The 70686-nt window shown below is 50.1% G+C and overlaps 1 protein-coding gene and 1 pseudogene across 3 annotated transcripts; one reads left to right on the top strand and one right to left on the bottom strand.

Moving 5' to 3' along the window:
• Positions 1 to 2367, top strand: part of LOC111151447 — a 5204-nt pseudogene extending 2837 nt beyond the window's left edge.
• A 9747-nt stretch (positions 2368 to 12114) lies between these two features.
• Positions 12115 to 64752, bottom strand: LOC111151592 (HNF1 homeobox B). 3 transcript variants are annotated; one of them, XM_022509669.1, is made up of 9 exons: positions 64406 to 64752; positions 59559 to 59758; positions 54151 to 54415; positions 52236 to 52471; positions 33182 to 33342; positions 27428 to 27563; positions 23396 to 23590; positions 20732 to 20850; positions 12115 to 12487 (listed from the first exon to the last, which is right to left on the bottom strand). In XM_022509669.1, the coding sequence occupies exons 1-9, from the start codon at positions 64747 to 64749 to the stop codon at positions 12467 to 12469; spliced, it is 1677 nt and encodes a 558-aa protein (XP_022365377.1). In that variant the 5' UTR covers positions 64750 to 64752; the 3' UTR covers positions 12115 to 12466. The 3 variants fall into 3 exon arrangements, with proteins under 3 accessions (XP_022365377.1, XP_022365378.1, XP_022365379.1); XM_022509670.1 differs by having other exon boundaries at positions 27428 to 27560; XM_022509671.1 differs by having other exon boundaries at positions 27428 to 27560; positions 54151 to 54337; positions 64406 to 64749.
• Between the last annotated feature and the right edge of the window lie 5934 nt (positions 64753 to 70686).

Raw genomic sequence — 70686 nt, 5'->3', positions numbered from 1 at the left:
CTGCCACTGCCCTCAGGAGGAAGGAAGGAGGAGGTGCAGGTGTCCGTCTGGAGTTCAGCTCATCCTAACCCACCTTAATGGAGTGGCTCATCCGTGCTGGCCTTGGGAAAGAGAGGCAATGATAATGGGAGTGTAACTCCTCTTCTAGAACAGGCGATGTATGTCTCTGAGAACCTGGGAGAAGAAGGACAGCAAGCTGATCTCTCGGAATCCGAAGGTCAGCCCAGATGATGGGAGAGGCTGTGGCTGTAGCAATGCCATTGTCTCATCACGGTCACCCTCTCTGCTTGGAGTGGGGGTCTAGCATCATGCATGGATGGTGGGGGTATTATTAATGGGTGGCATTTTCTGCACAGCTCTTTTAGGGGGGTGCTTCTGAAACTGTTTCTACTGAAGCCCCATTAATGGCAGAAAAGAGCGAATTTGTGCTTCACAAGTGGTGTGGGGTTTCAGATTACTGCAAACAGGAGATTTCTTTGAAGCCCCATATTTTATCTCCAAAAATTTTGCACCATGATCATGCATTTGCTTTTATATAAAAAATTTTTTTATATAAAAAAATTTTGCACCATGATCATGCATTTGCTTTTATATAAAAAAAATTTTTTATATAAAAAAATTTTGCACCATGATCATGCATTTGCTTTTATATAAAAAAATGCGGTTATGATTACTTATTTCTTATTTATTTATTTTTTTAAAAGATTTTATTTATTTATTTGACAGAGAGAGATCACAAGTAGGCAGAGAGGCAGGCAGAGAGAGAGGGAAGCAGGCTCCTCACAGAAAAATTTTGCACCATGATCATGCATTTGCTTTTATATAAAAAATTTTTTTATATAAAAAAATTTTGCACCATGATCATGCATTTGCTTTTATATAAAAAATTTTTTTATATAAAAAAATTTTGCACCATGATCATGCATTTGCTTTTATATAAAAAAATGCGGTTATGATTACTTATTTCTTATTTATTTATTTTTTTAAAAGATTTTATTTATTTATTTGACAGAGAGAGATCACAAGTAGGCAGAGAGGCAGGCAGAGAGAGAGGGAAGCAGGCTCCTCACAGAGCAGAGAGCCCGATGTGGGGCTCCATCCCAGGACCCTGAGATCATAACCTGAGCCGAAGGCAGAGGTTTTAACCCACTGAGCCACCCAGGCACCCCACGATTACTTATTTCTGAATAAAATTGATGCCTGGACAAGATGAGCTATTTTTCCTAAGGCCTTTGGTACTCCCTATGGCTCACGGCCCTATGTCCCAATTTGTGAAGCATGTCTTTTAGGACATCAGACCCATAAACACACACACCACATTCAGGGGTACCATCCTGAAGTGGGTCCCCGACATACTTGCATGGCCATGCCCTTGATACCAAAACACTCCTCCGAGTTTGTCCTATGCTGCCCTGGCCACACACTCCTCCGGGCTGACCCACAGGATCATCCCTTCCCTTCTGGGCTTATCCTGGTTCTTCTTGCAGGATCTGGAGGTCGGGTGGCCTGTAACACTCTTCGCCAAATGTCTAGGGACAGCGGCTCTAAACCTTTTTGCAGCGTCCTTCACCAGGAATGGGCAGGGCAGGCAACAGCAGCGTGAGATCCTGAGGGGCTTGAAAACAACTCCTAAAGTGGATACTTCAGGACCTAATTACCTAACGGGCTAAGAATTGCCCTTGTGCCCTTGGTGGGCTTTAGCTCTGTACCCCACCTTGCTTTCCCTGACATAACTGTTCCATCTGTAAAAGGGAACCAGGAATCAAGGCTGCTGTTTATCTGACAAGGTAGAAGCTAGGTGATCCGAAGTCCACTGTACATTGTTATGGATTCAGGATATCAGTGGTTTTCAGATTTTAAAAAAATGCAACCCATTGATTTATTCATACCTGCATTTACACACGTGTTTATTCACTTTTGTGAAATAGTGGAGCTAGAACAATGACCAAGAGGGACATGGTCTGGGCCTCTTTAGGGCGACGTGGCCGCCCTCAGACCTCTGGAGAAGCCCAAGCTTGTTAAAAAGAGGACCAAGCCGTTTATCTGGCACCAGTCAGACCAATATGTCAAAATTAAGTTCAACTGGTGGAAATCCAGAGGCATTGACAATAGGGTGCACAGAAGATTCAACGACCAGATCTTGATGCCCAACGATGGTAATGGGAGCAACAGGAAAACAAAGCACATACTGCCCAGTGGCTTCAGAAGTTCCTACTCCACAATGTCACGTGGAACAAATCTTACTGTGCAGAGATTGCTCACAACGTCTCCTCCAAGAACCGCAAAGCCACCGTGGAAAGAGCAGCCCAGCTGGCCATCAGAGTCACCAATCCCAATGCCAGGCTACGCAGCCAAAAAAATGAATAGACAGCTTATGTACATGTCATATTTATGTTAATAAAACCATAAAGCTACAAAAAAGAGGAACTTACAAATGGCAGACAGAATTAAACAAATAATCTCCAAGGAAGTGAAAGAACCTCAGAGAGGGCCGGCCCAGGGCCTTCTGCAGCCTGCTAGCTGCTCCTGCCCCAGAATGTTCTGTCCGGAAGGATAAGTACACGAACAGCAGGTTCTGGACTAAGTCAGAGGTAATGGTGGATTCACCATCTGCACCTTCTCCTATGAAGGTAAGAAAACATAATTACAAGATTCTCCTCCAAGTCTGCCCGCCTGCCCAACTGTGCCAGAAAAATGCACCAAACCCTGGATGTGCAAACACACTTGAGGGCAAGGAAATTCAGAGTCTCACTGGATCCTCACTTTGGAGCTGCGACACTTAGTAGCACCGGAAGTCCCCCATTTCACAGATATACAAATTGAGGCCTCAGAGAAGGGAAGCAGTTCCTTGGTGCTCACATAACCAGACTTAGATGGGGTCACCAAGGGGGTGGGTAGAAGTAGGGCCGAGGAGGGTGTGACCCTTGATTCTAATGAGCAGTGCTGGGTTGGAGGCTTCCAGCAACTCGCCAGACAGACCCCCGCGGTTCTGGAGACACTGGCCACTGCCCCTTATCTTCCCTCCCCATGACAGGTGCAGATCTGATGGCTCCTGTGCAGAAAAGCTCTGGGGCTCCGAACCTCAGCTCTGAGCTCGTGCGACAATGGACACATGGGCTTTGGAATGTATGCAAACAACCCATAGCCCTGTCCCCCTCCTCCCCAAAGACTGACCAAGATTGTTCCTAAGACACCCAGTGTGGCTTTGGCGACTGCCCGACAAAAGAGTGTCACACTTTTCTACCCTTCAGTTCTGCAGTATCTTCATCTGAACCTGTGCTACCACTTACAGGGGAATTCAACCAAATTTGGACTCGAGTTTGGGTGTCTAGCTAATCATGTTTAGGGTCACCTACCTAGGACATTAGGGCCTCTGGGAGAGAGAGTCCCTGCAAAGTCTGTGAGGTCTGCTAATTCCACCTCGAGTGAGGAATGTGTTTATTCCTCCATGGGGCAAAGATCCCCCCGCTCGAGGTGACGCTGCCACATTGTGTAACCAGGAACATGGGCTGTTGCTGATGTAAACACATGGCCAGGGCCAGACCTGCCAGGAGCCCAGTCTCCTTTTCCCAGAGGTGTTTCTTATGAATGGTTGTGCCCAGTGAAGCAATTTCCTGCCTTGTAAACTTCTGCCCAGCAAACCACATCTCCTATCTACCGCCGCCCGGCTCTGGGTCATAAAGCAATTCCCCAGAGACCAATCTGAGCCCGATCAAGAGTCCTTGAGTAACGAGAAAATTACCCTCCACCTGCAGACGTAATGACACTTTGCAAGCTAGTGGCTTTGCAGTTTCTGAACGTAAACATCACATGTCTTACCCCATGCCTTCCCTCTGCTCATCTGAGATGTGGGGTCCGCATATTTGATTTTTCAGACTCTGGTCCACTCCTCGGAGGCACTGGCTGGCTAGTGACCCATTACCTTGACCTGAGGACCTTGCAGCCTGGAGAACATATTTCACAGTGTCAGATCATCATTTACAGAACCAGGGCAAGAGAAGTTCAGGCAGGTGTCCCAGGCATACAGAAGACAGAAGGTCTGGGCTCAGACAACACTGGGAACTCATTGATTTGGACACTCATTTTGCATGTTGTGGTCCCTCGATGTGGAAAGTCTCCCCCACTCCCCCTCCATCTGGTGAACTGGCACTCATTCTTTATGACGTAGTTCAAGTGTCTTTCAAAGAACCTTCTCTGATTTCTATCTAAACAGAATTGCTTCCATTGTCCTACCACTCTGCCTTCTCACACCTACACACTGCAGTTCAATCACCACTAATTTGTCTGTCTCCCCAGCCATGTTGAGAACACCCTTGGGGCATCTTGGAACCCCCGGTACCCACCACACTAAACCGGCTCAAAGTCAGTGTGCAAGAGGTTTGTTGAATGAATGAGCGAATGGGAATCTATTACACGTCTCTCCACCATACTTAGATGCTTTGGGTAATGAAAACGTGCAAAGAATACAGTTAGAGGAATGAAGACCTAGGTTGGGCTTGTGAAGAAAGGCATAGCCTAGAGTTCCATGCTTGAGAAGGTTGCAATCTGGTCATCTTCCCGTGGATGACAGGAATATTTGCAGATGGGGTATAGAGATTGGGCCCATGGAAAGACAGTAGTGGTTTGTTGTTGGTTTTCCTTCTTGAGTGCCGTGGTCAGGAGCCAGAAGGGGTTCCAAGCTGGCCTAACTAGCCCTAGTTAACTACTACATGAGACATTACCTAGGACCTCCATTTTTTATCCATTTCCTCTCTTATCCCCATTTATAGAAGTAATAACTGAGGAGCGTCTGGGTGGCTCAGTTGGTTGGGTGTCTGACTCTTAGTTTTGGCTCAGGTCGTGATCTCAGGGTCCTGGGATCAAGCCATACGTCGGGCTCCTCACCCAACAGGAAGTCTGCTGGAGATTCTCTCTCTCTCCCTCTCTCTCAAATAAATAAATAAAATCTTTTAAAAAATTGTAAAAATGACTTGATCCTTCCTTTGAAGTTTGAGGAGTTTGAGATTGTGGTAGTGGTAGGTGGACACTGGGTCATTTTCCAGACATTTGACTAGTAAACTCCATGACATACATGCACACATTCATTCATTCAAACATTTACTGAGCACCTAATAGGTGCCAGGTGCTGAAGGATGGGGTCCAAATGGTGAACAAAACACCAAGTCTCAGGCACCTGGGTGGCTCAGTGGGTTAAAGCCTCTGCCTTTGGCTCAGGTCATGATCCCAGGGTCCTGGGATTGAGCCCCACATCGGGCTCTCTGCTCAGTGGGGAGCCTGCTTCCTCCTCTCTCTCTGCCTGCCTCTCCGCCTACTTGTGATTTCTGTCAAATAAATAAATAAAATCTTAAAAAAAAAAAAAAGCAAAAAACACCAGCTCTCTGTTCTCATAGAACTTAGATCCTAGTCAGGGGAAGACAGTCAGGGACAGTGGGGTTGGGGCCCAGACTGGAGGTTAATAATGAACAATTATTTCATTTTCTCTATACTTTCTCTATACCAGGCAAAGGGCTTGAGGCACCTTATGACAACCTTATTTGCAGATATGGAAACAGAGAGCCTAAGTGGACGTCCTAAGATCACACATCTAGTAAGCGGCAGAGCCAGGATTTGAACCTAGATTTTTACTGTCCTCCAGCCTGAGCTCTCCACCACAAGTTTATACAGCAGCAGCAAATGTTTATTAGATGAACAAAGAAATGGGTGAATGGTTAACCCTAACTACAGTGGTAGCCTGTTGCTTTGCTTCCGTGATACAAACGTGAGCATAAGTTTTTCATTTACTTATTAAGTCAAGTTTCTCCCAAGTATGGCTCCTGCTGAAAGCAGATTTCCTGAAGATTGAGAAACAAGCACCTTTCTCCTGACCATTCATGTTTCCTGGGCAAGGCAATCTGTTTTAGGGATATGACTTTTTTTCTTTCAGTTTTATTGAAAAATAATTGACATATAAAACTGTATAAGCTTAAGGCATGTAGCATGGTAATTTGATTTATACGTATTGAGAAGTAATTATGAATTTTAAAAAAATTTATTTATTGGCAAGACAGAAAGAGAGAGAGCAACCAAGAGTGGGGGTAGGGGGAGGGGCAGAGGGAAAGGGAGAAGCAGACTCCCCGCTGTAAAAGGAGCCTGGCGGAACTCGATCCCAGGACCCAGGACACACTGGGATCATGACCTGAGCCAAAGGCAGACGCTTAACTGACTGAGCCACCCATTCAATTAAAATCATGAATTTTAATTGAAAAAGTTGTACAAAAGAAGCTATCACCTTAAGTTTTCTTCTGGGTTTGCGGCAAACTCTGTATTTGGTTGTAGGATGATGCCCAAATATATCAGGTCTTAATTCCTGGAAGGTGTAAATGTTACCTTAAAAGGAAAAAAAAAAAAGTCTGTGCAGATGTGATTTAAGGAGACTTAGATAATCCAGTGGGCCCTGAATGTGGTCATATGTATCCTTATGAGAAGGGGAAGGGGGAGATTGGACGCTGCAGAGAAGGGGACAGGACCTTGGGGGCGGGGGCTGGGGATGCTTCCACCAGAAGCTGGAAGAGGTGGGGAACAGAGCCTCCCCTACAAGCTTCAGAGGGTGTATGACCTGCTGACATTTTGGTTTTGGCCCAGTGATACTGCTTTTGGACTACTGGTCTCCAGAGCTGTGAGAGAACATGTTTCTGGTATTTTGTGACAGCAGCCACAGGAAACAAATACAGTCTCTCACAGGGATCCTCCAACCAATGAATCCTCCTCCTTCCCCATCCCCTTTCTTGGATATTTGTTATGTCCTAGTACCCATCCACACCTGGCATAGTGTAAGTCTGTGTATCATCATTGGTTCCTCCCAGTTGAACATCCATAGAAAAAGGGACTTTTTTTTTTTTTTTAAAGAGAGAGAGAGCAAGTGGGGAGGGGCAGAGGGAGGAGGAAAGAGAGAATCTCAAACAGGCGCCACACTCAGTGCAGAGCCCGATGTGGGGCTTGATCTCAGGACCCTGAGATCATCACTTGAGCCGAAATCAAGATTTGGACACCCAACTGACTGAGCCACCCAGATGCCCTGAAAATGACCCTTTTTTTTAATGGTTTTCCTCCCCCACACCTTGAAGAGCATGCAGCACATAGTAAGTACTCAATAAACATCGGTAGGATGAATGCCCGAATGTCATGTTATTGCCCCTGGAGAGCTCTGACATCGTATCAGGGTCAGATGATAGCAGGCACGACCCAACGACCTACTACCAAGTTGCTTCCTAAAGCGCCACTTTAAAGAATATCTGAGGTAGAGTCAATGGTCTGGCAACCCTGTCTCACTTTCTACAACATCAGTTGCTATTTCCTCCTATGTTCCGCCCACAAACCTAGCAACCGCCTTCAGTGCCTCTCTTTCTCACACTCCGCGTGCAAACCACCAGGAAATCTTAGTGCCTCCAAATCCTCTCCCTTCAAGAGGACATCCACAATCAGACCACCTCTGTTCACCTCCACCACCACCCCAGCTCTCAGGCGGACGACATCAACAGCTTCTGGTTTTCTGCTGTCACTCTTGACCTCTCCCTACAACTCAGCAGCCAGAGCAATCCTCTGAAAACGGATGTTCCATCTTGTCCCTACTCTGTTCATAATGGACAGCTTTCAGCTCCCTCAGGGAAAAAGCCGGGTCCTCACGGCAACTTACAGCGGTCCCTTCAGGTGGCGACAAGGTCCTCTGTCACTTGTCGTCATGCCTCACACCTGCTCTCCTCCCTGACCCGCAGTTCTCCCTGTCACTCAGCTCCAGCTCCTCTAGCCTCCCTGTTGGATCTTTCTTGGTTTTGTCATCACGCCCCATTCACAGTTACGGCTTGTCTCCCCCACCAGAATGAACTGCAGGAGGAGAAGGACTTTTTTTAAGTAATCTCTACGCCCCAAGCAAGGCTTGAACTCACGACGCCAAGATCAAGAGTCACACGCCCCACCAACTGAGCCAGCCAGCCCCAAGGGGGGAAGGATTTTTATGTATTTGATTCACTGATGTATCTTCAGGGTCCAGAACAATGGTGCTCGGCACACAAGGGTATCAGTAAATATTTCTTGAATAAATAAACGAGAGACATTATTTTGGACTAGATGATGTTTCCAAAAGCAAAGGGATATGCGGAAGGTCTTACGGTAGCTCAGGAAATCAGGCACCTTTTCCTTATACTGGAATTTGTCTTTAAAAAAAAAATTAGCTTTCTCTTTTTAATCCCTTTTGTAATTGAGAATAATTGAATATAATTGGCTTATTAAGGTTGCACAATTGGGCATAGAAGAGAAACCTGCCTTTTGGGAATGCAACAGTATTAAGAAAATTAAATAGGTGAAGACTGTAAAGAAATATCTTGTTTGTGTTGTGGGATCTGTTGGCGTAAACATACACATGCGGACTGTGGGAACACCACTTTGATGATTCCTGCTTTTGATGGTAACCCCCCCTTTTGTTCTGCACTGCTTTCCCTTAGAATGTGTTTCCTCTCTATGCACACAGCACTGTACACACACCCAAGAAAAAATGGTCATTCAGGTGTGTGTGAAGTCCTGCATACCCCAAAGATTCATTTAAAAAATACGGTCATGTTATAAATCTTGGCTGACAATCTAGTATTTGCCTAGTCGGAATGACCTCTGCACCATAACTGGGGGCAGGGAGAGGAGGGAAGAGAGGGAGAGGGAGGGAGAGGGAGAGAAGAGAGAGGGAGGAGGGGAGGGGAAGGAGGGCGAGCTGGAGTGGGAGGGGCAGGCTTTATACAATTTGCTTCAGCAGATTACAGCTTCTCATGAATATTCAGCCAATATGAATAGTGAATGAATATTCAACATCCAATTGTTTGAGGCAATTGGGGTGTGTTTGAAGTATTAAAACATGGCCATGTCATATGGCACTGCACTGGCCATCTTCTATTTGGGAGATTTGGATGGTGTTATGTGTTTGAATGAATTCCTAATTCAAAGGGGACACATCAGCCCTGAGTTTCCTTGGGAAGGTGTCTGCTCCTGTTTCCTCCTGACCCACACCATTCCTTGCTCTGGTCAGTCCTCCTCCACGGCCCCCACCCACCTTTAGTCTGGGCCCCCTGGCTCTCACACTTCCTCCAAAGTCACCTTCTTTTTACCTTCTTCTTTCCCTCAGGAGACAAAGACTCCCCTCAGTCAAGCCTTCCCCGTCTCCTCACACCTCCCTCCCGGACTCATCCTTGATTCCCTGCTGGATTTGCCATGTACCACAGAAAGGAACAACATCAGTTTCCCGGGAATTTGGTGGTTTTCTTGACCAAGCTTCAAATTTGTGATAAGAGGGGCACCTGGGTGGCTCAGTGGGTTAAGCCTCTGCCTTCGGCTCAGGTCATGATCTCAGGGTCCTGGGATCGAGCCCTGCATCGGGCTCTCTGCTCAGCAGTGAGCCTGCTTCCTCCTCTCTCTGCCTGCCTCTCTGCCTACTTGTGATCTCTCTCTCTGTCAAATAAATAAAATCTTTAAAAAAAAATTTGTGGTAAGAAATATCCGGAAATAGCAACAAAGCCCAGAAGCCTGCAGGAGAAGTCACCGCGGGAAGACAGGATACTAAGGCAATGTAGCAGGCACAGACGTCTCCAAGGGCTTGGCAGGTATCCACTCATTTACTCCTCAAACAACCTTATACAGGAGGAACTATTATCATCACTCAATTTTATGCAGGAGGACAATGAAGATGGGACTAAGGGCTGGCGTTAGAGATTCTAATCGGGGCATTCTGGCTCCAGAAGGAATATCAAAGACTTGCCCCCCCACCAGCTGGGGGCCAAGAGCTGAGATTCCCTGGGTGTCTGCATTGTGTTCTTATCCACCTGAATCTAGCAGCTAACCCCCCAGTTATCTCTGCTTTGGGTGGGGGATACTCCCCTGTTCGGCATGGAATAGGTTAAGACAGGTCTTCATTACCGATTTTGTTCCTTGTCCATGGATGTTAAAATGGTATCTGCTTTCCCAGGGCTCACCCTAGAAAATGACAGCAGGTCATAGAAAAAACAGGTCCATCGGTCTGTTAGTCTAGGCTCCAGGTGTAAGGAGAAAGCCTGGAAATGTCAGTGGAATTGGATGGATGGAATGGAGGAAGAATGGGGGTTTTCAGTTCCAAGTGAATGTTCGGCATGGAGAATTCCACATGAAGACTCTGTGGTGACCCCTGTGCCCCGCTTAGAGCCAGTGGAGGAGGTCCCTGCTTTATTCAGAAGGGAGGTGCTAACCTTGCCAGCATTGTTTCCTGTGTGTCTTGGTTTCTATAGGGTTTGGTTAGAAAAGTCCCCAGAGATTTGCCCCATCCATCCATCCTCACTCCTCTCAGCCTCCAGCTCTGCCTCCATAATCTCTTGGATGAATAAGGCCTTCTTGGGCGGGGGGGGGTCCTCAGGGTGATTGCAACAATGCAAGATCTAAATCTGTCAAATGCAGATACTTGCTGTCCCAGAAACAACATGAGTCCAGATATAGGGTTCCAGCTGAGGCTGGGGCTTGAGCATGTAATCCGTTCTTCTTCGAACTCCCAGGAGCCATCTAATAGGACATCCCAGGGGATCTTGGCCTCTCTTGGCCTGTGATACTTGGCCTTGGCCCCCACTCCTCTCTACCCAACCTTGAGTTTTCTCTTGACCCCTTTGGCTCCAATTACATTGTCTAGAGGAGCCAGGAACCAGAGGAGGTTGGCATTTCCCTAACTAGCCATCCCAGTCCTGGGCACCCAGCAGAGTAGGTTCTCCTTAAATCTGCACAGCTCTCTGTGAAAAGCATCTTCCCCTGCTCTGGGATTTTGAAAAACTGTTTCTTGGGGCCTGCTCAGCAGAATTCCCTGGCCCACACCTTGCCTGGGAAACACTCAGACAAGAAGCAAGAAACCACATGCGGGTAGGGTCTACGCTGTACAAGAGGACACAGCGAAGTGGATGGATACATCCTCTTTCTTCCTGGAGTCAACACTGGATTATTATTTCACTGGGTGAAGAGTCCAGGGCTTTGGCTTTTCGCCTTCTGGACTGTTTGTGCTTATTAGCATCCTTGCCAGAGGGGGAAACCCAGGCAGGAGGCAACACTCACAGGATCCTAGTGACTAACAGCTCTACAGAAGAAAGGAAAGCCTAAGGTTAATGCTTAGGAGGTGGCGGAAAAAGTTACCCACAGGGTTTCCATTCTTCCCGCTTTTTATCAGTTCCTATGACCAAGAGTCACCAAGAGCTGGCTCTATTCCTTCACTATGACCTTCACCTAGGACTTCACCTTCACCCATGACCAAAGTGTTGCCTCCCACTCTGGCCAGAACCCCTTGGAGGGGCTTGTGGAGCCTGGTTGGGTGAATCAATGCTTACCTTAGTGGTACAGCCGGCACAGAGACACTGGGACACGCAGCCACGAGCCCAGTGGAATACATGGAAAATTCCAAGGGGAGTCGGGGCCGGGGGTTCTTGGTGGAACCTTGGCAGAGGAAGCATCAGAGACAGAGATAGGAGACTCTGGGCAGTGATAAAATAAATGGTTTTAATGGGAGGCTTTCAGAGAGGGTGACGCTTTCCTGTGCTATCAAGCAGCCAGTTTTCCTGCCTTGCGGTGTCTCGGTGGTGGGCTGGCAGAACCCCCGGACCCCACCGGAAGCTAGGATATTAGTCTGACGCCATGTTCAGTCCCTCCAGGATCCAGAGCTGTGTCTCCACAACAGGAGATTGGAGTCAGCTGGCAGTCAGTCCCACACAAACATCCTGGTGTCTGTCCAGGCCTGAGGGAAAGGGGCAGGAGCTTTCACTTCTGACTGGGGCTATTCCTCCATGGGGGCATTGGGTGACAGGGGACCAATCACTTGGAAAATTCAACTCCGACCTTTACAAAGAGAACTAATAGACACTTCAGTATTATATACAGGGCTGGGGGTGGGGAGGGAGCGGAGGGGAAATTGCACTTAATTACAGTAGGTTATAGTTTACACCCATTGGAGAAATTTACTTCTTCAAAAGAAATATCAAGATCAGCTGGGATGGGGTGGGGGGGTGCGAGAGGTTGCTGATATTTACAGTGTGTTTGGCTCAGTTCAATAGCACGTGTCCTCCTCATTTCAGTAACAGATTCAAGTTTTTTTTTTTTTTTTTCGCATCGGTTTGTTCGATGAAAGAGCGCGACGTAGACACGACAGCTTTCTCTCTTCCTCCTCCGTGGTTTCTCACCTCTCACCCGTGGGCCGGATGGGAGTACCTGCCGTCTTGGGAGAGGCATGGCGACAATACTGCATAGAAGGGGAGGGAAGTTGCACTCTGGGCTGCGCCTCCCAGCGGGCTGTCCTTGTCCGAGGGGCCAGCAGGATGGCAGGTAGGCGGGGACCTCTCTTGAAGGTGCTTGTCAGGCCACTGGCCTTTTCCGTGACAGCTGCCCAGAGGGGGACGGTGTAGAAAACAGGGTCCTTGTTGCTGTGCACAAAATAAGTGATGGGTGGGCATCACCAGGCTTGGAGGGGGCACTGCAGAGAGAGGAAAGAGAGCTCAGCGGTGTGTATTCAGCAGGGACGCCACTCTTTTGGCTTCTCCAGGGGAGCTGAGACCCTGCTCGGCCCACTGCGGGCTGAGGACTCAGTGCCCGCTAGGTGCCCCAGCGTTGGTCCTGAAGCTCGCTCCCTTTAGGGAAACTCCCGAGCCAGGTTTCCCGGCCACTTCAGAAGGCAGCAGCAAACTGTTGCGGACCTTGAAATAGTTATAACTCGCTGACCTTTGTCCTCAAGTCAAGCTCCTATTTCAGGGAGTGTGTGGTTGCAACAGCAGCTGGACGGGAGCTCTTGCCTCTCGTGGAAGTAAGGGTCCTCTTCCTAACACCGCTATGGGCAGGGGTCCCCTAGACCACTGATCCCCACACTTTAACGGCCCTCTGAATGCTGGGGAGCCTGTGAAAAGGTGGATTCTGATCGAGTGGGCTTGAGGTGGGCCGAAGCACCCGCATTTCTAATCAGCTCCCAGATTGCCCCAGAGCTGCCGATCTACTTAAGCACATGAGAAAATCGCCACTTGCTCAAGCGACCCATCAGGGAAGGCATTTGGGAAGCTGCGAAGTGCTTTCTACAGGCTTGTTCCTATTAAGACAAGAACTCTGATGCCAGATTTCCAGGTGGGCGGGGAGGCGGGGCAGGAGACCCCAGAATGGATGGAGAAACCCTCCAAGAGGAGCCATGCAGCCCCTTCCTGGGGCAGCCTCTCCTTCCAGGATCTTGGACTTCATTCATTTCGGCTGTCATGGTACATCATTCCCATCCTTTTCTCTCCAGGAAGACCCTTCTTGCTTCCCTCTGTCTCTTCCTTCCCTTTCACTTGTTTTGGCATCTAAAGGGAAAGTCTTCTCTGTCTTTTGGCTTAATGGCTCCTTTTCTAAAGACTGTTCCTTTGGGGCACCTGGGTGGCTCAGTGGGTTGAGCCTCTGCCTTCAGCTCAGGTCATGATCTCAGGGTCCTCGGATCGAGCCCTGCATCGGGCTCTCTGCTCAGCAGGGAGCCTGCTTCCCCCTCTCTCTCTGCCTGCCTCTCTGCCTATTTGTGATCTCTCTCTCTCTCTCTCTCTCTCTCTGTCAAATAAATAAATAAATAATCTGTAAAAAAAAAAAAAAAGACCGTTCCTTCAACACTCAGGAGCTTACATGTGCGTAAATGCGCGCGCATGCACGCGCACGCGCACACACACACACACACGCACACACACCCCTATTATTACTACTAAAGGCCTATTTTCACATTATTATCTCATTAGCCAGTGCTCCCAGCCATACTCCTGTACAAGGTTGCCATTACGCCCATTTTACAGATTAAGAAGACAAGCTCCAAGAGCGAACCATCCACAGTTTCAGAACCCGGACAGTGTAGAGACAGATTCAAAACTGGTTCTGGGTGCCCTTGGGCACGTGTTCTTTCTAGTATGCTCAGAGATTAAAAGTCTTCTCCTAGCTTCGTGTTCTTAGTCGTGGCACTCTCTGTGCCTCAGTTTTCTCCCTGGTGAAATGGAGGCTGTTGGGGAGTCAGGCGAGCCAATACATGGGACGTGCTCAGAATTAACACTGGGCTGCACAGGGCGCCCCGGCCCGTGAGCCCTCTGTCACTGAGCTGTGCATTCACTGGAGAGGACATGTTCTGGCCCTTTTAAATTCTTGAGGCCCTGGCCAGGGTCCTCTGATACCCTTTGCCTCCTCTTCCTCCCACCACCCACCCCCACTTTTGAGTCTCTTTACTTCCCACTATCAGCCTTTTTCCAGTTTTCAGATTTCAGGTGAGGAGAGAGAAAATGGCTTGTGACCTTGCAGGTTTCAATAGAAGAGCAAACAAGAAGGGCAGATAAGGAGACGCCAGTGAGATTCTATGACCTGTCATTAGGGATGGGCTTCCCAGCTATCAAATGTTTGCTCACATAATAAAATGGTGGCAGAGCCCTAAATGTTGTCAAAGGCACTAGAGTTATTTGTCCCCTTCAGAGTCTAAACACAAACAGCTGATAAGGGGTGCGCTGGGGTCCCTCAGAACCAAGGCCTGGCACAGCCAGCCCCGTGGGGGCCCTAGCCAGAGGATCTCTGAGGGGACCCTCTCTCTGAAAGGGGTGGTGGTAGCTGGGGTGACAGTTAAGGACGTCCTCACTCTACAGGGGCTGATTGCCTATGGCAAGAGCTAACGTTTACTGAGGTCCTACTGTGTGCCGGGCTCTGCGCTAAGTGGGGGCTTTATACTCATCCTTGTACTGGATTCACACATCAATCCTTTGAAGGTAATTACCATTCATTCACCGAACACTTTCCTGAATGCCTCCTATATAAAGAAGCTCAGCGCTTCTTTAGGCACGGGCCACGCAGCCATGAGCAAAGACCCTGTCCGTATAGTCACAGCGTTTATATTCTAGAGTTCTGAACAAATAAGTAAATGAATATGTATGTGTGTGTATATACATATGTATCTATATTGTACATGCATATATAAAACAAAATTCCAGGTGGAGATGAACACTCTGTAGAAAAAATACACGAGGGGAACCTGGGTGGCTCAGTTGTTAAGTGTCTGCCTTCAGCTCAGGTCACGAACCTGTGGTCCTGGGATCAAGCCCCAAATTGGGTTCCCGCTCGGTGGGAAGCCTGCTTCTCCTTCTCCCACTCCCCCTGCTTGTGTTCCCTCTCTCACTGAGTCTCTGTCAAATAAATAAATAAAATCTAAAAAAAAATACACATGATAACAGGTTAGGCTGATTTGAAGGAAAAGGGAATAATTTACACAGGGCAATCAGGAGGGGCCTCCTTGAAGTGGTGAATTTGAGCTGAATGAGATGAGGGAGCAAGCATGCAAAGATGTGTATTATGGAGTATTCAGGGCAGAAGAGACCACAAATCAGAAGTCCTGAAGTGGGATCACTTCAATCCTGGCTCAGCTGAAGCTGACTGGAAGGAGGAGGAGGGGAGGGTCGGCAAGGGGCTGATCACATTGGGCCTAGGAAGCCTCCATTTCAGCTTGGTTGCATGGGAAGCTACTGGAAAGTTTTGACAGGCCAGGGGTGACATGACTGGTTTCCCCCTTTAAGAGATAATTCCGGCTGCTGCGTAGTGAGCAGACCATAACCACCGTCGTGGGGCAGGAGTGGGAGTGGGAAGTTGAGGGCACTGGAGGTAATCAGTGAGGGAGGGGGCTGGACTGGTGGGGAGATGAGAAGCGCTCAGATGTGGGATGCATTCTGCAGGATTCCTGCACAACTGGTACCATTTTTGGAAATGGGGAAGCCCAAGAAAGAAGCAGTTTGAGTAGGGAGAAGTAGAGGCAAAATGAAGAGCTCCTATTTTAGCGAGGCTTGTCATGCCAAAGATGCGGCAGATTTGCGAATGGGCACTCAAGGCAGAGGTCTGTACTGGAGACAGAACTACTGAATCCATCAGTGTGGACACCTGATCCAAAGCCATGGGACTGGAAATAACCCAGGAGTGAACACAGTAGAGAATGAGCGCGAGGGCCCTCCAACAACTCAATGTTGGGAAGACAAGTTGCCAGCTATGGAAATGATGAGTGCCACAGTGGGGAGGACCAGGAACGGGTATCATCCTAAAATCCAAGTGACAAAAGGCGGGCGTGATCAGCTATGTCAGAGGCAGAGATGGAAAGTTACCCATTGGTTTGACAACACGGTGATACTAGTGAGCTGGACAGGAGATGCTCCAATGCCGTGTGAGGACCGATGACTGTCAGGAATAGCCTCAAGACAGAACTGGGGCTGAGCAGGTAGAAACAGTGGACACAGATAACTCACTTGTCTTCTTATGAGATTAGATTCATTATGGTTCTATTAATTAAAAGTAATGATGGGGCACCTGGGTGGCTCAGTCAGTTAAGCGTCGGACTCTTGATTCTGGCTCAGGTCATGACCTCAGGCTCATGAGATCAAGCCCCGTGTCAGGCTCTGCGCTAGGTATGGAGCCTGCTTAAACTTCTCTCTCCCTCTCCCACTGGCCTTCCCCTGCCTTTCTCTTCCTCTCAAATAAATAAATAAATGTATGTATGTATGTATGTAATGATTATGCTTCCAGTTTTACCAATGAGGGAACTGAGGCCTAGAGAGACTGTAGGTAACTTGCCCAGACTCTCACAGGAGAAAAGTCTGTGCTTCTCAACACAAGGAAGAGGACTTCCTTCTATCTTCTGAGCATGGCCACTGGAAAATAAATGCCCTTTGCCATTTACAGTCTTCCTTCCAAAGCTTGAGAGACAATCAGGGTTACCAGCGAGGGAAGGTCAAGTTTGCCCCAGCTGCCATGGGTGGGGTTTTGAGCCAAGCACTGAGCTAGGTATCTTACAAGACACACTGTGTTTAGTCTTTTTAATTATCCCATGGAAGAGGAACCATCATTTTCGTATTACAGGCGAGGAACCTGACGCTCAGAGAGGCTAGGACTCTTCCCTGAGGTCACACAGGTAGAAAGTGGTAGGATCTTAGGACTGCCAAGTTGGTGTTCTGAATCATCACACAGTCCCTGCCTGACCACCAGTGGAGAAGGCTGGAACGTGGGAAGCTGCCCAGGATTTACAAGAGGCTGTCTGCCTCCTCCTTAGCAGCCCCCTGACCTACCCATGCTAGCTGGAGCGGGGAGGAGAAGGGGTCCTCTCCTGACCTCTCTGTAAACTGGGAAGTGGAGCAGTGGGTATAGAGGCTGTGGAAACAGGACTCGGCGGGCAGCCAGCCCACACTTGTTCTAACCCGTGTCAGTGCTTGCTACGGTCCTGTTCCAGACTGGCAAGGCCCTGTCTTACAGGAGCTTGGGCACAGCTCCACTCAGATGGTGGCTCGCCAGTACGCAGGGTTGAGAAGGAGGGGGAGGCACACAGAGCCACAGGAGCTGCAGGTGACAGCGACCCAGCCCAGAGGTTCCTGAAATGTGATCCACATGGCCCCAGGGCATGTCTGTCCTGACAATGAAAACACTGTGATCAGATACAAGTTCAAATCCTCCCTTGAGCCTGATGCCTGCATAAACCTGGGACACTTTTCTGAGTGTTGAAAAAGGGATAGGAGAAGATGAGTGTGGTGGAATGGATTTGGAGAGAGAAGACCAAAGTCTGGGAGTCCAGCTCCAGATTTATCATCTGTGTGAGTTTGGCCAGATCCCTCCCCACCTCTGAGCCGCAGTGTTTTGCTCTGCAGGTTGGGTGTAAAAAATATCTACCTTGCAGAATGGGTCCGAAGGTTAGCTGGGAAAGAGATAAGAATGATGAAGCACTTGTTGCTATGCAAATGAGAGGCACTCAAAAAATGCTAGCTCTGAATTCATTCATTCATTCATTCATTCATTCCTCCATTTATATTTTCTGAACATCTACTATAGTCCAGGCATTTGGCTAAGCACAAAGGGCTCTGGCGCTTTGAGAGGTCCTTTCATGATTTGCTTTTTTTCTGGGAGTCTGGGAGTCCAGGGATGAGAGCACATCTGTGAGTCAGCATAAAAATGGGAAGCATGTAGACCAAGCAATGAGTCAAATTTTGAAGGAGTCAATAGAAGGCATCTCCTAAAGGATCACAGATGGAAAGCAGCAAGAGGGAAGGACTTAGCACGTGGAGTACTTGACCATGTACCAGCCATTCTTCTAGGCATGTGAATATCCTGTGAGACAGGGTTAGGATTTTCCCCATAAGAGATGCAGAAATGGTCCCGCAGGATGAATTAACTGCCCAAGGTCCTGTGGTGGGGCGGGGAAGGGACTGGGGTGAATGCAAGGCTGCTGGCTTTTCCCAGCATTCTGTGATGCCTCTCAAGGAGGGCTGCCCGGGATGCGTCCCTTGGCCTGGAGCATCTGTGCACCCTAATGGCCCCATTTCGTGCACATAGCAGTCTATGAAAGATTTGGAGAAACCTGGCCTTGTGGTTTTTAGCTATTGAACCCAGCTGTTCCCCCAAAGTATGGGACCAAGGAATCCTCCTGTCCTTACACCACGCCCAGTTCCAAGCAACCTTCTTGAAACTTGTTTTGTTATATAATACTTTAGGACAAAGAGAAAGCAACATTGTACCACATCTCTTTCAGCATTCAGTCTGACTCTTTGCCTGGGGAACAGATTTGGTACAAAATTTTCCTTACCTTGGTTCTTTCTGTCTGTACCTTTACCCTCACTTCCCCATCCCTCTTCTCCTTCAGTTTGGAAGAAGAAAGTAGACTGACTGGGACACCTAACGGGGGCTGAAATTCATGCTTGTTCCTGACCATTAAGACTGCAATAGCAGCAAAGGCTTGGGTGTTTTTGAGACGGAGGTCGCAAGGCCAGTATTGCTTAAACGGAAGGAGTCCAAGATTTAGTCAAAGCCCAGAGTCTGAAGGTCCAGCTCTAGAACCGACCAGCTGTGAGACCTTGGGCAGGTCACTCTGCCTCTCTGAGCCTCAGTTCATTCCTTTGTACCAAGGAAGTTGCAACAGAAAGATGATGAGATCATGTTCACGAGAAGTATAAACCTACAGGGCTCCGTGCATAGTTTGATCCTACATGTGAACATCCTTCTCATCACCCCAGAGATGAGGCTACCGCCAGACTCCTGAACCGCCCAGGGACTGGGACAACTTCCCGGTGGTTCTGGAGGGCTGTTCGTGCAGCTTCAAGGTCGGCTGGCCACTCTGTCCAGCGGAGGGGAGAAGCCATTTGCCGGCCAGTGCCGCGTCTCAGAGAGCGTCTCGGAGAATTTTGATTAAGAGACCATTTCCTGAATTCAGAGGGCTTGTTTCAACAAGCAAGCATCAAAGTCAACTTGGGAAAGACAGGAATAATTAATCAGAGCCCTGTCTAGGGCTGACCAAGTGGCAGATGGATTGATAAACCTTTCAAAGGGGGAAGGTATTCCCAAGCAGGGCTGCTGCGCCTGGCTGGTTCCCTGACTGAGATTTGTGAGCACAGATAAATGTTTTCCCTGCTCACTACAAAGAGTGGGAAATCGCACGGGAGTCGAAGGGCAGGGCCACGGGGGGGTGTCCTTTCATCTTCCATTGGGTGAGAGAAGAGTGGCAGAGCAGGTCCCACACAACTCCTCCCTCTCCCAACTCCAGAGCCCAGCTGCCTAGGCCATGTGTGGACCCTAAATCCACACGATCTCATCGAATCCCTAGGACAAGTCCATGTTATGACTCTTATTTTAAAGGTGAAGAAATGAGGGCTCAGAGAAGTCAAGGTGGGCAAACCTGTAACAGAACCCACCTGCTCCACCATACTGTGGGACCAAGAGGAGATGTGGGCAAAGGGAAGAGCAGAGAACCTGAGCCCATGAAAGCACATGAAAGCACACGGCACTGGAGGAGGTTTGAGTCCCAGGACTCATAAAAAAGACCAGCAACAAGACCAAACCCTGCTGAGCGCCTCTGACATGAAGTTCAAGGCTGTCACCTACTTATCTAGTAATCAATAGAGGCCAAACAGTTCCCACGCTGCACAGACCCCAGCTCCTAAAAGGTCCTATTGTATTATTCTGGAACTGTCGTGTGTGTTCAGACACCCTGTCCTATTTCCTTACTCTCCGTGTCCCGTGGCAGGGACAAGCTGCAGGGATGAGTCCTGTCTTTGGTTGGGTTTACTGCTCCATCGGCTCTCCCTGGAGGTGGGAACCAGCTACCCACTGAAAGAGTGACGAAGCCTCTGGATTCCCCACTTTTAGTGCACTGCGAAGTAAATTCTAAGTTTCTTGATAAAACACCATGTAAACACAGGCCCCTGGAAGGCCCGAATGTGCACTGGGGAATCTCCACTGGTGGGGAGAGTTGGGTCACTCTCTGAAATTTGCAGTGTTCCGGGTCCAGCATGGGTCCTGGATAGGGTAATTGGCCTTACTACTCCCTTTTTCCATTAATTAATTTGTGGAAAAGCCTCAGGCATCCCTCTTGCAAAGCAAGAAATGCTATAGAGGGCGTGACTGTCTTGAGTCGCTCTTGGAAACACCTTTTCCATGGATCACCGATCAATCCATGGGAAATACTCAGTCTCAATACCTAAAGGCTCTGTGTAATCCAGTCTTCAACGGATTATCAAGCCCTGGACATTTAGTGTTCTTGCTGGGGAAGCTGAGGGAGCAGAAAGTCCTTTAGCAAGTGGCCCACCTTCTTTGCCTCTGACCTCAGGGACTCCTTTAGCAAGTAACCAGGAGCCTGGGAAGGACCAGGCTCAGGCCCCACGTGCCACCCTCTCTGCACATCACCTGGGTTGCAGGCCCCACCGAACTTCCTTTGGGCATTTACCTGTTTACTGGAGGACATGTTGGTAAGCGTACTGATGCTGCTCGTATCTGTGACCACCATCGCAGACGGAAACCGGGAGGTGTGGGAATACTGGGGGGGTTCCTGCTTGTGAGTGTACACTGGAGAAACAGAGGGAAGACAAAGTCAAGACCACTTTGGTATGACCACACAGGTATGTACACAGCTACAGACCTACAGACCCCGCCCCCATCCCACACCATAAGTTCTTATGTCCCTAGGCAGAGAAGAGGGGGCAGGTGCTGGTGATGTTTCAGAAGGCAGCCTGATGTGGTCAAAAGAATGGCCATGTGTTTCAATTCTGGCTCCTCAATTAAGTCACGTCACCTCAATTTCCTCATCTGTAAAATGGGAATGATAGCTGTTGTAGATTGGAAAACATCACGTGGAAAGTACTTTGTACCAAAGACACAAACAGCTTTGCACAGTGTCTTGTTGGCGGTAGTGGATGGCACTTCTGTTCTCCTGACTTTTCAGTTAAATGTTAGATGCTTAACATCAACAAATGGGCCTTAGGCATATGTGGTGCGTCAGAGATTGTAAGTCAGAAAAAGTTCTAAGTAGCCAGCAAACATAAACGAGTTGGCCAGCACAAGCTTATCCTATCTGCCATGACTCAAGAGCCAGGTCTTACGCAAAGCAATTACAAACTGATTAATAATTATAATTAGACATGGGTATAATTCGTTGTATAATTCTGGGTTGTTCCAATTTGCGCTAAAATGACATCACAGGTCATATTATGATGTCACAGGAAGACGAAGGACGACAGACAAGGGGAGACTAGATGCAGATAAAACCTTTAGGAGCAGGTGACTCATTTTTCAGTTTTTCCAGTACTTGTTTCACCGAGTCTAGAACTTTTTGACTCATGCGATTTATCCATTAGATTCATATAAAATCCAAGTCACATGACCAGCTAACAGAAGCATGGGGCTGTTTGGCCGTGAGGGAGGGAGCAGACTATTCTATCCACCACAGCATCTTCTAGAGGGTGACGGGGTAAAGGTCACTGCCTGCCACTCCAGCCGGTCCTTCCTGCAGAGGGAGGCTGACTGCTGCCTGGTCCTGGGGCCCCCAACTGGGCCTCTGCAGTTCACAGGTACTAGGGACCACTCTCTGACAGTCCCACCTGGGCCTGGCAGGGGGCAGCGACAAGCAGGGGCATATTATCAGGTCCCGAACAGAAAGGAAAGTGGGTATGTACGGTCCTAGACTCTGCTACAGGTTATGGCAGATTTTTCCAGAAGCCACATAAAAAAATGTGATTGGAATGTGAGATGGTGCTTGGAAACCAGCTCTGCAGGCCTGAGGAGGGGAGAGTGCCCCGAGGACAGAAGAAGGGTGAGCTGTGCAGCCAGGGGAGAAACAAAAACCCTCTTCCCCATTCCTGCCTCCTATTAAAAACTCCCTTAATAAATCAGCACCTGCATTTCTGTAACTCTTGTGTTCACCAGATACAGGTCAGACCTAGTCTTATTTCACCTCCATAATCACTCTCCATAATCACTCTCCATTATTTATCTCGTCTCCATAACCTCTCTACATTCCATTTTATGGATGAGGAAATTGAGGCTCAGAATGGCTAAGAAACTCTACCAATGGCTACACAGCTGGTAAGCCTCAGAGGCAGGATTTAAATCCTATGTTTGTCTGACTCCAAGATGATCACTCTATTCCAGACACTTCTTGGGTGTTCCTCTGGGACCCTGCCAAACTTATAGGCCAGGGGCTGTATCCTGATCTGGCCAGAGGGCTGGGCTGTGGGCCTGGGGCTCAGGACAGAGGGCGGGGATACAGTGGCTGGAGTGGGTGGGAACTAACTGGTTGAAAGACAGGATATGAGAAATAGTCTGGGGGTTGGGGGGGGGGCGGGTAATGGCAGAAGCACTACCATTCTTTTTTTTTTTTTTTTTTTTAAGATTTTATTTATTTGACAGACAGAGATCTCTAGCAGGCAGAGAGCCCGGCAGAGAGAAAGGAGGAAGCAGGCTCCCCGCTGAGCAGAGAGCCCAATGCGGGGCTCGATCCTTGGACCCTGGGACCAAGACCTAAGCCGAAGGCAGAGGCCTTAACCCACTGAGCCACCCAGGCGCCCCAGCACTATTATTCTTTATCCAAGATGGCAAGGAGGTGGTATTGTCCATCTATGTCCGTGGTTCTCGATTAGAGTTGTCTGAGGTGTGTCAACGGGACAGCATGGGGATTCTAGAAGATTCTTCAGTTTCCGAGAACACAAACTGCATGCCTACTCTTGTCATTTGGTAATGACTACCTGGAATTTTAGATTGAAAGGGCTAAGCTGAGGCTCATGGGGAAAAGGCTCTGTGGTTGCCTAGCAAGATCGTCCATGGGTGCCAACCCTGCTCTCTATCTCCAGCTCCCCTTTACACGTAGGCTCAACTGTCCTCTTCAAACCTCCCCCAGGAGTCATGGAGGTAGAGAGTAGGTCTAGGAAAGGCACAGACCACACAAGGGTCATGTTGAGGAATTGTCTGGGTTGATAACAGGTAGGGAAAAGTGACCAAATCAATTCACTTCCAAGCAAGTATGGATCCAGAGAGGGCAGAGGTGGGCTGCGTAGGACCCTTGGTGGTGCCCGCCCCACTCCCCCAGCTCCCTCGCCACTCCGCCCCATGTTCTTACTGTGGGAGTTCTGCAGCTGCGTGACGGCCGCCATGAAGGGCTGTTGGGTCATGTGGCTGCTGGGGCTCTGCTGCATGAGGGGCTGCTGGTGAGGGCTGTGCAGCTGCTGGGAGAACTGGACAGGCTGCAGGGCCGCCAGACTGCCGGCCACACTGTTGATGACAGGAACGCTCTGTGCTTGGGAGGTGTTGAGGCCTGTGGGAGCAAGAGGGAAAGATCAGAGGTGGCTTCAGGGATGCGGAGAGGCGAGTGCCCTGGCATGGCCACCGATGTAGTCCTGCCATGTGCCCGGCACGGCTGGGCTTCGCGTGAGAGATTGCCTGGGAAATGGTTTTATAGATCCATTCTGCAGACAAAGAAACTGAGGCTTGGAGAGACGGATTGCTCCCTCACATTCCACAGTGAGCTGTGGATGGAATTGGGCTTACACAGATCCGAGGCCTGAGAGTCATCCTCCCAAACTTGGCTCCCTTGAGGTTGCCAGGACCCTGGGAAGGCGCCCTCTAACTGGCCAGCTCCCTCCAGACCTGACTCTGAGAGGCCTACCTGGGTGCCCTGAGGGTAGCTTAGTGCGCCACTCAAAGGCACAGGTTACTGCCCAGACTTGTCTGCCCAGCAGAGGGCAGGAGTGTTCAGGAACTCACATTTTGATTAAAAAACCCAAACCAAAACTGAAAAACCACCACCACCACCAACAACAACCTGCACTGTCCTAGGAGTACAAAGCCAGAAGACCGTCATTTAGCGAACCGGTGCAAAGACCCCGGCAGAGGTCAGATGCTCCTTCTCTTCACTGTAGCAGAGACGGAGGGAAACACCAGACCTCAGCCCGTCTGTGAAGTGGAAGGATTTTATCTGGCGGCACAGAGCTCGTGGCATCAAAAGGTCCAGGTAGTGGGAAGAGGAAGTTGCAAGTTAAAGGTTGACCGTTTATAGGGGCTCTTGCCATCTTTCTGCTCTGGAGGTGTCAGGCCTCTGTGGTCCTGTTCTGTGTCTATATCCTCTGCAGAACCGACGCCAGCGCTGCAGAGACTGGGTCCCTGGTCCACCCCCACCCCTGCCACTCCATGTGCTCCCTGGGCGGGAATCTGGGGGAGACAGCCTAGCCAGGGTGGGAGTGGTGATGAGAGGATTGGGGCAAGATACCCCGATCTCTTTCCTGGGGCTGCCAATGTTCCTTTGAGTTTGCTTTCTGTGAAATGGAGGGCAGGATGGGATGAAGAGGAAAATCCAGAAAAAAGGTCTCTTTCAGGCAAGTGTGGAAGCGACACCTGGAGGGCCTTTCCTGAAATGGAGAGGGTTCTAGAAGCGGGTTTGTGGGAAGTCCTCCGTGGAGACAGCAGGAATACCTCATCTGGTGCTTACTCAGGGCTTTAGCTGATACTGTTATCAGAAACCTAAAAGGCGAGGACCCCTGAGCAGAAGTAAAGGGAGAATAAGCCCCCTCCTGGGTCTTCTGGGGAGGGGGGCTGGGGCCGGGTCCTCTGATCCCATACAGACTAGCACTATCTCCCATTCTCTAGGGGCTCAGGTACCCAAGCCCCAGTCTCACCTGATATCCTGATATATCCTGTTTCCCTCTCCTACCTTCCCCTGGGGTCTCCTGGGAGGCCCCACGGACTTGCTATCCTCCCAGGCTTATTACTGCTGCTCTTTTGGGGAAATCTCTGCCCAGAAAAGCCAATTACCCTGTTGGGAGTGGATGACATTTGAGGGCACAGTTCTAAAACCTGCCTGTGCTTTAGAATCATCTGGGGGAGCTCTTTAAGAAATATACATTCCTCTGCCTCACCCAGGACTTAATGAGTCAGAGCCTTCAGAGGTGAGGCCCAGGAATCTTATTTTCAACACAGTCTGTGATCCTGCTGTGTGCCTCAATTCCAGGATCGAGAGCCACTGATGTCATTCTAGCTCCCACGGAGTGTGACTCTTGGCCTTTTCACCTGTTTTCTGGGCACTGATTCCTGCCTGAGAAGCATGTTGTCCATCCAGTGGATGAATAGAGAATGGGGGGTTGGTAATGCCAACCAAGTACTTTGTTACCATTTCTGCCCAGGGCAGGACCCTCAGACTCAATGGGACAAGAGCTGGCCACAGGAGGACACCTGCAAACAAGTCTTCAGCCTGTCACTCCACTGGCTAGGACCACGAGTTTCAGACAAGTTTTCTGGGGATCCTCGCCATTCTTCATTACCCCCCCAAGTCCAAGCACACACCTGCACATGCACCATGAACACACTTCCAAGGCCAATGTATACTCTGCAGATTAAGGATACAGCAAGATGGCAGAGAAGTCTGGGTGGAAGAAATCAGGAGGAACAAAGCTGAAAAAATATGGAATGGCTTCTGGGAAAATTTTAGTTCAGAGAGTGCCTAAGAAAATATTAAGGATTGTGTGTCAGCCGAAGCTTGATGTGGGAGTAAAGAAGGTAAGTGGGATGGTTTGTGTATCTTTTCGGTTGTGGAAATTAAGAGGTGATAAAAAGAGCTTAGACATGGGTCTTTTAACCAAATCTTCTAGAAGGCAAGCAAGCTGGTTTTAGGTATCCTAGCTCACTCTCAAACCCTGCTGTTAGTATGGTTACCACATTCCTATGAAAAGGCAGTGAGTTTAAAAATTTTTTATTTTGTCAGTCCTCTAAAAGCTTCTCTAGTCCCATTTCTCTCTGCAAAAACAAAAAACAAAAACAAAACAACTGCATTTGCTATTTCAATTCCTGAGCAGCTGAGGACATGCTCAGTAAAGCTGGATGCCTGCCATGGGTCTAGCCCAGTTCTACCCTCCAACAGCACATGAGCCACTCTCCGCAGAAGTGATCTGAGTAGCCACCTTGGCTAGAGCTGACTTAGAGAGGAGAGAGAGAGAGGAGGAAGAGGCAGGAAAAAGGAAAGAAGTGCAGGCACTGGATATAGGGAAGCCACAAGGACAAGGGGATGATATTAGCAGAGAGAAGGAGAGCAATGCACCATTCAATCTCTCCCGAGACTTCTTGGGAAGACTTCCCAGGGTCAGGGTGATGACTTGGCCCGTGCTGCCATGATGGAAGCCGGAAACAAACTGACTACTCATCAGCATTAGAATTCTGAGAGCGGCATGCGACCCCCCTCAGCCTTTCCATGCCCTGATCTGGCGTACCCGTGAGGGGCTAGAGGTTCCTTGTACAACAAGAGCCCCCTAGAGCTGGAAGTACCAGATCCATGCCCCATCTTCCAGTATGTTTCTCCTTGAAGGATCAGAGATGCTCCTACAGTTTCCCTTGGGAGTTTTCACTGTATTTTCACCACTGGCCAAAGAGCTGTCCCATGACCACACAAAATTCCCTGTTTAGAAGGAAGCCCATCATTGCTCCATCTTTGCCAGCACAAAGAAACATCAGCATCACTTCCTGGAACATCTACCATATCCTTACAGGTAGAAATGAACACGAGACAAAAGTACAAGCTCTAATATTACATACTCACACTTTGCAGATTTACAAGCATGTCTCTATGCACTGTTATTGGATCACCTCAGCAACCCATTTTACAGATGAGGAAACTGAGCCTCATTAAGGTTAATGATTTGCCCCAGGATGCACAGCTGGTGAGCCGTGACCCAGATTCAGTGTGACTCCATTGTTCCTCTTTCTTTAGGCTAAACAGTCCAAATATTGTTGAGGAGAGAGATAAGGAACTAAACATAAGCAGAATCAAAATCGACAAGCAGTGGGTGAGTTTGAAGGGAGCTTTTTTTTTTTTTTAATTTTTTTTTTTTTTAAGATTTTTATTTGACAGACAGATCACAAGTAGGCAGAGAGGCAGGCAGAAAGAGGAGGAGGAGGCAGGCTCCCTGCCGAGCAGAGAGCCCGATGTGAGGCTCGATCCCAGGACTCTGGGATCATGACCTGAGCCGAAGGCAGAGGCTTTAACCACTGAGCCACCCAGGCGCCCTGAAGGGAGCTTTTTATAAACCTTTTTAAAAAATCAGATTGATTTACTTCCCACCCTTCTTCTCCCTTCCCCCTAGGTTTTGTGACCAAGAACGGAGCTTACTTTGTGCAATGGCCATGACTCCGGAGAGGGGGGTCATGATGAGGTTTTGAGATTGCTGGGGATTATGGTGGGACAGGCTGTGGATATTCGTCAAGGTGCTGACAGGGGGCAAACCACCTCCGGAGACGGAGATCTGCTGGAGAGAAGAAACAAGAGCAACGTGAGTGGGACCGGGACTGCAAAGACCAGTATCCAAAATGACATGGCTCAGTAAGTCCTCGGGACAGCTAACTCACCCACTCATTCATTCATTCATTCACTCGCTCACTCATTCATTCACCCGCACTCTCATTCATCACTCATTCACTCACACACTCATTCATTCACTCACTCATTCACTTACTCACACACTCTTTCATTCTCTCACTCACACACACTCATTCACTCACTCATTCACTTACTCACACACTCTTTCATTCATTCACTCATTCATTCATTCATTCATTCATTCAAACAAACAATTATGAAGCATCCACTGAGGCGCAGGCACAATTCTAGGTGCTAAAGACCAAGAAGCAAAACACACAACCCGACCCTTATGGTGCTTCTGTCTGTTGACTACTTTGAGTTACCTGCCTGCCTTAGGGATTCTTCTGCTCCCGGGTATTGTGGGACTGTGGCTTGCTCAATTTGGAAGTATCCTCTGTTCTGCTCCATGCTGTCTCTCTTACTGGTGCTAAAGACATGTGATTGCTGAAAGTAACGACTGAAATCTGCCTGAGTGAGAGTGGATTAGGGACTAGGCAGAAGGGCCAGAAAGCTCTCACCATTACAGACTCCACTAAGTACCACTCATACATTAACAGACAAACTTCACTGTGGTTCCGTGAGGCAGAAACTTCACGGTAGATCTGTATCAGGTAGATACGGTATCAGGTAGATATATCACTGTTTCACAGAGGAGATATGTAGGTTGCCTAAGATCCAGTAACCCAGCAAGTAAGTGGTATTCAAACCCAGGTCTGCCTGACTCTGGAAGTCAAGTCCTTACCGTTTTGTTTTTTTTTTTTTTAAAGATTTATTTATTTATTTATTTGACAGACGGATCACAAGTAGGCAGAGAGGCAGGCAGAGAGAGAGAGGAGGAAGCAGGCTCCCTGCTGAGCAGAGAGCCCGATGTGGGGCTCGATCCCAGGACCCTGGGAACATGACTTGAGCCGAAGGCAGAGGCTTTAACCCACTGAGCCACCCAGGCGCCCAAGTCCTTACCTTTTACAGAGGACCTTTCCTTACCCCGCTCCTGCCATTACTACTAAGGGTTGAGGGAGATCAGCCATCATTGTGCTTCTCTACCTTTTCTGAATCTCCACTATCCATGAACAATTTTTATTTTTTTGGTCAAGGAGCTGCTGTCTTAATGACAAAGCTACTAAATGATAAGCCCTGGGCCCCAGGGGCCCCCATTCTGTGGCAGCATTATATTTTAATGACAGATGAGCAAGAGAAAGCTACTAATTTTAATATGTTTACTACGCACATGGCCACTTTGCAACCTTTCACTGGGGATCAAATACTTTTATTTATTCCTTATAGTGTCTTTTCCTTATTGATTTTCCTCACTTTTCCAAGGTATGAAGGCATCATGAGCCCACGTGCTGATAGGGTCTCTTCCTTGCTAGTACTAATATGTGTACAGGTCTTATTGCATTGGTTAGAACTTTCTAAACAGTATTAAACAACTGTCATAAATGTGCTTGTTTTGATTCTGATGTTTTCCAAAATGCTTCCAAAGGTTCCCCACTAATTATAAGAATTTATCAATTTTACACACACGCACACAGACACACACACACACCTGCAGATGCACACAAGCACATAGTTTGTTTGTTTGTTTGTTTGTTTTTGGTGACAAAGTAGTTTACTATTTATAGTTTTAATAATTTCTAAAATTATTTTTAAGAAAGGATGTCTCGGGCCACCTGGCTGGCTCAGTCGGTACAGCATGTGACTCTTGATCTCGGGGTTGTAAATTCAAACCCCACACTGGGTATAGAGATTACTTAAAAATAAAGTCTTAGAAAGAAAGAAAGAAAGAAAAGAGGGGGGAGGGAAGAAGAAGGGAGAGAGATGTCTCCTGACATTCTGAACTACTCTAGACATTCTTGATGGTATCAGGACTACTTGGAGATACTTTAGGGTTAGAGTATAGACATTCATGTCTGAGTAGTCCTGTTGCCCTTCTTCTGGAGTTTGTCAAACGATAGGTCTCATGCCAGCACCTGGGTAAGACACTATCTCCCGCCCTGACCTTCTGGTCAACCCCATAGCTTCCAAGGTTAATTTGAAAAAGAAAGAAAGAAAAAAACCAAATGGGTTTGTTTGTGTTTTTTTAAAAATGGGCATCAAGAAGTCAGTTGGGGTTGGAGGGGGGAGGTGTCACGTGACCAAGAAGGAATTCTGACCACATCAAACAAGAGAGAACCAGCCTGTTCACTGGGCTTGTTTTTCAAAATGTCAGAGCCATTAAAAAAAAAAGAAAAGAAAAGAAAAGAAAAGAAAAGAAAAGGATTCAGTAACCTGCCTTCAGACTTCCTTTGGGTAACGTAGTCCTTTGGAGAAAATCAATGAAGTGACAGTAATCTCTGCTGTTTCAATGTTTGATTTTAATGGTGAAAGAGAAACACAAATGCCAACCATGGCTTTAGAGTTTGTCAGGTGCTTGCACTGATTGTCCCCAACAGATAATGACACAAGTAAGGAGGGCATTCTCACCACTGCCCCTACGTTACCAATTAAGAGACTGATCCTCCCAACAGTGGACAGACCAGCTCTGCGTCACATGACTAGTCAGTGAGGAAGCCAGAATTCACACTCAGTTTTGCCAGAGTTCAAATCCCTTCCACTTACTATTTTTGGGTAACCTTGGTCAAGTTCCTTCCCACTCTAAAATGCAACCAGTATTTTCTACTTGCCTCCAGAACTGAAGGAAGCCAGGGGCTGCCTTCATGATTCTTACATGATAATTCGCTGTGTCTGAATTACATGAATGCTGCCATTTGCAGTTTGCCTACACTAAGTGCTTTACTGTGTACAACCTACAAGGTTGGTGTTATTACCCCCACATTGCAGACATGGAAACAGAGGTTGAGAGAAGTTCAGAAATGTGCTCAAGTCATGTTGGTGTTGAAAGCAGGCCATCCGCCTCTAAGGCCTGAGCTTTGATACTGGGAAAGTATCCAGTATGTGTGTTTTAATTTTTATTATTATCATTATTATTATTATTAAGTAAACTCCATGCCCAATGTGGGGCTCAAACTCATGACCCCAAGTTCAAGAGCACATGTTCTACCGACTGAGCCAGCCAGAAGCCCCAGTATGTGCTTGTTTGTTTAAGATTTTTATTTATTTATTTGAGAAGGAGAAAGCATGAGTCAGAGGAGAAGTGGAGGGCAAGCAGACTCTGTGTGAGCACAGAACCCGACAAAGGGCTTGATCCCACGACCCCAAGATCATGACTTGAGCTGAAACCAAGAATCGGACACTCAACCAACTGAGCCCCCCAGGTGCCGCAGTAGGTGCTTTTAAAACAACAACAACAACAACAACAACAACACAATGTTCAACACACACAAACTGCAACCCTAAATCGAGCCAGCTTTTTGCCTATGCCCTTGGGTGCAGGAGAGGGAACAGACAGTGCAAAGGAAAGCTCACGTGGACCAGCAGTATTTCCAAAACTGATCCCCAGGGGAAGATTTTGAATTCACATCCTAGTGAACGTCAGTACACAAGAGACTGCCACTCCTCGCCTGGGGCTTACCCAAAGAACTGCAGTGCTACAAGCCATCCTCACACCAATCCCACCATGCAGGCATGATTGCCCCCCATGTTACAGATGAGGAAGCGGAAGTTAAGCAACTTCCATCCTATCACTGATAAACAACCAAGCCCAGGACGTGGACATACGGGTTCCCTTGCCTGCGTTATTTTTAACCATATTCCACTCCTGCCTTGGTGGACCACATTCTGGGATGGACCTGTTACATATTAACAGAAAACAGATTCTTGCATTTGGGCATCCAGTAACAGTGACATAACATGTAAGCCAGGGTGTTGGAGACTAGCAAAAAGCCGGTCCCCGCAAACCAGCTTCCAGGTGTTTGCTAACATTGAGGTGTGCTCTCTTGGTCAATCATCAATCCAGTAACACGCTGCCCATTAGGGCACTGCTGAGCAGAACAGGAAGCAAAAAGCCTGTCTGCAGCAGCCCCGGCTTGGGGTGAGGCCACTTGTCTCTGAGGAGAAAGAGCCGGAGGGTCCAAAGGGAAACCCCAAGGACCTTCAAGCGAGAGAAGTGGAGACTTGGAGGGTTTTATGGGCTATGTCTCCCATAAACCCCCCTTCTCCAGAGCAGCTTGGGCGATCCTTACCCCTAACCTGTTTGGGTCTCCAAGTGACTCACAGAAACTTGCCCGTGCCTCTCTCGTTTGCACAGACTGCTACCAGGGGAGAGCAGCGCGTCTGCACAGACCACGACCCAGGCTAGCTCTCCCCTTGGAAACTACATGCTGTTTTTCCCTCCAGGGAGCTGGGGACTAAGTCACCAGTGACTCACCATTCCTGTGTTGCCTACACAGTGCACACACGTCAAGGTCTGAAATGGCATCTGCTCCCCGTCCCCGTCCCCCCAGTCCCCTCCCCACCGCTCCAGCCCCCACCTGCCTCTGGGTCAGACACCTTGAGGGAATGTGTGCAGCTCCGCCTTGAGCGTGGAAGCCGGGAACAAGCAGCTCCTCCCCCACCGAAACACAGAGCGTGACCCAAAGAATAAAGTTTTCCATTTCCTGCCCTTACCAGTGTCGTAATGCCTGTCTCTCTCACTAGCCGTGCTCCCCTGCCCTTGTGTGGCTGGAGAGTGAGAGCCTTGTCAATTCAAAGAGTCTATTCCTCACCGAGTGTGCTAAACTTACATCTGGGTGTGGGCTGTGGGTATGGCCATAGAAAGCTTCATTTAGAGAGAGGGACACGGACATCCACATCACACCACCACGGCGTTTCTCAACTCTATGACATGGTGCGGAGTCTTAACTTGTTAGTATACTTGCTCCCCCAAGCTACCGTATTGTTATCACCCCCATTTTATAGCTGAGAAAGAAAGAAGAGTTCAGTAACCCGCCCAAGGCTACTCAGCTATTAAGTGCGGGAGGTGGGATTTGAACCCTGGTCCCTGGAACTTCAAAGTCGGTGTTTCTCAATGGGCAAGCACTGCCCCACCCCACCATTCTGTGCTGTGCTCTTCCGTGAGGTACATCAGATGTCCCAGCTCAAGAAGCTTCCCTCCATCCCTCCCGCCCTCTAAATCCTGACTCAGTTTCTCTCTACGCCAGCACCAGGGGGCGGTGAAGAGAAAGAGGGGGCTTGTTTCCAAGTGAAGTCCTCTCTGAGGTGAAAAGACTGGCTTTGGAGGCCTTGGTGGGGGGTGGGTAAAAATGAACATTTTATCAATGCAAATGTCTTTGGCGGGCCCCAAAACAAACAGGGTCCCACCCGGCTTGCTCCTTTATGAGGCATTCAATCAATAAAATGAGAGCAGAACTCTGTCAGATTTATTGGCTAGGTTCAAACCGAACACCTCTTCCACCCGCCAAAGGCTGGGTCACCAGTCCTACCTTTCCGTTCCAACTCTGGACAGCCCCCATTTTCCCCGAAGGGGCTACAATGGCTCATTGTTTGAGGCAGGCCTTGTGAGAAGTTGTGTTTGTTTTGCCTCTTATCTTATCAGCTCCAGAGCTACAATGGCCCAGGTGTACTCACCATTTTACCATCAGGTGAGAGGAGATTGTGGCCAGGGTCCAGACTGGCGGGAGAGACTTGCTGTAAAACGGACTGGCTGGTCACCATGGCGCTGTTGCCATGGTGGCTGATTGTTGAGGCGGAAGTGACCTCACTGTTCCCCGGCTGGCTGTAGCGGACGCCTGCAAAACAAGACGGACCCCACAGCAGCCGTGAATGCCCCCAGGGCCTTGGAACACAGACTTGGTTCCCCTCGTTGGCAAGAGTGGATGCCAAGAACGCCAAGTAGCCTTCTCCTCCCCCGTCTGCCCACAAGAAACACTGGCCATCTTTCTCTAGGGTAGAGGTGGCGTGGGCTTGACTTCAAATTCCAGAATGTAAGCTCCACGAGGGCAGGGCGTTTTTGTCTGTTTTGTTTTGTTCATGGTGGTATCCCTAGTGTCTTGTCACTTGGTAACCACTCAATACATACCTGTCAGAGGAAAGAAGGAAGGAAAGAAGGGAGGGAAGGAGGGAGGAAGGGAGGGAGGGAAGGAGCAAGGAAGGAACTCAAATGCATGAGAGGATTCCCCTCGTTGTTGCTTTAGCATAATTGTTTCAGGATTTAGGTGCTGAGATTGGCCTTCTCTTCCTGGTAAGAGTATTTCTTTTACTCTTCAAAATGCTTTCTAGAAATGTTTCTCCAGCACTCATGGCAATGTGGGGCCTGCAAAGTATGAGCAGACCCATTCTACAGAGAGGCACTTGCCCAAGGACCGCCGCAGGAGCCATAGCGGAAGGCATCCATCTCTGCACACCATGGTTTTGGCTGAGACTAAGAGGCCCCCAAGGGGACACGGGCGGAGCAGGACAGGGATGTGGGGCTGCGGCTGGGAGTCTTGGGCTCTGTAACTCACATTCCTCTGATGGGGTCCCATCTGGCTGACTTCCAGGGCCCAGGGGAAGGTGCAGCCGCCAGGAGGTGGGGCAGGGAGCACATCCTGGCAGGACGTGGATGATTAGTCTGCAAGGGAGGGGAGAACCAAGCATGCTTATAGCCTCCCTGCTCTGACCCTCCCTCTTGCTCAGGAACCAAAACAGAGGTCTGCGCTCAGGAAGGCAAAAGTGCTGCGCAGAGGTGGCCTACAGAAGGAAGCAGAAAGGGGGTGGGGGGCAAAGAACCTGGGCCCAGTTTGCAGGGTCAAAGTCTCTCTGGATGTGCCCACGAGACAGCCAAAGACAAAGCTGGGGGTCTCTGGGACATCTCACCTAAGCTCAAAGCTGATGAAGACCATGTACTTGTTTTTCACTTTGGATTCAACAAAAAAGTTTGAGGGACCCTGGGTCTACCTGCAAGGTAGGGAGAAGGAATGCTCTCGGTGTGCCATTGCTTGGAGAGGTGGGCCAACTGTCTGACTGCAATTCTCCATTTGCCAGTTTTCCCCATATTAACTCTGACTGTATCAAGGACACTGGATCTGTTGGTCTGTCTCCTGCTGCCCTCCTTCCTGCTCCCCCAGGGCCCCACCCTCCCGAGGAGGCTACAAAGCTCCCCCCACCCCCACAGGAGCCTCCAAATCACTAACACGAAGCTTGCCAAAAGGAGACCCAAGCCAGTTTTCCTGACACCATCCAAAGGACGTTACCCAAGGCTAATATGACCTAGAGCCATAGGGGACTAGGAAGAAAACAAACAAATGCTAAGGCAGGCTTCCAACCTTCAAAAGCAATCTGCCTGACTCTGAGCGCTTACTGTGTGCTCTACGGACTTCTTCTATGGGTGGTTGTCCCCATCCTTTGATGCATGGGGCTGCTGGTGGGGGTGGCAGTGGGACAGCATTGGAATTTGATGGTTATTGGTCTAGGGCACTCCACTTTGGGGGGAACAGGAGCCATAACGTTAAAAGGAGGAAAGGCTTCCCTGCCTCCAAAGCAGCACCCCTTGCCTGGTCCTGCCCATGTCCCCCCACAGCCACCTGCAGCCCTGAAGTCTCCTATTTACGACTCTCTACTCTGCCCCACTGGGTCACATGAGGTTCTTTTTCTCCACTCACATTTGCCACTGGGCTCCTGGCAGGGTGTGTCCCAACAGCTCCTAGTGCTGTTACGCAGAAGAAGAAAGATGTAGGCCTTGTGAGCTCAGGAGCCAGAGCAGATCCAATGGAAAAGAGGGAGGCAGGTTTTACATCAGCAAGAGAAAGAGATTTCTGACAAGGAGGGACAGTGAGAAGACTGTGGGCTCAGGAGCTAGAGAAACTCAGGCTTGATTCCTGAATTTGCTCTTTGGAGATGATCTTGGGAAAATGATTTTTCTGTCTGTGCCACAGCCTCGTCTCATATGATGGAGGAAACATATCCTTAACACAGTGATCTCGAGATAGGAGAAAATATCTGTAAGTCTCCTAGCCTAATGCTAAAAAGGGGTAACTATAGGCAGGGAGGGGGCTAGTATGGAGAAGGATCCCAAGGTACCTGTCCTAAGACTCTGGAATTCTAGACAACCCGGGGCAGGTTCTAAGCACCCAGTGGAATGACCTGTCCCTGGAGAAGGGCTCCCAAAGGATCCTTCCCTGCAGAAGCCCAGAGGTTTTGCTCTGGAAGCAACCTGGGAGGCAGGCCTGGCCTCTGCCACTCTCATTCTTTCCTTCTGGAGGGACTGGACTTCACCCTGTTTTCTCCTGCTTTCTCTGACTCCCAGGCCAGCTATTTACCTCCCCAAGATGCTCTGCTCCGGAGAGAGCGGTGATAACGCTGGGAGTCAGGTGTGTGTTCACCTCCCAGCCTGTCCCCATCATCGATTCAGCCTCAAGTCAAACAGACTCCGGTTTTAGCCTATTTAATTTGGCCGAAGGAAGAGGGCCAGTCCTCTGATGATCAAATATGGGTCACGGAGAGGCTTCTCCCCTACCGCAGGCTACATAATTATTTATTTAAAAATAATTAACCAAGGAGATCCACAGGAAACAAAAGCCTCCTTTTAGGAAGGAGCCTGGCAGAAGGGTGTCGAGAGCCATTTGTTAGAACCCTAGCAATGTAGCCCAAGGCTGCCATGGTTTTTAAACCTCGTTTTCTCCCCCAGCAGAACTTCATTCTAGGAGAAATGTCAAGGTGGGGCTGTTGTGTTAAAAGACTGGTGGGCCTCGACCTCTGGCTAAGGGGGAGCATCGGGAGGGAGTTAGGGGATCCCTGTTTGATCCCAGCTCTGCCTTCAGTGTATTGGGGGAACCCCAGCTTCCTTATCTCTGAGCCCACTGGGAGAGGGGGCTGCTATTGCCCCCCGAGTGTGGTGGGAGTGAGGCAGGGGGCTGCTCGCCCGTTCCAGATTCACCTGTGACCTTTCCGACCGGTGCTCCTCTCCCCAGGAGTCTGGGAATCACTCTGGGCCCAGAGAAGGTGGCTCCGAGATCAGGCAGCCGCCTGAAAGGGGGTGTGGAGGGGGAAGGTGTATCACAAGGTATCTGCTGGCGATGCACCAGGAATAGTGTTCTCGTTGGAGGAAGGAGAGGCCAGGTCCTTGGGTATTTCACAAACCCAGAAGAGCGCTTCAAAGGAGGAGGAGCGTTGCAACCCCGCAACCTGGGTTGAATTCCTGGTTCTACCACACATGCGCTGTGTGACCTTGGGGAAGTAACTGAACCTCCCTGAGCTTCAGTTTCTTTGCTGTTTAACAGTCTCTGCCTCTTAGGTCATTGGGAAAACGAATGACCTTAAGAGATGTGAAAGTCCCCAGAACCTGCCTGGCACATAACAGTTGCTCAAGATACCTCAGCTCCTTCTACCTTGGGACCATCTTTGTCTAAAAGACGTTTTCAGGAAGGCTGAGATCACAAAACTTGACTGAGACCCTGTTACAGGCCAGGTACTGAACTAGGGCAGTGGAATGGCCTCTCTCCTTCTTCCTTTACTCCCATGAACTCTGAACGGGAATATACCACCAGGGCTCTGGTTTAATACTGACTGACTAGGGGCGCCTGTGTGGCTCAGTGGGTTAAGCCACTGCCTTCGGCTCAGGTCATGATCTCAGGGTCCTGGGATCGAGCCCCACATCGGGCTCTCTGCTCAGCAGGGAGCCTGCTTCCTCCTCTCTTCTCTGCCTGCCTCTCTGCCTACTTGTGATCTCTCTCTCTGTCACATAAAAAAATAAAATTTAATTAAAAAAAAAATACTGACTGACTGAAGATGCTGCGTCAATAGCCCCAGAGGTCCCCAGAGGTCCCCAGAGCAGACAGACAATGCCAGAAGGAGGTCCTCTACCTTGCACTCACTTCCCGGCTCAAGGCACTCACTGGCCACGTCCCCACTGCTGGTCCTAGGAACCACAGCACATTGTATCCAGCAGCCAAAGTCCTCCCAGCTAGAATCCAGAGCCATCCCTGATGTCCTGGGGAGGAGCTGACCTACTTCACCTGTTCTAGGCCTCAGGATCATGGGTGTGGGGCTCTTTCTAAATTCCTGACGGCATATGGGACAGAGACAACGCATCCAGTTTCTATGCAATAACTGGTCAGAAGTATCAAGGCATGAATGGAACTCATGGTTCCAGAAGCCAGCATCTTCACGCTCGGGTTCCTGTGCCAGCACCCTCCTCCAGGGCACTCTTCACTTTGCTGCAGCCTGGGATTTCTTTCCAAAACAAACTCGTACCATATCATTGCCCTGTTTGGAAATCCAGCATGGCCCCTCACTGCCTTCTGGAAAAGCCACAACAGCAAAGACTGGCAGAATCAGGCCTTTGGGACTCCAAGCCCCTTGGCTGTAGCCTCTCACACAACGCCCCCATACAGCCGTATCAGAGTACCTGCCTCCATGCCTTTGCTTCTGCTGTTCCCTCTGCTGGGAAAGCTCTTCCCTTCTTCTCCATGTCACATCCTTTTTTTTAAGAGGGCTTAATGTCACCACCTCTGTGAAGCTCTCCTTGATTCTTCCTGGTAGTTACCTGCTTTGCCCTTTGCATTTTACACGCAGTTGAGACCCTTACAGCAGGAGTCCGTCCCCTGGCACCATAATGTTCCTTTGACAGGGTACTTCTCTCTCCCTTTTAAAGGAAGGGATGGCCATTTACTCACTGTGGCATCCTCAGAGCCTCACAGAGGGCCTGGGACTGTGACTATTTACTGAAAGAAGGAATGAGCCCTCAGCTGCTTTGAGCAGGCATGCCCCAGGACAAGAGAGCATCCCTTCTGGAGGAAGGAGAAAATGCAGTCAGTCCCACGGCAATGCTGGTGTTAAAAGCGTGCATCTGTTCCAATTCTATTGATGCATTATGGAATAATCTGAATGCAACATGAATTTCCCATTTGAGGAATCCAGAAACCTGCACCCAGCCGAGCGGAGCCACAGGGGAAAACACTGAACACATTAGTGTGCACACGCACACGCAGACACACACACCCCCTTCACGCCTCTACCAGCTACCAGCAGTTCCCTGCATGGGCTATCGGCCACCTCTGGAGTTAGAACTTTCTCTCCGATTTCCGACACTCCTCCGCCCACCACCTCACAGGAACTCACAGGCTGAGGCCCTTGTGACACCTGCTTCCCTATGCAAACTTTAGGGCTCTTTCAAGGTAAAATGCCATATACTGTTGCACTGAAACTCTTCCTAACCAGTTCACAGGGGTAAAACTCTGCTCATCTTTTTATTAGATTCTTATCTCTTCAAAGGGTGTCACTGGAGAAGTTTTGAGTAGTGTGCCCTTAACCCCATTTCCCCCCAACCCATAAACCCCATGGTTTATGCGTGACTTTACAGAGCACTGTGGTTTTTCTGATGTCAACGTCAGCTTCTACAGAACTGGCCATGGACCTGTGTTTGAGGCCAAACACAACTGCCTTGCAGGAGGACCTGGGAGAGGACCCATTCAGGGTGTAATTAACCACAAGGACTTTTCAGAAACCTGTGCTTCAGGGGGCGAGAACTACAGCTCTCTAAGAGCTTCTAAAAACAGCCGGAATGCCACAATTCCAGAAATCAACAGGCCATCAGCATCGAGACACTTGAAACAAATTCTCTCTGTCTCTCTGCCTTGATGATCTTGGGCCGGTCAACTTGGGTATCTTGGCATTCTTATCTACAAGATGGCCATATGGATCCTCCTTCCTCAGAAGCCAGAATAATGAGTGAGTAAAATACGGCGAGAGAAGCACCGGGTTTTCCGGGGAGAGAAAAAGCTGGGCAAACAGAAGAGCCATGTCAGCCAGGGAAACATGACCAGAATTGCTCTTTTATAGGAAGTGGGGGGAAGAGGGAGGTGGGGCCTCCTGGGTTTCCCCCGGCGTGGCCTCTGGCACTGAAGCCAGGGGCCCCATTTTCCTGGGGTCTGTGAGTTGTACCCAGAATCTGGTGGGATGCCTTTCACCCTTGACATTTCCAAGCCAATCTCCCATCCCTGATAATGCAGGAATGTTCCTCCGACCGATGGACCTTTGCCAGCGCGAACGAGCGTCCCAGCCACCAACAGAGTAAACATTACTCAACGGGCCAGGGCTCTGTCACACACATTCTTCCCGTGTGTTTCTAACCTCATGCAGAGCACAGCCCAACCCTATTGGGTCGAGAAACTGGGAACTTAAGCCCAGGCAAGAGGGAGCGTGTGAAGGAGAAAAGGAAACAACCCTGTCCATCAATTATGGGCAGACAGAGCTGTCTTTGCTATGACGCCAGAACTCAGGGCCGGGGAGGGGGCCAGGAGGAATGAGGCCCGTCCTGATGGGGGCCTGGTAACGTGTCCACAGCAATCCACTCCCCCTTTTCCCACAGAGGAGTCACTTTCTTGAGGAAAGAGTCAGAGACACACATGATTCCATTAGGAACTCCAGCAACGAGAGCTTTCCACACAGGAGACAGCCCTGCTGCCTCAGTGTCCTCATCGGCGACACAGGCAGGACTCCTGCCAGTTCCTAGTCCTATTTCCTCCACTCTGGGCATCAAGATTAATGTTTGCAGAGAGTTTAGGAGATTAAAAATCTGAAAGCCTGAGAGGAAAAAGCTGATGTAAGATGAAAGCAGTTCAAACACTAGGCTGGTTTCAATTCCACATTGCCTTCTACCTGAGGTGGCTCAGTGAGGAGGCCGGTTCGTAAGGGCAGAAACACAGACAGGCCCGCGGGGACGGTAAACACTCTTGAACTCAAGGAGTAAAAGTGGAGTGATACTTAAGGGAAGCCCACAAACTGGTTTTCTTATAAAAATCAAAGCGGAGGGAGCCAAGAAAAGAAAAGGGAAAAAAAAGTCGTCTTCCATTAAAGCATCTTGGCTGAGAACAGACCCTAACGTGTACAGAGCGCCTGAGAAAATCACACATGTGAGGAGGTAGAAGGGCAACAGAAACTCTGCCTGTCCTCCCCATGAGGCCTGCCCTGGCCACTCCGCCGGGTCCTTACCCCAGAGCCAGTCTCTACAGGCAAACATCAGACAACTGGCAATGAGCACTACAGCCTAGAGTCCGCGGCTACAAGTGAAAGAGGCCAGGCTGGCCCTTGAGAGCTCAAGAAGTCCTCACCTCTGTGAGTCTCCTATACATGCTGCTCTCCGTGTGTCACAGATGCCCATTTGACAGAATGGAAAACTGAGGTTCGATGAAGAAGAGGTTATTTTCACTACCTCTGGCTCCTTGTCTCCCCTCCAAAGCTGACCCTTCTTCCTCTTTCCCGTAGACCCCGAATCGATTCCAGATATGCTGGGCTCCATCATGAGCCACCAATGGTTTGAAATGACTTTGTTTACTTGTTGCTTGGCTGTATCTCTTGCTGGAATGTATACCCAATGAGGGCAAGACCTTGCTTGCCTTCTCCACTGTGTCCTCAGCGCCTTGCACAGGGCCTAGCCCATTTATTTTTATTTTCATTCATTTAAAGATTCCATTTTTATTTATTTGAGAGAGAGAGAGAGAGAGAGAACGTGCACATACAAGCAAGGGGAGCGGCAGGGGGAGAGGGAGCAGACTCCCTGCAGAGCAGGGAGCCCAGTGCGGGACTCGACTCTGCAGGACTCTAGGATCATGACCTGAGCCAAAGGCAGACGCTTAACTGACTGAGCCACCCAGGCACTGGGAGCCTAGCCACATAGGCACTCAGTAAATACTGTTGGAACAAGCAGCTGATGGATGAATGACCTACGCTCCAGCCCTGTGCAGGACCCACACTGCCGGTCTGCTGAACAGAACGGTGGAGAATTGGGAGTGGGATACATCTCTCCTCTAGATCTCCTGGTTTTGCTGAGATTAGTGGGAGCCATGCCTCTTAAAGAAGGGAGAAGGGGGGGCGAGAGAGGAGGAGAAAAAGAGTAAAAGATCATCGAGGTAGATATAGCACAGACCCATTTGGATGACTTGGTGTTTGAAGGCCAGAGGTTGGTGCACAGCGGCATAAGTATCACGTATGAAGCAGCAGAGATCTCAGGCAGAGCTCTACCTGGTGTAAAAAAGGGCCAATGGGGCACCTGTGGGGAGCCTACCCATTCCTGATTTCTTGAGACCTAAGCATAACCCCCATTAACTGTTTTAAGGGGGATGGGAATGGGTGCTTCCATAAGCACAGGATGACCATTTCTAAATGTTTGAGGCTGTGGGTGGGAACCCAAATTTAGATTCACCCTGTTAGAACCCAGTTTGGGGCCTCTTCGGGTGACTTTGAGGAAGGATTAATTAATGGGAATTTACTGTGGCAACATGAGTCACTTAAATGCCTTTTCTCCAAAGGAAGTTGGAGTAAAACTGAGAAGGGTTAATGGTGGACATCATTAGGGTGAAGGCAGAGAGGACAGACAGAGCCCGGCTGCAGTCTGGCTCCTGGGGTCTCTTTTCTCAGAGGCAGCCTTTGCAGGGAGGGGGTAATGTGGCTGCAACAAAGGCCCCTGGGCTTGGCTGGCGAGGAGAATGATGATGCTTCTAGTGGGTCTGGGCAACGGGGGAAGGCTATAAAGCCATCAGCAGACTGAGCCACTAGGTGTCCACACAAAAGTAAGGTCCTAAAAACAGACATCTGTATTGTGACTGAAGGGCTCATAAAATTGCCTCAGAAAGGAGAGGTTTTCCACTGCGACCTATTCATAAGCAGAGCCCTGCTGGGAAGTGACACCCAGGGAGAAGATCCTTCGAGGCCTGGCAAGTGTCGGAGCTGCCTTGTTATGGGCACTTGCCTGGCCAGACCCCAGCCTCCTCATCACCGCTGCCAGGCATCATCACCATCGTCGTCATCATGGCAGATAGCCACTGGTCACCATCTCACGGACCCCGGTCCCAGGTAGCACCAAGTGTCACGCACTGAGGCTTCAGAGGTTGGATGGTTACTGGCTTCCACTGACCAGGAGCACTGGCAAAGCACTCAGGGAGCACTCCCCGAGGATAGTAGCAGCTTAGAGCCATCTTGCCAAATGACACTGATCTGCACAACGTCCAGTCCCTTTCCTAGACCTCAGCTTGCTCAATGAAACCTCAGGAAGAGCCATACTAGCTCTTTTCTTGCCCAAGGGATGTTGGTAAGAGATCCTAAGAACTAACCTAGCAGAACATTAAGCTAGTAGAACTAAATCAAACAGGCAGACTTAACTAAGCTTGTAAACTAAACTAGGAGAAACTAAATGAGAACATTAAGGGAGAATGGATACTCCTGCTCTTTGAAAACTTCCTGGTAGCATTTAATGTTGGACGGTGTGCATGCGTGTGTGTGCGTGTGTGTGTTAGGTGGTACATGATGGTTAAGCAGCATCAGTGCAGACAGTGCTGGATGATACTGTTTCTAGAAAAGGGAACACATGCTTTAAATAACAACATACTATGTTATATAAAATGAAACAAATACCACACGCTCAGTTTAAAACTGAGAAACAGATAATAAAACGGGATTTAAGCATTCACCTTTTTGGACGTGAAGCCCTCCCTGACCTCATCACTGCAAGATACGCAGAACCTCGGCCCTATGCCAGGCACCAGTTGTGGACCGGTGGTGAAGAAAGCCCACTCGGGCTCAGACGCTGGTATGGCCCAGAATTCTACCATTCAGAATACAAACACAGTTCTAGAGCCTTCTGGAGCGGCTCTGTTGGCAGACAGAACAGCCTTACTTGGTTTGTTTCTTTTCTTGGACACGTAGGGATGCAAACCCTCTACTTCACCTACCAGGAGGATTCTCCAGAAGGAGGAGCAGATCCATCTGTTTCCATCTGTAAACTCGAATGTTTCCACTCATGAAACATCTTGAAATAAATTAAGCAGCTATTTTGTGCCCACCGTGCAAATCGATGTTATGCAGATGAGAGATGTTATTTAGAGGTTTCCCACCCTCGCCGAGCAAGAACTCACTGGGCTTTATCGCCAGCACGGTCCAACAGGGGCTGGCCAGGAGGAGGCTCCCTGCGGCCCGCAGGGCCAGAAGGCCTGGGCAGGCGGACTGCCACTCAAAGGCCCTGAAAGTGTTAACCTCCAACAGTGATAGGTGTCTCGTTTCCACCCATTATAAATCTGTTTATTGTGACTGGCCCCACCCAATCTGCTGGTGCTGTAAAGCTCTAATGGTCCCTAATAAAGGTGGAAGGATTGTAACAGCACACAGTTCCTGAAATGGGGAAGGAGCAAAGGAGAGGGACTGATGATGAGCTTAACAATAAGATATCACAATGGCCAACCTTCCTCTGCTGCTGGGTCCCAAGACTCCATTGGATCCCTGATCTCCAAATAATAATCTGTCAGACCCAAGAGGTCCAACACTCTCATTTGCCAGAATCCCTAGGAAGTGAAGTGATTGGCCCAAGGTCACTCCTGTTCAGTCATGGCTCTGGAGTCTCTGGCCCTTCCCTCTGCTGCCTCACCTCTCCTAGCTCAGCAAAGGACCATGCGGACAACCATCAACCCCTTCACGACCCTCCTGTTCCATCAGGCCTCATGATACCCAGCCCTGACTACAGACCTCCACATCTCTTCAGGAGTTTGTTGAAACTCCCCATGCCTGACGCCCCCCATGCCAGGTTTTGATTTTAAAAAGGAGACATGCGTGTTTTTAATAAGCTACCCAGATGCCTTTTATGTGGCCTGGGAAGGAGATGTGAGAAGCCCAGGTCTTGCCAGTACTGCGATTTCATGGTTTCTGATGTCTCAAATGAGAAGCAGGGCTCCTGCACAAGGGAAACTTCCAGGGTGAAACGGCCAAGCCACACCCCTGTCAAGAACCCAGGGAAACCCAAAGCTCTTCCTCCCTCTCAAGGCCTGAAGGGCTCCAGAGCCAACAACACCCGGTGGTGGATCATCCTTAAGATGCTCAACAGCCCTCAGGAGGTAGGTACCATGATCCCTAGTTCACAGAGGAAGAAACTGAGGTTCAGAGAGACCAAGTAACCACCAAACAGTGAAAGAACCACAGATCAAGCCTGAGCCTCTCTGGGGTGCTACCCCCGTGACCCAGATACACCCTTCTGAGTGTGGTCCAAGAAGGGACTGCTTGTAGCCGGCTTGCCTCAGGCGGTGTAGACTTCCCTCCGGAGCGTCATTAAACACCAAAAAGATCTGCTCCGTGTTCCTCCAACCTGGGAAGGACGTATGAGTCCTCAGAAAGTTGGTTCTTGGCTTCCTGAACGCATCAGAGACCGAGCTTCATTGACAACCTGTTTGTCTGGCGGCTGCAGCCAGAGCGGAGGGCAATGGGCAGGGGTCTAGAGCAGAAGCTGGCTCACAGGTGGAGGGAAGGAGCTTCCAGAAAAATCAGCCCTCTAGAGCTTCTGAGGTTTCCCGCATTCACTGCAGGGGGTGTGCTCCCCCTCCCCTTCCTGCTGCTCTTTTCACCTGAAGTTTGGGGGGGCTTCCCTCCTAAGAACAAAGACCATTAAGTTTCTCAAACCCGCTTCCACCAAGAAAGGACCACACCCCCTCTAATTGGCAGGTTCCCGGTGCTAATTACTCACAAGCAGGGTGCTCACGCCTCCCTGAATTAAAGGAGAAAAATGCCCTCCAGGAAATTCAGGGTCATCTTATGAACCTGACCTCCTGCTACATGGTCATGAGCCTCCGCCCCTCCCCATGATCCTTGGTGCTTCCCCACTTTTCTCTTCCTGTTTAGTGCATTTGCACTACATGCTTATTGTACTGGACATGGCGCTGGAAGTATGCTACAGATGTCACAGAGCAGTCGTCCTTGGAAGAATAAAGAACAGTATTCTACGAGGGAGGCCAGACTTAGCCAGCCGCAAACACCAAGATGAGTATCTAGTTGAAAACACTCAAATTCTCTAAAAGCCAGGGGGCGCCTGAGTGGCTCAGTCAGCTAAGCATCTGCCTTTGGCTCAGGTCACGATCCCCGAGGGCCGAGGTCCTGGGATCAAGCCCCACATCGGGATCCTCGCTCAGTGGGGAGCCTGCTTCTTCCTCTTCCTGCCACTCCCCCTGCTTATGCGTGCACATGCACGCTCTCTGTGTGTCAAATAAATAAAATCTTAAAAAAAAATTCTCTAAGAGTTAGGACTGGAAGACCTTCAAGAGGAATGGAGGGAAAGGAGGGGGGAACCCCAAAACAAGGCTCTGCAAGATATGGCATGAGCTACCATTTATGAGCACCTGCAACCTCCAGGGTGTTTCCATACATTATCTCATTTAATCCCTGTGGCATCTGTATGACTTGGTGTCCCCATTGGACAAATTGAGAAACTAGGGCTTAGTGATCGCAGAGATTTACCCAGGGTCACATAGCTCATGAGTGGTCAAGTTGAAGGGGGAGTTCAGGTCCTCCCCCACAGCCTGTGATTCTGTTGCTATGCCCACTGGATCATGAAAGCAAGTCCACAGATCATCTTCAGTGTGTATTACGCGTCTGGGTTACTGATGGTCAGGTGTCTATGGCACAGGCTGGGCACTGGGATTTTTAGAAGCTCCTCAGTTGATTTCTAAGGTGTGACAAAGTTTGGGAACCATCATCCTAGAGTGGGGGTCAGCCAACTGTGGCCCACACTCCAAAGCAGCCTGTTTCTGTAGGACCCATCAGCTCAGTGTGGTTTTTACATTTTTAAATGCTTGGGAAAAAAGTTAAAAGGAGAGTATTTTGTGATGTTTGAAAATTATAGGAAATTCAAACTTCAGTCCCATAAATCAGGTGTTGCTGGAAGACCCTCACATTTGCTCACCTACATATGGTCCAGAGCTGCTTTTATTCTGGAGAGTCCAGCAGTTGTGAAAAGCGACTATAGCGCCTGAAAAGTCTAAAATATTTACTATCTAGTTCTTTCCAGGGTAAGTCTGCCAACCCCTATACCAGAGTTCCCATGACCGCTAGGATAACCACAACTGTATGCTTGACTTGACCTTATTGGCGGGGTTATGTTTCATTCATATCTACATCTATATATCTTCCCCATTTGTGCTTGTACTTCTCCTTGAAAAGTGGGTAGAGGCAAAATGCCAGATCTTGGGCCTTCATATCAAGAAGTTCGCTTCAACCTTCAACAACCAGGGGCTCCGGGGTGGCTCCATCTGTTAAGCATCTGCCTTGGGCTCAGGTCCTGATCTCAGGGTCCTGGGATTGAGCCCCAGGGCAGTCTGTCTCTTCCCCTCCCCCCTGCCCCTCCCTGCTGCCCCTTCCCCAGTGCCGGTGTGCTCTCTCTCAAATAAAATCTTTAAGAAAAAAAAAAAAAAAGAAAAAGAAAAAGGAAAAGAAAACAAAACTTCAACAGATTCCAAGGGCACTTCTCCAGGAACCTGCTGGCCAGGGCTCTGCCCTTGTAGGCAGCTTCCTTCCTCCTTCGAGCTGATTGGAGACAACAAGGAGTCCTTGAATCATCTAAGGGTCCTTCAGGGGGATGATTAGGCATGGCCCACCGGGCTGCCTACTGCGATAGCGCTCCCGTATCTCCAGGCCCTCTGTGCAGTGCCTCTGAGCCCCGCCATCCCGCAGCCAGGTGTCTTTGTATGCAGACCAGGGTCGGGCCACAACTATCAGAAGGAGGTTACCAACAGAAGCCTCTGAAGGCTGGGCCTCTTAATCTCATTAATATCCTGATTGTCTTCCTCAATCTAGTGGCAGCCCATAGGGTGGTACTGCAAGATAAACAACCTTCAAATTTAGCAGATAAAACGCCCGGCAGATAAAGTCCCGACGGAGGAGAAGCGCTCAGCTCCCAAGTGTTGGTACCAAAGTGCTTCCTGAAGTACCAGATGTTTCAAGGCAGGATTTGTTTCTTTTCTGAACTGGCAATGATCTGTTACTTAGGGACAATGGGGCTTATTTGCCAGGGGGACCTTTGCTGTGGAGATGAATATTTTTACAACCGCCCTCATAAACCCCGCCCCTTGTCTGCGGGCCGGAGGGGGCGGAGCTCCAGAGGGGCGCTGAGGTGCCCAGGCTGTCTCTGGGCCCCATTAAGCTGTTAAGGCATTTAGTGCCCCAGACAGGGCTGACTACAAGGGCAGTTCAAATCCCTACCCAGATGGGGATGGGTTCATGAAAGAGGGGGCTTGAATTTCTTACAGGCAGGGTGCAGAATCTTCCTTGGTCAGGGGCAACAGGCTTGCCGGGGGGGGGGGGGGGGGGGGGGGGGGGGGGGGGGGGGGGGGGCAGGCGGGAAGCAATAAACCAGCCAGACTGGGTGACCCCTCCATCCTTGGCCCAGCTCTCCTAAAGCCTTTTTGTCATTCAGAGGGGAGCAGTAAGAATGTGGGAGAAGAAGGGACTATGGGAGTAGAGTGTGTGTGTGTGTGTGTGTGTGTGTGTGTGTGTGTGTGTGTGTGTTACGTAGTGTATATGTTTCCATGCCTGCAAAGTTCTTAGCATCTGCATAATGCAGAGAGATGGTAAGCGCGTGACAGTTCTAAACCTGTCTGCCACTTACTAACTATATGAACTTGGGCAAATTATCTACCTTCTAAACCTCTCCCCTTCCTTGACTGTAGAATGGGGGTGTGGGAACAGAAGGTTTCTACCCTTATAAGGTTGCTGTGAGGTTTAACTGAGGTGATGCGTATAGGCACTCAGCCCAGGGCCCGGGACCCAGGAAATATTTAATCAACACAGATGTTATGATTATTCACATGCAGCCATAACCCTTCCATTGGGCACTTTGGAGATTTCCTCCAGTCCCACTGATTTCTGCATCAGGGAAAAACAGCAGCAACCACACAGATATCCTGGCCCAGGGTTCAATTTGTCTAAGACCCAGGCTTAGATTCTGGTGGGTGACTTGGGGAGGACGTGTGAAGGGAGCCAAGCGGGGGAAGTGGGTAGCAGGATTCAATGGGTTTCAAGCTCTGATCTGACCACTGGGCCAATCAAGTCCACCCTGGGCTTGGAGAGGGGGCAACAGAGTTCGAAGGGAGGCAAGAGAAAGTGGCCACAGAAATGAAGTCCCCCATGTAAAAAGACTGTCGGTCAGGGTATCCAAAGATTATTCTGGAAGGGCTTCCTCTCACCTCTGTGCCTCACTTTCTTTCTAGGAGGATGAACCTCAACCTCCCCAAAAGATGGTGTAAGAGCGAGGACACGACATGTGGGGTGAACGAAGGCTGATGAGGTCCTTCTGCCCCTCACTGGCAAGCTGGCCAGGTGAGTCTGCCGACTGGAGTGGAGGCTACATGGAGCCCCACAGCTCATGCAGCTGGATCCCTAGCCTTGGCCCAAGCCTCGGCTTCCCTTCCAGGCCAACTTCCTCCTCCTCCTCCTTGAGCCAATCAATACAAGCACCTGTCTCCAACCAGTCCCTTTCCTTGCCACAGCCCTGCTCTCTGACCTTTTGGGGGCCTTTCTCTTGATTCCGCTCCAGAATGGAGATAGGGGCCATCACTCCGGGCCTCCTCAATGGCCTCAGAATGGGCTGTCATGGGGCCTCTAACCAGGGACAGCTCCTGCTGGCCAGAGCTGGAATGGGGGGGGGTTGCAGATAAAGGCCTTCCAGGCTGAAGATGAATGGCTGCTGGCAGCCCGCTACAGTAACTTCAGGCCCCCAAGAAGAGCAAACAAAGGGTGCCCCTGTGACTCTCCCTGGAAAGATGAAGGCCCATCAGCCGCAGCCAGGCTGGTTCAAAGCCCCATCTTAATTGTCAATTAAGCATGCATAAGGGGGACAAAGCCATGACAACCCTGGGCCGCATGCTGGTGTGTGATTGTAAAGGCGGGAGGGGCAGCCCCCGAAAACAGCTGATTCTGCTGACAGGGTGTTTGTGGGGCACCTTGTAACCAATCAGCTGCTGACAGAGGCAGAGTGCTCCCCCTGCCACTCCTATTGTGCGGGACATTCCAGCCTCCGGGTCACACTGTGGTCACTGTGGGCAAGTGGGACGCAACCCACCGACACTGGCCGCGAGACCAGGGGCTCGTTAGAAACGGGATGCTCTCTTCTCTAGGAAGAAGGGTCAAGGGGAGGATGGGTTTCTCGGGTGCCCCCGGGGGCTCTGGGCTCGCGTGCGGGGCGGGGTGGGGTGCAGGAGAAGCAGAGTAGGGGGACTGGGGCCTTGTCTCCCCGCACCCCCACCCCAGGCTCAGCCTTAGAGGGTACTAGGGCTGACGCTGACTCTGGGTCTTGGTTTCTCCCTGGCCCCCCACGGAGCTCTTTTTGTATTCTGTGTCCAGGTACATTCTGGGCTTGGCTAGAGGCCATACCTACAGGAAACACACTGCCAGGCTCTGCAGACTATACGCAGCCCTGCCTGAGCACAGGGCTCCAGCCTGCTGTCTGCCGAGCCTGGGCTGTGTCCCCTAGGAGCCCCAGCACAGTTCACATGCTACCCAAGCAGCCTAAGGGGGGGGCACAGTCACACCTCCCAGCGTCCTGCACCCCAGGCCCCAGCCTGGCCCCAGGGCGCATGTCACCGCCTCTTAGGACACGATGCCCCCAAGTGTGAAAGTCAGAAGGAAACGGATGGCTGCTGCCTGCCTTTCTTTCTGCGGCTGCTTGTCAGAACCGCAGCAATAATGAGAGTCGTCACCATTTATTGGGAAAGAGGGTGTTTACACGTTCTCTCATTTAATCCTCACGTGGGCCCGATGAGGCAGGTCCTCTTTCTTTGTTCTACAGACGGGCAAGTCCGACCTGGAGAAGTGACATGACTGGGTCACCCTGCTGTTGTGGGGATCAACCTGGCTAGCTAGGGGCAGGATTCAGAACCAAGTCCAGAGAACCCCCTCTCTGGGCATGGACAAGGACTGCCACGATGAGCCCTGAGTGAAAATTCAGGCAGAGGGGAAGGCGGCCACTGTGAACACACATAGTGTCCCCTCACTCCTGCTCTATAAATAGGAGTCTCTCCCTAGAAACACACGAAGCCCCGGACGACGGCCTTGGGCCCTAGATGGTCCCGTGCATTCCATGCCAGCGCGATGCCTTCCCAAGGAGACAAGAAGCTTCTGTGGGCAGGACACACACGCACCTATGTGGCGCCGAGTGGGAATAGGCAGGCCCAAGTTCTAGGCACGTCTGCCACCCTTGCTCTCTTAACTTTGCCAAGTTACTGCTTCGTTTGGGTCTCCGTTTCCTTCTTTGAAGCTCCTCCCAGTTCTAGCATTCCATGATTTTTTTCAAAGGCCGAGATCTGGTGGGGGGACCCCAGAGAACCCACTCCAGGGGGACCATGCGTCCCGGGACCCCGATCAGAGGGCTCTTGGGCTGTATTTAGCATGCACCCTGCTCAGTTTCCAGTACCTGCCTGGCCCCTCGGGCCCCGCTCTGTGTCTCCTGTCAGTATACAGAAGGCCTCCGCCAACGACCCCGTGGTGACCTCACCACAACCCCAGCTTGTCAGAAAGCTGCCCGGCCTTTGTTCGGCTTGCAGGCTCCCTGACTTTGGTGTGGAGATCACAGGTCCCAGCACAATAGCCATTGTCTTCTCAATAATGCCCCTTGCCCCAACCACGCCCCCCACCGCTCCAGCCCCTGCTCCGTGGATCACCGCAGGCGGGCAGCAAGTGCCCCAGTCATGCTCCGTGCTGGCCACATGCCGTTTGCTCTGCCCTCTGAACCCTGCTTTGGGTTTCCGTTACAGGATGGACTTACTCTGCCATCAGGCTAGTGCTCTTCGGGGTTGGGGTGACGGCGGGGGTGGGGGGGCGCTTCTAGGCCTTTCAAGAATAACCTGAACCTTCTCCCTGTGTGGCGGAACCTTTCCCTTCTGCGGGAGTAGGGTCCCAAGAAGGCCCCAGCCCTGGCCCAGGTACCCAGACACCCTGGAAGCAGTCATGCTGTGGGAGCAGTGTGTGGAACAAATGCTTGGCAACAGCCCAGCTGGGGCCCCCCACCACTGAGGCCAGCCCCAGACCTCAGACTGCTCCCAGCAGCAGAGCAAGCAGCAGGCGGAGCTGCAAATGAGGCCTGGTTCTCCTTTTGCAAACCCTTCCCCAGAGCAGGGGGCAGATCATGCCATCCTTTTCCTACAGGGACACCAAGCCAGCCTCAATAAGCACCCTCACGCTGGGCAGCCAGCTTTCCGGAAAGGACTAAGCCCCGGGGAGGGGGGAGAAGTGCTCTGCCTCAGACCAGGCCTGATGCACCACTCAGCATATAGGGGTGCTTTCCCACAGTGACGATGTAGGCTTTGAGCCCGACAAGCCCACACCCCGTAGCAGAGACGTCTAACGCAGGCCGGGGGCCCGGCACACGGCAGCACACAGTAGGGAATCAACTAGTTTGGGCCATCTCAGCCCTGCAAAGCTGTCAGGTGAGATTCTGCACTAACTCTGGCAGAGCACCGAAGCCAGCAAGAGACTGCCAGCAGAGTGGCCCTTCCCCACAGGCCTCTGGGCCCCCCCTGCTAGGGCTGGATGGAGCCCTGGCATGGGATCTGGACGGGGTAGAGGGGACCCTGTATTTCAGATGTAGAGTGCCAATAAGGCAGCCTCTCCATCTCATCTGACAGTCACCCCGCTTTGCTGAGTCAGCAACCACCCAGGGAGAAGAAAGGAGACCCAGAGAAGGCTGGGGAAGAGGGGCTCCCCAGAGTCTGAGCAAGGACTCAGAGGAAACCTGAGTGCAGCCACACACTGTTCTCCCAAGAACATTCTGGCCACGGGAGGGGGCCAGCCCTAGCACCATCCCGCCATTTCCTCCTCAGGAAAAACCTTGCGCCAGCCCAGACCCGTGGGGAGAAGCAGGGTGGCTGGGCCTCCGAGGCACTGGGGCCTGGGCCAGGCTTACCTGGCAGCTTGTTTGGAGGAGAGGCGCCAGGCTGGTGGTGGGGAGAGCCGTGGGAGAGCAGGGGGTCCAGGCTGTGCGTCTGGCTCGAGCTGTAGGCGTCCATGGCCAGCTTCTGCCGGAACGCCTCCTCCTTCCTGCGGTTTGCAAACCAGTTGTAGACACGGACCTCAGTGACCAGGTTGGAGCCCAGGCCGTGGGCTTTGGAGGGGGAGACACCTCGCTGCAAACATTCTGCCCTGAGGATGGACGGGGGAGGGGGAAGCGGGGGAAGAAGGTGAGTGAGAGCAGCCAGGGGGAGGCCTGCTGGTCCTTGGCCTCAGACACAACATCTCAGTGCTCCTGCTCAGGAGCGTGAAGAGGCCAAGGACAGAGGTGGGGCCTGGGGAAAAGCCTGTTCTGAGAGAAGTCCAGCCCATGGAGTTATCTGGCTGGAGTAGGGCCGAAAATGGACCGCACAAGCTCTGTGGCCCGAGAATGAGGGGCTTAGGCCTCTGGTGTGGCTCCCGACACAGAGAGAACAGCCAACGGGCAGGTAATGCAGGGAGAGGGTCCAGACAGGGCCTCTTGATATCTTATGTTGCTACTCTTTCCAACCTACAAAAGGTGAAATCCTTCACTAGCTCCATCTGAACCCCTTCGAGGGACTTCTGGTCGTTTAGAGTTTGGATAGCCCCAAAAGGGTACCAGGATAGCCATATTCCTTATGTGCCACAGGAATCCTCTTCAAAGGGCAGGCTGGGAGCGGTGAAAGGAAGACACAGAGAGGTGCTTGGTCTCTAGCTTTATCACTGCTGGCCAGGTGGGAGAGGGACTCTCAGACACCGCTGGGTGCTGGGGGGGCTTCTCATTAGCAGGGGGACAGAGCATAGCCTGGGGATTCTGTGACATGTCCTTTCCTGGCTTCAGCTCTCTAGCCATATCTTGTTGTCAGAGCCAGACCAGCCCAGAGATGGACAGAGAGCCCGCAGGTCTTGGCCAGAGCAAAGACCAGACTTCTTTTTTCATTTCATTTCATTTCATTTCATTTCATTTCATTTATTGAGGGTGAGTACAAGCTCTCGTACAAGAAAGGGGGGAGGGGCAGAGAGACAGGGACAGGGAGAACCTCATGCACGCTCCATGCCCCGTGAAGAGCCTGACATGGGCCTAGATCTCACGACCCTAAGATCATGATGACTGGAGCTAAAATCAAGAGTCGGACGGTTAACTGACTGAGCCACCCCGGTGTCCCCCACCTTTTGCAGACCAGACTTTTCAGGAAGTCAAAGTTAATGTTGGAGTCAGGGAAGATGGCAGGAGTGAAAAAAAAAAAAAAAGATATCCCAAGGATTTCTAATAATTTTCTTTAAAATTATATGTGGTTGTTAAGATACAAAAAGAATTCTAAGCAGTGTAGACAGAGTGCATTGGACAGATCTAACCAATTCTTTTCCGCCAAGTTTCCTCCTGGACCAGTAAGTTGGTCAAAGCCAGAACCAGTCTCTGGCTAAGGGACCGTTTTTCCCTGGTCTGCATGGAGGTCAAACACTGGTTCTCATCCTACTGACATCTTATTTTTGGACCAGCAACCTCCAAATTATCTTCCCTACAATAACAGTTCATTGTTTAAGTACCCCTTGCCTCACAATCAACTCAACAAAGCGATGTACGTTTCTCGTTTCTCAACTCTAGGCTTTCTCGGGGTCTTTTTAAGGTTAACGTGGGTCACGACTCCCCGGGAGGAAGAATACACTTGAAGTTTCTCAAACTTATTTGTTAATAGTGTGAAATCAGGGTTCCATGGACACACTTTGGGAAACCCTGCCGTAGCCACACTTAGCTGGATAACCAATACTTCAATATCCCAGCACTGTAGGGATGGATCTCAGGTCCATGTGCTTGCCCGCCTGCTCGAGTGAGTTTCTGGTGGTGTTACCTGTTGCACTCCTCCACTAAGGCCTCCCTCTCTTCCTTGCTGGGGTTCTTTTGCCGGTCGTAGGCCTGGTACAAGATTTGCTGGGATGCGGGCCCCCATTTGAACCGGTTGCGACGCATCTTCTTGTTGGCGGGCTCAGAGCAGGCGTCATCGGACTGCCCAGGCCCCTGGCTCTGTTGACTGAACTCTGGAAAGAGAAACAGCAGCTGATCCTGACTGCCTTTGTCTGTCATATTTCCAGAACTCTGGACTGTCTGGTTGAACTCTGAAAAGAGAAAGGAGTAGATTTGATAGGGTCTGTAGCCTTCACTTGGCAGACAGATAGACAGACAGACAAAAACACCTTTATTCCTCTCCCCTAAGCTTTGCCATCTGCCGTTATGACGTGTGGGGCCATGGGGTCCAGAGGGGAAGCCCACAACAGGCCCCTCACTGCCCACTTCGGTTTGCTCCACCAAAGCCACCGCTTTCCTTTCTCTGAAGGAGCTCCCATGTGGCCCAGCCACTGTCTGAGTGGCAGTGTGTTTTCATCGGCTCACTGGCCCTCAGACATGAAGCAAGCCTCTGAATCCTGAACTCTTGTATTTTGGTGTCCAAGAGGATGAGCTCAACCAAGTCTCAGGTCTAGAGGTAAAGGGCTCAAAGATACAATATGCTCTTAGACAAAATATTCAGAAACTAAAAACAGCTCTCCCCAGCGCTCCTCTCTCCTCATGCATCCTAGGCATCTACCTTATGATGTTATCCCCTCAGAAAAACCCAAAACCTGTTCACTATTACTTAGGAATAAATATAACTGGAGTTTTAGAATAGAAAGAGAAGAAGCTCTCAGATTTCGGATAATTTCAAAGGCATGGTGTGTGTGTGTGTGTGTGTGTGTGTGTGTGTCCAGGGGTCCATTTATGAGGGAAACAGCCCAAGAAGGAAAGGTCTTACGGATCTGCCTCACTTTTGACAGACGGCAAATGCAGAAGACTGCAAACACAGGACCTTTCTAGCAATGGCATTTAATGAGTTGGAGAAAGATAAATGTAGACAAAGCGATGCTCCCCGTCAATTCCCAGGATCTGGTTACATAGTGACCCTCAATACATTTTTTTTTTGAATGAAAGAATGAAAGGTGGCAGCTCACCCACTGGGGACACTCTAGCCCATGTGGTTTAAATGAGATTTACTTTTCACTTGTGGGAGAAGAGAACTTTGTTTTCGTCTTCCTCAGAACTACACGAACCAGGGTTCAGAGTCATTAGTTCCATTTTACAGATGAACAAACACAGAGGCCAACCACCCTGCTAAGCAAGGACACATGACAGATTCACTTCCTAACTCCCAGTCCCCAGGTTCTGGACCTTGATGTTTTTCTTTCTTGGTTCCTGGAGTCACTTATGCAGGTGTCAGAGGCAACTTGATCCAAAATTCTCCAAGGTTCAGAGTCAGGCCACTATTTAATGCTCAAATTCCCTCTACGACACCCTGCCACGTGGTCTTCCAGTCTACACCCCTTCAGCGATGGGGAACTTACTACCGGTCTAGGGATCATTTTCCATTTTGGCCCATCCTCAGTAACAGTGGGCCTCTAACCAGCCTGAACTTGAGACTCTGCTACAGGCCGTGCTGGCTTCATCTGAACTGGTTGCCGACTGGCCAAGTTCTAAGTAGTGTCTGAACCTGTTTTTGTCCCTGGGGCCTAGGATTTGGGTCCTATCCACTCTGGAGGATTCTCAGGCCACTTTCGGCTCCGTGTTCAGTGATTCCCAATAACTGCTTCAGACACCTCGAGAGAAGCCCTGCCCAAGCTCTGGGCAGGAAGCCACTGTCTCAGTTTTGGCTAATTGAGGGCCCAAGCCAAGTCACCTAACTCTCCCCACCGCCTGCTTCCCTGCCTGTGGGATGGGACCGGGTGAAAACCTAAGGGGGCACTCAAGAGTCTTTCAGAACATCTATCTCTAGTCAGGATGATGATGGGGACCCACATTCCTAGGGAGGCCATGTTTTTCCAAGTGCCTCCACACCTCTTACATTACTGGGTCTCCATGGCCACTGGCTTGTACAGCCACCTGAGGGACAGCAAGAGGGGGAGAAAGAAGTTCCTCACTCAGAGGTCTGCCTCAAGGTCTCCTCTCCTCCCTGTGGCGTCACCAAGAGTAAGAGGCAAGGCCAGTAAGGATAATCCCGAGGACCCAGGAGCCACAGGAGGCTCTTCCTGTACTTCCAAATACTGATCATGACAATGAATGTGTATTGAGCCCCCGGTGTGGTGGGGTATCCAAAAGGTCCATCTAACTCTTACAACATCTCCAAGCAAGAAGTCTGGTCTTCTCCGTTTTGTAGCTGAAGAAACTGAGATTCAGACTGCTTATAGGACTTGCCCAAAGTTGTATGGATGTGAGGCATGGGCCATAGCCCTACAGACACAAAGCCCCCTTAATCAGCAACCTTTGCATCGCCTCTTGGTACAAGCCAAACCCAAACAATACATCCACAAAACCATCACATCTGACTTGGGTGGAGGTAACAGAACTGACTAATTTTGTCTGTGGTAGGTGTGAGGCTCCCTCATAGCTGCCCAGAGTTTGGGATGGCCTCTGTCTGAGGGCTGCCTTCTGGGGAGGCAGCCTCCCTGCACGCATGCCCAAATCGGCCAGGCTGCCTTGATTGCAGGTGCCTGGAAATATCTGGGCTCTGCCCACCTCAGGGCCCTAGCCTCTGGAGTTTTGAAGAACTGGACTTCGGCCCATCCTCCAGCCACCACCACCTCTCCTCCGCTTCCTTCTAGATCAATGGGGGGAAGCAGGGAGACAGAAAATGTTCTGGTTTCAGCAGCCTCTTTATAGGCTCAGGAGCTAGCTTGGACAAGCAGATTCTCTACATGTGCATGGGCCCATGAATATTATCACTGATATTATCATTTTTCATTTTTCAAAAAAGTATGTCTTTTTATTTTTATTTTTTTTTTTAGAGATTTTATTTATTTATTTGACAGAGAGAGATCACAAGTAGACAGAGAGGCAGGGAGAGAGAGAGAGAGAGAGGGAAGCAGGCTCCCTGCCGAGCAGAGAGCCTGATGCGGGACTCAATCCCAGGACCCTGAGATCATGACCTGAGCCGAAGGCAGCGGCTTAACCCATTGAGCCACCCAGGCGCCCCAAGTATGTCTTTTTAAATGCTCCCCCCTGGTTTGGGGGGTAGGGGAGGAAAAAATGAAACAAGATGGGATCGGGAGTGAGACAAACCATAAGAGACTCTTAATCTCACAAAACAAACTGAGGGTTGCTGGGGGGTGGGAGGGTAGGGATAGGGTGGTGGGGTTATGGACACTGGGGAAGGTATGTGCTATGGTGAGTGCTGTGAAATGTCTAAGCCTGACGATTCACAGACCTGTACCCTTGGGGCAAATAACATATTAAATGTTAATAAAAATAATTTAAAAAAATAAATGCTCCCCCCTTTCTCCTTTCACACGTTCCATCTCACTTGCTAATTTTTATCCCATGCTTGTGTATCTTGTATTCATCCTGCAAGAATTGGGTCCAATGCCACCTCCTCTAGGAAGCCCTCTGTGATATCTCCAGACAATTTAGCAATTCCTCTGCTGCCCCTTGTGTACACCTTTATAACAGCTCTTAGAAAGCAACCGTCATTATTTACTTAAACATGCCATTTCCCTCATCAGGTGGTAAATCCAGGAAAAAAGAGCCTGTGCATCTTACAGCCCAGGACAGTGTTTGACACCTAACTGAAGTTCAAATAATATTTACAGAATGAAGGAATGTTTCTTAAGATTTAGACCTCATGTGGCTTTAAAACAATAATGATTTTAAAAATCCCTTGCAGAGGAAAAAAAAATCCCTTGCAGTCTCATCTCAAGCATCTTGAGAAACTTTCTGGGACGTGTGTCTTTTTCATAGCTTCTAACTGGCCTTTCCTGGATCTCTCTGCTTTCTGAGAGATCCACTGAACACAGGGAGGCAGCTCAAACTGGAGATGCCACATGAGGCTTGGACTGGAGTGAGGGCAGGCCCAAGGGTTCTCTGGCCTTCAGAGACTGTGGCTCCTGAGAATGTTCTCAGACTCTCCAGGAATCACAGAGAGTTGCTTCATGTCAGAAACACAAATTCTTAAAGACCTAGCCACTGTGGGTGGTGAATCAACCCCTAGTTTAAAAGGGGCCCCTTCTCCTATGCAGCAAAGACCTCTGCCTTTGCTTCTTCTCATCTGACCATTTAATGCTTCCAACAAACAGCCACCCTAGGAGATGGAGGTCTAAAACTTTTCCCTCCTCCAGGAAGCCTTTCCACCCACGGGCACGGAGACAATCAATACTGAAATAATCACTTCAGAGCACTGTATGGCAGAAAACAAGAAAGATTTTTTAGAAAGTGGACATCCAGTGAGAGGGGAAAAAACCCAACCCAGAAAGTGGTGGAAATTAGTATCTTGATGAAGAGAGAGGAGCCCACGGCCCAGAGGACAGTGGATGGGAAGAGGACAGTGGGATGGGATGGCCCAGAGGACAGTGGATGGGAAGAGTGGAAAACTCATACAAAATTTTCCTGGGAAAAGGGCCAGATCAAAATAATTAAAGGATAATGTAAAAGCATATTCTCCTAAAAATAAAAACAGTCCATCATTCAAATGCAGTTCAAACTTCCCTATGCTTCAAAACAAAAATCTCTTGGTATTACTGACTGGAAGAAATCTTGGGACAGAAAGAAAATTTGGGGATGGAAGTGGGAATGACAGCAACTGATTGGCCAGTGTCCCAAATGGAGACACTGCTGCTGTGTCCTGATTTAGCCAGAGCGGCTTCCTCATCACACAGGGTCATCAGCTGAAGTCTCAAAACTGTGTCGATATTGACATATGTCAGGGATCATCCTAAATTGCTTTGGGATGAGAGTGCTCCTGCTCCCAGAAACAGGGTTGAGTTCTGACTGTATCTGTATCTATAGCTATCTTCTGTTTTGTACATGCTCTCCAGAGGGGAGGAAAAGAACAGTATTAGTGATCAACAGGTATGGATGGCTACAGGACGTCTTCCTTGGGAACTCCGATCTGCGGCAAGGAGAGCTGTTTGGTTTAGTTTGGGGACAACAGTCCACTGTTACCTACTTGGTTTCAAAGAGAAGGATGCTGGAAGCGGGGACCAGAAAATTCAATGTACATCGCACACACTAATGGACTCATCAAGGCAGCTGGCTGGGTAGTAAGGAACCATGGAAGAAGAAAATGATGGAAATCAATCCGCTGTATAACTACGAAAACCAAATCCACCTGCCAGCTTCCTTGTATCTGCCAAATGCTCCGCAGGCCTTCTGGATGTAGAGGAAACTGAGGCATCCCACAGGGGTCAGAGTTAGGGCAAAGGTCACTCCAGGTTGAGGTCCAGCAGGGGTTAGAGCACTTACGTCGGAGGATCTCTCGTTGCTTTCGGACGTACCAGGTGTAGAGGGCTGCGCGCTTCTGGGTCTTCATGGGGGTGCCCTTGTTGAGATGCTGAGAGAGGTGGGACTGGTTGAGACCCGTGACATCGACCACTTCCCTCTGGGGGATGTTGTGCTGCTGCATGTAGCCCTTAATCATTTTGGCAGCCCTCCAGGGGTCCTCGCTAGACAGATAAGCAGACGGTTAGGATTTTGGTGGAAGATGTCTGGGTAGAAATATTCCCTTTTTAGGGCTTCTACCTACACTCTGTGCAAAACCCTGATCTTCACCCACTTCTTCCATCTGCCCAAGTGACATCCAGGGGAGAGAGGTAAGGCCAAAACAAAACCTAAAGGAAAGGGAGACAAGAGCTCCTATACAGTATACTCAGTCCCTGTCATCGGAGATCAGGAGGATAAAGGTGACAATGACATCCCATCTTCAGGGATGGGGAGGCACTACCAGCACTCACTTTCTTTAGCAGAGAGAAAAGTTCCTATTTTATTTTGCTTTCCTTCCTTTTCCTGGAAAGTGAGGGGCGTGAAGGCAAAAGGCCTTTTGGAAAGTGGAGATGCCATTAACTTGGGGCTGGGCGGGCTGATCCTGCAATGACAGGGGGCAGCACCAGTCTGGAATTCCAGACCTTTTCCACATTATTTCCTTTCTGAGTAGGTGTCTCAGTTTTTTTGTCCTATAAAATTGGAGTGAAACATTTGTGTCCATCTCCTGAGAAGCAATGAGGACTTCTCAGCCAAATGTTAAACAGTTTTCAGAGTTTCAGAAAAGTTTTTAAGAAATACAATGATGTTCCTCCTCCCAGAAAGAAGAATCACTCCAGGGAGGTACGGCAGGTTTAAAAACCAACCAACCAACCAAACAAAAAACAACCCTCCACAGCCCTACCTCCCAGATGAAACCTAATGGGGATGGATAATTTCAAATCAAATTTTTTTAAAGATTTTATTTATTTATTTGACAGAGAGAAAGATCACAAGTAGGCAGAGAGGCAGGTAGAGAGAGGAGGGGAAGCAGGCTCCCTGCTGAGCAGAGAGCCTGATGTGGGGCTCCATCCCAGGACCCTGGGATCATGACCTGAGCTGAAGGCAGAGGCTTAACCCACTGAGCCACCCAGGCGCCCCTCAAATCAATTTTTGAATAAGATATTAACCATCCCAAATGCCATGGTTTCTCCTATTCTTACCCTGATCCTATCAGGGAAGAAATATATCTGGAAGGCAATGTTTCTCATCAATTTCAAGCATGGGATAAGAACTTGATTATACTTCTCATTTCTCAGAATATACGCAAAAAGCTTCTCTACAGCAATGTACTAGGGTTTTTGAATTTTATTTATTTAAAGTGCTTTCAACTTTGCCAGTATATTTTCTTGCTTATTGAATAGGTGACTTCAAAGTGAGAGGTGTCACTTAAAACAAGAAATTTTAAAAATGAGGCACAATATAGAACAAAAGTATTCACTCCACATATCCACATATACTATTTGATACAGTTATATATTTAACTTAAAAAAAGACCCAGTACCCCTTTACTATATGCTGATGTGTATAACAGTCTGATAGAACATGAAAAAAAAAGAAGAAAAAACCTGAGTTTGAAATGAAACAATAAAGAACGTGTAAAGCAGAGGCTAAAACAGAGATACTGTTGCAAATGAAACGGTCATTTCTAAATGGTGCCTATCACATGGCAAATAAAATTTATTTTTGTTTAACGAATTTAAAAATTTGTAAGTAAACATATTTTGTAAGCGTCTGAATAACTGGTTATTTTAACAAATCTTTGATATTAAATTCGTGAGATCACAGGCTTTAGCAGAGATGTTTTGAAAGACACACTTTTAAGATTAATTATATATATATGTCAATACATTTCTCAAGTATTTATAAAGGTACATCCAAGTGATGAAACATAATGAACTAACAAGGACAAAAAAATGCGAAAACGCAATCCATTTCACACATGGAAAATATCCACACGACGCAAATACCCGTGTAAACATCAGCGATCATTTTAACGCTTGCTTCTGGGGAATATTTCCATAGATATTTTTAGGGTAGAAAAACACTTTCAACAGATACAACTGCTTTGGAACTTAGAAAACGCCTTTGGATTTTCAAAGTTAATTGCTTTAACAGATTCTTTGACTCTCTTCGTTTTGTTTAAATTTCTTTACCTGTGTTCATTTCGTGTGTCTAGGAAACCTAGCAAAATAGTTTACTGTTCTAAGATGGAAAGGTTCTGTGGAAAGAATAATTAGTTTAACAACTGGGAAGGTTAAAGAAAAAAAAAAAAAAACCACACAGGGAAACCCTACAAACTCGAGCAAACCCTTCAGCCCGTATTTAATGACAAGAGCCAGGGGGAAGATGGCGTTGTTATACCTTTACAGCTCTCTGACCCCACAATTCACCTGTATTCACCGGGAGGACCCCAGAGAGCTGGTTACGTTTGTCCATTTGAAAATACAGCTTAGATCAAGAGGTTCCAAAGCCCGACAAATACACGGATCCCGAGAAACACGAGCGGCCACTGTGCCGGGAGCGCAGGTGTCAAACGTGCGACCCCGGTGCCGGGAGTGGGCCCAGCACGCTCCTTTTCAAACAGGGACTCTGCTGCCCAGGAGCAGGAAAGCCCTGGACCCCCGTACAGTTCGCCCCGAGCTCCTTCAGAAGCCTCAACTCTGGCTTCCTTCCTTTCCAAACGCCCGGGCTCCCGAGGCAGCTCCAGCCCGGAGCGCGGGGCCAAGCGGTACGCGGTCCCGGACCTTTCCTTCTTGCCTTTCTCTTCCAGGAGTCCTGCGTCCAGCAAAGACACTTCCGTTCTGTTCTTTCCACTTTACCGGAACAGGGTGGGCAAAAAAGGGAGTGCTCTGGAGCCGACCGTGCAGTGACCTGGGAACCGCTAGCAATTTCTTGAAAAATTACTTTAATAAAGTCTGAGCACTCCCGAAGGTGGGGGAGGGAAGGCGGCACCCGCCTGGGAAAGGAGGGAAAACCGTGGGTCTGTCCTCTACGTCTCCAGCCGGGTGAGGGTCTCTGCCCCTCGCCTCCCTCCCCGCCCCGCGGGAGCCAGGCTGCGCCGAGGGCACAGGGCCGAGGCCGCGTCTGCTGGTGCGCACCGCCCCGGGGCGGCCCGGACAGCCCAGCTTAGGTGCCGGGGGGCCTGGCGGGGAGCGCCCCGCAGCGCCGAGCGCGTGCACGGGCAGGAGCCCCGCGTCTGCGTTCGGACTTCCTTCCCTCTCTAAGCCGCGTTTACAACTTCACCAATGAATAACCCGCCTCTCTTCTTAACCTAATCACAACTCTTTGTGTATCTTTCTGTTGATGATTTATAGAAATAAATTAATAACACCCTAACTCCACGTGCTGCCGTTTATGTTACATCTCTGCTGCGTCCAACCCAGCGCGGGGTTGGGTGCGGAGGGGGCCCTGGGTCGCCTCGGGCTTCGCAGAACGTCCCAGAACCCCGCTGGAAGACGCACGCTAGCGGCCAGGTGGATGGGCCTGGGCCCCGCGGGCTTCCTGTGGCAGGCGGCCGGGAGCTCGGTTAGACTGCCCGGCCTGCACGACCTCCAGGCCGACCTGGAGCCCCAGCGGCTCCTCTTCCGACCCCTCACCTTCCTGCGCCCGAACCTCGGCGGTAACGAAACCGCCGCCGCTCGGGGGAACCGCGAGGGAAGAACCTCAAACCTACGAACAACAAAAAAAGTACTTCGGAGGGGAAAAATCTAGAAATCCCCAATTATCTTTGCTAGAGAGTAAGCCGCTGGGTCCCCAGATGGCAAATTCAAATGCAGGGTCACATCCCACCCCCAAACTGCTGCTGCGGCCGGGACACCGAGGCTGCCTTACTCGGGGCGCGGCTTTGGTTCCGGCCCCTGTCCTGAAATCTCGGCGCTGAAGGGTCCGAGGCCACGCAAGGGACTCGGTCCTAAAGCCGAGGTGCCGGGAGCGACGTGCGGTCTAAGGGAACCGCTCGGCTCCTTGGATAATTAGTAACTAGCTGTCAAAGCCCTAGGCCGGTCGGGGAGACCCAGCAAAAGATCCCAGGCCCGCCAGGCGGCCCGAATTCCGCGAGGAAGCCGGGATGTCGGCGGCCAGGTCTGGAAACGCCCTTCTTTCTCAAAATGCCACCAAATCCGCTGCGAAGGCGGTCTCAGCCGCACTTGCCCCTGGCTTCCTTAGATACGTGTTCCTTTTGCCCCGTGCGGGTCCGCCCTGGCCCTACAACACGCAAACGTTTCCCTTTGCAAATCTAACCTGGCCCTGAGGATTCTGGATAACCCTAGGGCCTTGCAGGGGCACTGCAGATGGGAGTGCCCTCCAGAGAGCTCGCCCCCCGGATCCCGGCCCCGGGCGCCGCCAGTCCCTCTGAAAGGACAGCGGGACGCGGTGCCGGACGCCGGCCGGCGTTTCCCGGGACGGGAGAGGCGGCGCGCGGGAGAAACGCTCGGCCTGGGACCTGTGCGGGCGGGAGCCTCTGCTCACGGGAAGTGGCCACTGACTCACTGCACCCACTCGCACCCTCCAGTCGCGCGAGCACACCTCCCGCCCAGAGCTCCGCCGCTCGGGCTCTCCCAGGCCGGGAGGGCCCCTCGGGTCCCGGGCGCTGGCCTGGGGAAGGGGAGATGGAGCCTCGGGATTCAGGGCCGAGTGCGGCACTGGGAGGGGTCCAGGTGTTGGGAGAGAGGCGGAGCACCCCCCCGGGGGACTTCTCTGGTGGGAAACAGGGTCGCGCGCAGCGCCACTCAGGCACAAGGCCCGGGCTTCAGGGTTTGGGGCGCGTACTCCCCACCTCGGTCCGCGCCTACCTGAGCATCCGGTCCACCTCCGCCCGCTGCTCCGCCGCCTCCTCGGTGTTGAGCGCTTGCAGCTCCTTGAGGATGGGAGGGGTGTCATAGTCGTCCCCGTCTTCGGAACCCTCGTCCCCAGACAAGCGGCCCTTGGCGTGGCCGTTCGTGAGCGTATGAAAGACTGGCTTGGTGTCGGGGTCGGCCCCGTTCCCGGGGGACAGGGGCAGCGTCTCCAGCTTCACCCCGAAACTCGGGGATGGCAGCAACTCCTCTAAGGCCTGGACCAGCACCTCCTTGGTGACCCCGGAGCTCAGCAGGGCGCTCAGGAGTTCTTGCTGGAGCGACGTAAGCTTGGACACCATTTTCCAAGGACAGAAAAAGAAGGGGGTGAGGGGGTGGGTGGGTGCAAGAGAGGAGGGTGGAGGGGAGTTTCACAAGCGAACCCCAAGTCCAGGAGCCCCCCCCACCCTTCAGCCTCCAGACACCTGTTAACTCCCCAGGGTCCCGGAGTCTCCTCCGAGAGGAGCCAGAAAACTTCTAACTTGCCATGATCGCCACCATTAGGCCATATAAGATATGCAAATTAGCGGGGAGGGCCCGGCTTTCGGCAAGATGCAAATGGTCTTGGGGAGGGGGGAAAGGGAGAGAGGGAGAGCATGAGGGGGCAGACGTGGAGAGCTGGAGACCTAGACCGGGAGCAGGGCATGCCAGGGTCCATTGTACTCACGCTGGGGGGCTGAAGACCTTCTTGTAGTGGTTCTGTTTATCAGCCAAACTTTAGCTGACCTTTGGACTTGGTAAGCAAGCAGCTTGCAGCCTCGGTGTGGGAGGCTCCGGGGCTTTTCCAGACGCCGCGGGCCCAGGTTTAGTCTGGAGAGAAGAAACTGCATTTCAGGGGTGCAGGTGAGAGCTGGAGGGAGTTGGGGTGCCCTTGGAAGGAGACGGAGGGTGCGAAGAGTTAGAGGCGCCTTCCGACGCATCCCAAACGACGCAGGTGGTGGGCAGGGACAGCCAGCGGGGCGCGGAGAAACTGCCCCCTAGGAAATGGACGCGGAGACTCGGAGGAAACGGGGGTGGCAGGCGGGTGAGTGCGGATCGCGGCGACCCCATTTAGTTCTACCCGTACTATTTTGCAGACCCCAGGCCTTCCCCAGACGAGTCTTAGAGGTTTGGATTCGCAGAACTGCCGGCCTGAGAGGGTAGGCGACAGGGAAGGAGGCCCCACTAATTTATGGCCCGGGGAGCAGCCAAAGTTGAGGTCCTCCAGCGGCCGGGCTGCCCCAGCACCCAGGTCGGCCAAGCCTCGGGGGGGAGCTGGCCCCCTGGGCCAAGCTCTCCAGTTTAAACGCAGAATATCAAAGCGCCTCTGCTTTTCCGGCGAAACTAGGACTGCAGGGCCTCCTTTCAAACAGTGAAAGCAAACCTTGGCCTGCGGCTGGCTGGAGGGACAGTGGGAGCTGCGTGTCCCCCGGCCCACTGCCTTCTGGTTTATTCGCAGCTCCAGGACCCAGCGGTTCTCACAGCCAAGGACAGAGCTCCTCCGGGGTGAAATCAACCAAGGCAGTGGCAGGAGGGAGCCAGCGCCCACGAAGACGCTGAGGGAGTGAAGATTTTTACCACCTTGGCCTGGGTCAGGAAGGAAGCCCGAACCTTTCAGTTCTTTGGGAGTTTCACCTGCATCTCCCCTGTCGGTGTGGGAAGGAAGGAGGCCTGCGGCGCCCCTGGACCTACATACAGGCTGGCCCTGACCTGCAGTAGAACAGGGCAAGGAGCTTTTTAGGATCCACAGTTTGTACACCCATAGCTCCCAGGGCAGAGGAACCCCAGCCCTCTTTAAGCCTCAGTTTCCTCATCCGTGAAATACTGATGCCAGTAGTGCCGGGAGAGGGGCGGGCGTTGCATACATTGAATGAGACCACCTGTGAAACCCTTGGCTTAATAATTGTTCACACTTTTCAGTCTGGGAAAGGGAGGAAGCCAGTTTCCAGTAGGAAAAGCTAACCCCTGGGGCCTTAGCTTCTCAGAATCAGGCAGATCCAGAGCTGGGCCCAGAGGGACTGGGAGATTAGGGACAAAAATTCAGAATCAGCAGGGAGTTTGCAAAGGAGCTTCTAATCAAATTCTCCTACCATTACCACCTTTAAAAGACAATTAGGAGGAAGTTCAGCGAGGGGGAAGGAAAGGTTGGCGGCTCTCATCTGCTTGGTTCTGGATGAATCTAGGTGTGTGGGAGCTGAAGTCCCAAGTGGGACTAACTGCGGAGGAGTGAGGCTGCCTCTCTTAAAGGGTCTGCTCCCTCCTGGGACGCGTGCTGGGAGCCAGAAGGAAGGGGGCCACTGTGCTCCTGTAGCCTTGAAGAAGGCTGCCACCATCTCACGCTCTTTCCTTGAGAAAGGAGAAATAAGTTGATGGAAATGAGGGCCCTTCATTCTACCCTGTTGTCTTTTAGTTTGTTGTGACATATGGCAGGTCCTTGCCCCTCACAATTTGGCCCAATGAGAGAACATTCTCTGCCTACCAAGCTCCCCTCAGCCAGGATAATGAAGTGTTGAGAGTAAATGTCCCTGGAGAACAATCTCTTTTTCTCTGTCTCTCACTTGCTATCATGATAGAAGCAGTCAAGTGTAATGAAAATCAGTTTCTGTGTTCAGCTGGGAAAACCCATTAAAACACCAGCACTCACTTCCCTTTCAACAGCAAAGCTTTGATTCGTAGTTCCAAACTACTGAGCGCCAAGTCTGACTCAAGCTTCCTTGTCTCTCAAAATTCAGGTGTTTGCAAACCCATTCTTTCTCCCTCTAGCCCAAGCCAGTGAATGTACAGGAAGTTTCACCTTGATAGGGAAATTTCCTACCAGTGTCCGGGTATATCTATAGTTAGTCTGGCTGTCTGTATCCAGCACCTTCCTGTAATCCTCTGGCTCAGATCTACCTTGAATATGCTACCTGGTATAATAGGGGGGCTTACTAAATAGGGGCAATTAATAGATCTGCACAGATGCGATACCTACCTCTTCATATGGACATTTAAGAAGAAAAGTGTAGGGGCACCTGGGTGGCTCTGTGGGTTAAGCCTCTGCCTCTGGCTCAGGTCATGATCTCAGTGTCCTGGGTTGGAGCCCCGCATCAGGCTCTCTGCTCAGCAGGGAGCCTGCCTCCCCCTCTGCCTACCTCTCTGCCTACTTGTGACCTCTGTCAAATAAATAAATAAAATCTTTTAAAAAAAGAAGTGTAAGTATCTCAGCAGACAGTTCTTCAGGATTTTAGGATGTAGGTCATAAATGCTAATTGAGTTACCTCCTAAAATCCTTTGTTTAATATCCCCCAAATAGAGGAAACAAGAATATCGTTGAAATACTCTGTGTTTATGCTTCACCCAGGACAAAATGGTGATGAACTAATACAGTAGCCTCATTCTAAAGGTGGGAAAATAAAACATAAGACACTTAGAGGAATCTGGCAGCTCCTGGAGTAAGTGAAGGGCCGGGACTGGGGCTCAGAACTTGTGAGCAGGGCATTAGGTTGGAAGAGGAAAGTCTCCAGCTTTTACTGCTTTGGCAGATGGGAAGTTGCAATCAGGGGTTCTACGAGGCAGAAGTGGAGGATCCACAGCAGAGAAATACAGAGTAGATGCAGAAATCAAACACACCTAAATGTAGGTCTCAGATCTGCTTAACCAGCGCTGGGACTTGGCCAGGTTACATAATCACCCTGACCCTCAGTTTCCTTCTGTGGAAAATGATAACAACACACCCTGCTGGGTTTTGTGTGAGGATTAAATGAGTTAGTAACTGTGTGTTCCCTGAGGGTGACCTGACCTGCTCTCCCATGTTCAGGAAGAAGCAGCAGCACATCATGAAAACAGGCAAAGAAGTCAGGCAGCTGATCCCTTTGAGGTCTTTCATGATCAGCTTTTTTTTTTCTTTTTTTAAGAGTTACTGAATTTGAAGAGATTGTATTAGGTTCTTCTACTCAAACAATGCATCTACAGGTCAAATCTCAAGATTTGCTGTGGTAAGTGCGGGCCTTATTGTAAGATCATTTTAAAATCCAGTTGGCTCAAGACTCTGAAGACCTGAGCACCATCTTGGAATTTCCGCAGAATAGTAAATGTGGTTCCAGGAGACTCACCTCTCCTCTAACTTCATAGTGTAAGTGATGGTCCTTTCCCACTCTTGGGCGCACCATCTTCCCCCCACTTCCCAATGTCTGCTTAGCTTGCTGCCGGGAGCGTCTGGTTCTCTCCACCAGCTGCTGCTCCATTCTCCAAGGCTTTCCCTTTGATCTGGCAGCCTCTAGAAGGCCTCGTAGAATCATCTCTAGAGTAAATGAAATGAAATCATCTCTGGAGTAAAACATAAGTGCTGTTCTATCCCGGTCTGAAGGGGTGTGGGGGCCTTGCTGTTAGAGAGTACTGTCACAGCCAAGAGAACATTCTAGATTGCAGGGTTAGAGCCTCAGGTCCTAGTTCTGGATACAGTACTCCTTTCTGGAGGGCTCTTCACCTTCCCAAGGGCTTTTGGAGAGCACTCCTCTCAGGGCTTCTGATTCTGCTTTTGAGAAATGGCCAGTTAGCACCCTTACCCCATAAGATGTGAAGGGATAGCAGAAACACGACTGGCAAACTTGAAATTTCTGAAGATGAATGATGACATCTGTGGGGTCTTATATTTTTCTATTTGTATGTTTCAAATTTCCCATATTTTTTTCCTAAGTCTCAAAATGTTCAATGACAGTCTGAGCTTGGAAACATAGCATTCTCATGATGCCCGGTCATGATGGAATGAAGAGAAGATTGCTAGCAGACTCCTCTGTGTGGGCTTCATGGCACCCAACCAGGAGGAAATAGCATATTTCCCACAGGACCCCAATAAATTTTATGCTAAAAGATGGATATCGAGATGCTACTTAGTTAATTCAAAGAAAATAAAGACCTCCCCAAAATGAGAAAATTTCTCTTCAATAATCTTTAACGAATTCTCTTATTCATAAAAGCACTTCTTGGGGAAAAAAAAAAAAAAGCAAGTTAGTCCATACGACTGTTTGATTTCCCTAACTCTTCTATGATTTGACATTTCTAAATGGTTCCATAATCCCAGGGTGTCCACTTCCAGGCCTTTGGGCGGGTGGCTTATGACCTCTGGCAGGACCTCTGTGGGACTCCGGAGCAGCCCTTGAAAACCTGCACCACAGACTGGAGGCTCCATGAGGGCGGGGACCGTCTCACTTCTCCCTCTCCAATGCCCAGAGAGGGGCCTGGCAATCTCACATGCTTAGTAAAATACCTGCTGAGTAAATGAACAGGTGATCATCTCTGGGTGACGCCATTAAGGAGGATCTTTGTTCCCTTATGTGCGCAGCTCGATTTTCCAAACTATTAGCCATGAAGTTGTAGTTTAAAACGAAACATCATTCCTGGATGTGAAAGGATATACACTGTGTGATTCCATCTACGTGAAGTTAAAAAGCAAGAAGAAGTAATTCGCGGTGATAGAGGCTAATACGGAGGTTGCTCCGGAGAAAGGGGGGCAGTGTGTTCACAGGGATGGGCTACAAGGGGGCTTTCCGGGGTGCCAGGAAAGTGTTCTGTCTTCACATGGGAATGGTGGCTACATCACCAGGCTACACACCTCAGACTTGTACATGTTGTCATAAATTGTAACTTAGTGAAAAGTCAATTAAATAATTACAAAGTGTAACATGTGAACAGTGGCCGTCCCCCAGTTGGAACTGGATGTCTCCCAGCTGCTGTGTGGCCCTGGAGACTCTCTTCCATTCACTGTGTCTCGTTTCTCACTATTAAAACCTGTATGTTGGCATATTCCAGGGGCCTGGCCCTTTTTCTCTAGAGGGCCAGACAGGAAGCATGTCAGGCTTTGAGGCCATGTGGTCTCTGTCACAACTACTCACGTCTGTTACTACAGCTGAGACATCAATGACTAGGTGTGGCTGTGTTCTGATGAAACTATTTAAAAAAACAACTGGCCACTGCATTTGGTCCATGGGCCACAGTTTGTCAATCCTTGGATAAAGTACTTCTGCGGCTAGAAATCCAAAGATCTGAAGGGAACTTGCAGTCATCCGGAATCACAGCCTTTGTCTGCGGGTTGGCGAAGCGATTCGGGATGGAGAAATGACTTTCCCAAGAGATACCACAGCGCGTTGCACTGGAGAAATCCTAGTGTTGGAGCCGCAGACCAGGGCTCTCTGGGAGGGTGTGCGGGTATAGCTTTGGGGTAAGTCACTTAATTTCTTTGAGTCTTTATATTATCACCACATATAGATGGTAATAATAATGGA

The sequence above is a fragment of the Enhydra lutris genome, unplaced genomic scaffold, assembly GCF_002288905.1.
Source record: "Enhydra lutris kenyoni isolate GAN:26980312 unplaced genomic scaffold, ASM228890v2 scaffoldscaffold26, whole genome shotgun sequence".
Classification (NCBI taxonomy): Eukaryota; Metazoa; Chordata; class Mammalia; order Carnivora; family Mustelidae; genus Enhydra; species Enhydra lutris.
Note: the sequence above shows the minus strand (reverse complement) of the source record. Positions and strands in the feature narration are given on the sequence as shown.

Excerpts from the sequence above, each read along its gene's own strand:
- LOC111151592 (XM_022509669.1), bottom strand. The coding sequence starts at position 64,749 with ATGGTGTCCAAGCTTACGTCGCTCCAGCAAGAACTCCTGAGCGCCCTG. Across the intron at positions 27,564-33,181 it reads TCTCACCTGATGGTAAAATG|CAGATCTCCGTCTCCGGAGG; the intron begins GTGAGTACACCT and ends TCTTCTCTCCAG. Across the intron at positions 20,851-23,395 it reads GCAGCTGCAGAACTCCCACA|TGTACACTCACAAGCAGGAA; the intron begins GTAAGAACATGG and ends CTGTTTCTCCAG.